The following is a 72,089-nucleotide window of genomic DNA, read 5'->3' on the forward strand; positions in this document are numbered from 1 at the left end:
TGTAAGCCCGTGTTTTCCTGGAATGAATAATCATACATTACCTTCACTTTGTTTCTACTGAGACAAACCATGGAAATAAAAGAAACAAGCATTCTGAGAGTACTGCTGAAGTAATGCGTGTCACCTGCCGGTCACAACACTATTTTTTAGTAACAGTGACCTTTGTAGTTGTTCTTTTGACCCCAAAATCAATCCCAAGCTGTGTTACATTATAAACTACCATTGTCATGATATATAAGTTGTCGCGATCTCGCGTTGTGTCGACAGAATGAGATTGCGGTATGGCACAAACCGACTACCATAAAATATAAGAACATCACGTATGTCCAATCATTGGTAGAGATTTAGTCACGTGGCACGTCAGACCACACATGCTGTGTTAGAAATGACATTACACAATACGGATTTGGGCTACCATGGTTACATCACTACGCCAGTTTTTACAAAGACTTGTCCACGTGATGCCCCTTTCCTCTTGGTAATGGGGTTTTATTGTTATACTTTGAAAAAAAAAATTCAATTTAGGTTGCGAAAGTGCAGAGAGTTATAGAAATTGATTAGGTGAAAACCACTTTAAGCTCTGTGTTCGATTTGTTTCACTTTCTTGCACAAATGACCGCCAGAAACATTTCAACTCGGTAAATGAAGCGCTACAAAACTACTTCACCAATGGATCGTCACTGACAAGATGGACGCTTTCAAACAAAAATGTCCTTTAATGGCGATTTCAATCCCGCAATTTAAAACACTGGCTAAATAGTCAAACTTCCTATTTCAGTCATAGAACTAGTGCTTACGGTTTCATAACAAGTAACGGCAAGACATCCAAGTGGAAAAGTTGCTAGGTACTGACCGTATGTCGGTGGTTTTTTCTCCGGAAGCTCTGGCTTTCGTCTCACTCATAAACCAAAATCAATGCCATATAGCTGTATATTTATAATTCAATACTGCTTATCGCGAATATTTTCAATGACTCAAAATTTTCTTAATCATTCTTCTGGTAGACTGGATTGCATGCCGTAGTTTTTCTACTTCTATGCTTTGTTCCGAAAATATACAGTATTTGTGAGCGCAACCTAGCTAGCGGACAGAATTGATACTAAGGCTGGTAATCCAGTCTAATTCTTCTAAATTCTGCTGAAGGTACTTGTCTGGATTAACTGCTTTCATAAATGCTTTGTATTTTCGGAACGAAGCATACATCTGTAGACGATATTCGAAAAACTGCGACATACAATCGAGTTTGCTAAAAGAACATGCACTGAGGCTCTACTTCGGAAATTCGGAAACGTGATAAGTTTTTCTACACACAAATTAATGATGTAATCTATATCCTACTACACACAACTTGATGATGTAATGAATACAATTTTTCATCTCAGCACAACACAATAAACGTCATTAACAACGCACATTCATCATTCTAAACAAGATTTAATGAAATAATGAAAACGTGATCCGTTCTAATAGTGATTTCTAGATATTGAAACGACATGGCTGAAGTACTATTTACCGTCGATTAGTCCCACCTTCCGGTGATTATTACGTCACAAAAATCACGTCAAAATATGACGTCACAATCACTGGAAGGCGAGACTAATCGACGTAATCATATTTCGCCTACGTCGTTTTTGTAATCGACGTACACACCATTTGATGAGTGAAATTCATGATAAAATACGTGGATAGGTAATCTAGTAAATATGGATCCACATACATGTACATTGCATATTCATAATGCTGTATAGTGATACAATGTCCACGTGAGCACGCGACATAATGAATATATCCAATCATTATTTAGATGTGAAATAAATAATCTAGAATTAAAGTACTCTGTGTTTGCATAAAACAGTCTATGCTGAAATATATTGTGACCAGAAACGATAAGTGACGTCACGTGTTCTTGAGTGTAACGTCATGGTTTTTAGAGAAAACGACGTGATTTTTACAAACAACATAATGACGTAACAAAGAAATACTCATTCCAAACCACAGATAACCATGTAGCATGTACTAAGAACATAACAAAGTGAAAAAACGTTCATCGAACACGGAATTTATATCACCTTATTCAAGTTTAATGGACTAGTCCAGTCCACAGGGACCTGGCACGAAAAATTTTAACCAATAGTATACATATATATAGTATAGTATCATATATATGTATACTGTTAGTTTAAAAAAATCGTGCCAGGTCCCTGTGGTCCAGACGATCAATACCACCTTACCGTTTGTGGTCGAAAGTTTTTAGGCAAGATAAGGATTCTTCTTATGTATGTATGATGAATGTGAAAGAATATTTCTTCGAGTTTACACACGATAGTGACACAAATATGATACATGGCACCAAGTTGTAATGTCTACAGAAAAAAGTCATCCTTATCTATCAGGGTTACTTCCCTTTGTTTCAATCTGTCAGTGCTGACGGACTGAAATGAAGGGAAGCAACTCTGATTAACCCGAATGAGTAGAAGAATGACCTCCGTAATTTGTCCTTGTAGAAAATTAACCTCGGGTAATATTTTTTAATAACCCCGTCATTAACTCTTTTTGATGAACTTGGGGCGCTACTTTGTATTCGTGAATATAATGGAATGTTTACAAATACACATGCATATAGTCTATGGGTACTTCATACTCTAACGGAATGCACATTATTGCTAAATCAAGTTTGCATATCATGAATATCTCGTACATATATACACACAATCTCTCGTTTCTGCCGTACGGCATGTCACATGACTTCCTCTCACGTGATAACGATCATACACATGCAAATGAATCTCTATCTCAGCCATGGCACACAGCATGTAAAGATATATATATATATATTCTTGATCAAGATTTTGGTCGCGAAAGCTATCTTGATTATCTTGACAAGATTCTTGCTGAATTCCTATCCCCTCTTGCGTAGACATTTTGACTGCTGACTTCATTCAAAACGAATTGTTATCCTGGCGTCAGCAATTCCGAACTAACAAATTTGTGACGTCATTTACCGTCAAGTGTTTCGAACTTTCAGTCATTCAGTGCTACCTGGTTTTGGTAATTCATTTAAAATTAATTTCTTAGAAACATTAATTAGTTTCATATAAGGTCACGCGCTTTCATGTCCGTGAAATGAGAGAGGACTGGACAGAAGATTGCCAAACTTGTTCCCACGATCGCCAACATGAAGCTCCATCCCATGTGACAATCACCAGAATGATACATCCGGGCACCTGCTCCGCAATGAAACTTCATGAACTTTGACCCCAATCCCAGCGGATAGATCAGAAGGCCCGACATCATCACTAAAACTGAAATGATAGGAAAATGTAAAAATGATTATTAAAAGGCATGTCCAAAATCTTATTACATCACTTCTTGTTGTCAAAGTGACACATGGCGACATTTCGAAAAGTTCCCGGCAATCTTCGGAAAGTATTTTTCAAAAGAATAATTCCGGACAGTTCTTCGAGATGTTGCGATTATGGTACATGGTGTATACAGAATGTATTGAAATTGAACCAGACAAATAATTTAGAAACCTATTTGTTCATTTAGGCAAATTCACCAAAATAAGTAATTTAGTAATACAGGTATACACATTTTAAATACATTTGAGAGCTAAATTGAATTAAACCAATAATCAAACATTTCACGTGCTGTCGATCGATCTATTAACGGAGTCTCAGAAAAAAAAGTTTTCTGAATCTTATTTTTGTATGCCCCAACGACAGAAAATTACGTAATTGGGAAAATCTTTGTCAATTTATTGCCAAAGACACAACATACATGTAGTGTTGTCAAATCATCATTTTATGAAAAAATTTTAACAAAAGAATCCACCCAGTGTTAAATAAATCATCAGATTGGATCATTTTCGGCAGAATATTTTCGTAAATGTTCAAATATCCAAAATAAAAAGAAAACATTATTGGTGAATTTCCTAGAAAAAAATGATCGATGACTTCAATGGCATCTGACATAATGTTAGTTTCAATTTTTTAGATATTCAATACAAAATAAAACTGTGTACTCTCTGTGAGAAAGAGGATTGTAAAATTGAATGAATCTAATTCTGTATTTAAAAGGGAGACAACACAACCAATTATTTTCCACTCTGAAACCCCCACGGGGCTGTGTGTGAGATGAAAGGATAACCGCTGAAACAACAACGCCGCCATTTAAAATCCGGATAATTCAAAAATTCGATTCGATATTTGCATCGCTTGATCAAACATGGCGCCAGTTTGCTACAGTAATGGCAAATCTATGTTTGATGGGGTTTGGTAAAATACTGATAGAAATTAGATTCTAGACGTGAAAACCTTAATGAATTAAAACTTAAGTTTCCTACTTTTGTTGCTTGAAACATCCCCATCCGCCATTAAAAAAAAAAAAAAATTAAATTAAAAAAAAAATACGAACACACATAATGTAATCATGAGTAGGATAATTGTTTAATGTGCGTATGTCATATTTTAAGCAGCGTCCTCTTACTTCCTGTCATTGATATTTGAGAAAGAGGCCTGGAAACTGGAAGGTGAGTTTATGTATTCTTATTTAGTTAAAGATGGTCCACCGCTGACAAATGGTACTTTTTTCACTATCAAAAACAGCAGCAGACGATTTAGTATTTTTCTTCAGTTACAAAAGTTACTTACTTTAGATCTTAACCACCATTGAAGTTTTAAGCTTCTAATTTTAATTCAAGCAAAAAATATAAAAAATAATTAATTGCATCCCGAAAAAATTATGTGGCACTATATCCTATATGGAATAAAGAACTGATTACGCATGCACCAAAGGTAAATTAAATAATTTTTATATTATTTTTTTGTGTTAATTAGACATATATATATACACTATTAAACACCAATTATTGTTCAAATGATGAATATCATTTATGCTCTGTCGGCGGTTGAGCATCTTTAATGGTCTTTGTTTGGTCAGAACTATTTTTTCTTATTACATCAGCATCATAATACTTCTATTTTATTTGATTTTTTTTTCATGTTAATTAGACCGACTGTAAATGTTAACTTGGTAAAGAATTAAAGAAATGACAATGTAGCGGCTAAATCCAAATGGCAGTCCAGGCAGCTACGTCAAAATAATCGACTCGGATTGTAAACCAACGTATTTCCGCGAAATTCTCCTCCGATGTAAGTTCCAGAAATTTTATTTCCGCGAATAAACTTTCACTTATACTGAAAGGAATATTTAATACAGCTGTATGATTTTTTTCGAAATGGAAATCGCGAAATTTAGTTAGCGTTTCACCATAAACGAAGTGTTACGACTGGTTTGCGAATTGTGAGTTGTTCGGTATCTACGGCGACATGCTTCAGTTGGATAGCACTATAGAAAGAGCAATAAATTTCAATATCACAAAGAGACTCAAAATGAATATACCGCAGCCTCCCAATTTATACAGATATTTACACACCGCAACACATTGTACACATGGGATCATGGAATGCTGTCCTAAGAAACCCTATCGATACTAAAATATGTCTTTAAATGATATCATACAGTTTGTTTTTGTTTGTTTGATTAAAATTAATGTCATATCAACAGTCTGGGTCATGTAAGGACGGCCTCCCATGTGTGCTGGGTGTTACGTGTATTAATTGCAGATTTATGTTTTGAGTGAATGCGGTATATTAGTGTTGTGTCTTCGTGTATAGTTGAACTCTTATTTGCCGTTTTTATAGTGCTATATCACTGCAGCATGCCGCCGAAGACACCAAGCATCAAAATCCCACCCGGTCACAATATACTGACAACGGGCGAACCAGTCGTCCAACTCCCTGTATGCTGAGCGTAAAGCAGTATTAGAAACTACCACTTTTATAGACATTGATGTGTTTCGGCCAGAGGAGAGAACCCAGAGCCTTCATCACTGGGGCGAGCGCTCAACCAAAGGCCAAAAGTGAAATGGTGTCAAGAGAGACGTTAGGAAGAACAAAGGTATTTAGGAAGAAGAGAAAAGATAAGATCCTAAATTTAGTTGCCTTTTACGATCATTACAATAGGGGCATCAGGTACAATTCTTACGCCCTACCTGCAGGGCAGCCGTTAGTCTTCAATTAACCTTTTTATTTCGAAAAGGGTCCCTTCAATCACTAATAAAGTCAGGATATTAAATACCGCAGTTATTTTCCAGAATTTGATATATGATAAAATAAATTGCTATTGTTTATGTAATCCATTTCATTCCTTTTAACTTTGATTTATGGAAACGCAGAATTCTTTGACGAGCTGTTTACAGGATCATATTGATAAAGATGCACTTAAGTGGAAACATTGTAGTCAAAACACATTAAAGAACGTATGCTATAATGCGATACTCTTTACTTTGTTAATGAGTTTAATTCCATACATTTTCAAATGCTCGTAAATAAATTAAACAGGTCCAAGTTACCTGACTGAATTTTGAACTCTTTTGAAAAGAAGATTCATAATGAATCAGGGAACGTATATTCTTAGAAACGTCAATTACTCCAGGAAGACACTGTTTGCAGAAGGAAACGCATACTCTTAAAAGCATAAATTATTCAAGGCAGATTTTGTTTGCAATGTTTTCCGGCGCACGTGTAAATAAAGGAACAATATAAAGATCGAGCCAAGCTTTCCGGATTTTTAGTTACGTAATTCGATTCTGTATTACCTGTCTCTAGATTGATGTTTCGGTCTGATTTATTGGAGCCCGCGGTTTCGATTGAATGTTTTTATTAGAATTAAGGTAAATCCCAGAGGAAAATCATTAGAGTGGCTTAAGTAGCGTACAGCGTTAAGTACCAATGCGACGAAACAACGGGATCAAAATGGAACACTTAACACTAGATTTATGTACAGTTTCGGATAGCTTTGATCAATATAGGACACAGCGAGCGACGAGGGCCGATTTATTCTCATGTCTTGAGTTTTCTGCAGATCGTCCCATAAGAAACAAAAGAAAAAAGAACGTCTGAGGATGAAATGTTGTGAACTTGGTTTGAGTATCCGTCTGTCTAAGCAAACATCAATATCTACCGGTCTCTTGGGGCGCTTAATACCGAATTGACCGTGTATAAAATAAAGGTGTATTCGATATTCAAAATAAGAAATAATGTTAAGTATACTTTATTTGATTACTATAAGACCATTTGATTAAAACAGAATCAAATAATCGACCATTACAACTCATTCTTCGACATATAGCTATTGATTATTGATTTGCTGATTCTTTCGTCAAACAAAGTGATCACTTTCGTGAAATATATAAATGTACCACGAAAGAATTTATGAGTAGAAATGTTTGTTAAGATTATTTTGCATGATTCAAGAAAAATGAATCATATGTCCGTTATTTCCATGCACCATGTGGCACATTAAAAACTGAACAACAACTTATTTTCTTTTCTCTTATTTAATGTTATCAAAGAGAGGACAAATGACATCTCCTTGCCAAACACATTTTTTGTTATTTAACGGTATAAAATAGAGGACAAAGGGCATCACCCTGTCAAACACATTTGATCGTACATAGTAAAAGTAGTTGTTCGTTTGTGGTATTGTTTTCTGACGAGCCTTGACAAAACTCTCACATGCCTGTATAAAAAAAAATAAAGAAAAAAATGACTTTAACAAACGAACGAACCGGTTGGTCCGAATAAACGAAAATGGCCTTAGTTCCGTTGACATATCAATTTATTTTTTATAATGGCGTAGTTTGATTAAAATTAGAAGAACAAGCAGGACCCCTTTTTCGGTTTCACAGTCTGGCAAGCTATCATTGTATACAGAGACTCACGTGATGAAATGAGGGGAAATAACTCTGTTTTATCAGATAAAAAGTGTTACATATAAAATTAGAAACTCGCCAATATGACTAGTTTTACAGTTGGTCTGTCGTTAGCAATCTAGATTTTCTCCTAAATAGCATTGAAATTATATTCAATTACTGCCTACTTTACAATGATTCAAACCACCCGGATACTGCATATGACATTGCATTATACACGCATGTGCTTTCACGGCCTCCCGTGTATGCGACGTGTATATGTGAATGGATGTGTATTTTGGGATTTGGGAGTCTGGTGTATGTTAGTGTTGTGTCTCTTTGCATAAGCGGAAATTCTTGTCCATTTTACAGTGTCATCTCACTGAAGCGTACCACCAGCAGGCACACCCTACCCGGTCACATTATACTGACAACAGACAAAGCAGTTGTATTCTCTCATGCTGAGCGTTATAGCAGGAACAGAAACTACTACTTTCATAGACTACAGTGTGTGTCTCTGCCAGGGGACAGAACCAGAGCCTTACTCACATTCATCCTGTCCAAAACATTTATCTCTATAACGTTTCCTGTCGACAGTTTCCGAGCCACTTCGTTGCTGACCGACATTCTGGGCTGCTATTGATTTATAAGACAATAGACCTCAATGTCTAAATAACAATGTTTCCTTATTGGTAAAGCATTAACTTATCATTACGTGTGGTGCAGTACAGGAGCTATTGGCTAAGATAGGAAAAACACTACTTAATTAGATCTACAGCACATTGGGATAGTTGGTTCGTTAAGATGTGGTTCACACCCCTCGGTAAATTGGTTTCTTAAAGTTATTGAAGGTCTTTTTCGATAAAGAGTTGTTAGTGACGTCACGCTGAAAGCGGCTATTTGTGGCGATTTTTCAAACAGAGGCACCAAATTACATCGTTTAAAACTGATAGTTTTGGACAGAAGCGAGAACAAGAGGCTTTCCAACAGGATCGAAAAATGAATTAGATCCATGATTTATTTAGTCGCCTTTTTATATCATACAGCGGATATAGGTATCATTTTAACTTAAATGGCGTCTTTTAACGACTGAGTGATAGAGAGAACAAACCCACCCCATCCCACCAACAAAATAAAAGCAAAAGGCCGAAATATTAAATCCATGATTTAGTCGCCTTTTTGTATCATACATTGGATGAAGCAGGCACATTTCTTCAATTAGCGTGCAAGTTGATTGAAGCTGGAATAGTCGGGGTCGGAAGGGGATTATGAATTACAAGTTTAACAAATGATTTTCCCATAAACTGACGATAGCTGAAACGTTCAGTATTACGAAACATATTTAATAGTCGACCAGTGATATTACGTAAGGTCTCCACAGATACAAGGCGACACGCTATGTAGACCTATAGAACGGATTACCATAAAACTTTACTGGGAAATATGAATAATTTGGTCTGTCAGATTCAAACGAAAATTGATCTAAATGTCGTGCTCCAAAATATTACGTATTCAGTATGTAGCATGGAAATGAAGTGCCGACTACAATCTCTGTTTAACAAATTCAACAAATGGTTCTTAAAAGACTCCGATTTCAGCCTCAACTTGTGCATGCTTGGCACGAGGCCAAGTCCATATTTATTGTTGCAATTGGAAAGACATGTCTGTAGGTAATCTACGCAAGATAATGTTACTCCTCTTGGGACCACATGTTTTTCACCCTTGACTTTTTGGTCTTGCAAAGACCAACATGTCCTTATCAGATTTATTTGCAAATAAATTTCAGACTGGCTGACTGATATGCGTAACGTCCCAGTAGCAACCGCGGCCATTTGAGGACGGCCTCCAGTGTATGCGATGTGTTGTGAAGTGCATGTTATTTAAGACTGTAGCACAGTCGTATTGTGTCTGCTTGTAAAAACGGAAGCTTCCCTTTATAGTACTATTTAACGGAAGCCTATTATCAAAGATATCGAAGAGCACACCCCACCCGATACATTATACTGTCAATGGGCAAACCTTTTGTTCTCTGACCGTAAGACAGGGAAGGGGAAACAACCACATTTACATTTCATTTTATTATATTCACTGTCACAGGCCAACCATAAATATCTCTACTCATGAAAGCCGATGAAAACTTAAAAAAATGAATAATTGGACACACCAAAAAGTATACAAACCATTTCATGTTTACAAGAAGAATCAATGAAATGAATTCCAAATTTTGGTAACATCACGTAAGAATAGTGGATTCATGTTTGTATTTCATGTAAAACTTGATGTATCTTAAAAGCCCATATTATGACGAAATAGTTCGGTTGATGTTTCTGCCTTAGTATTCAATAAGCAATAAGCACTGTATCGTTTCGTATGTATACTCCAGGGCCTAATCTTCAGTTTTACACATGCCTGTTCCAAACATTCTTCCAGTACGGCTTTAGTAAGCTTCCCTGCGAATGAGATTTATGTCAATTGCGTTACGAACCATGTTTTGTAAGAACGGACGTAATATTCGTGCCATGTTAACTACCCTAGTCTGTGGGGATTCATAAAGTTTTAAAACTATCTCCTTAATGCTGTTCCAGCGAAAATTCGCTCCATTGAATGTGGTGTTTTAGTCAATCAGAAAAATAAAACTGGGACTTTTTATTACCGTAATAACATATAGCGTAGCATGTAAAACATCGATAATGGCGTCTGGAATGAGTTAAGGCGGCTAAACACGTATCGTATATATTTATACAACATGCTTAGTACACGTGCATCCCACGTTCACGGTTTACAGATCGATACCACGCGCCAAGACTCACTCACTATGTATATGTAGGTAATTCAAGGAACCCAATTAGCCGGGCATTTCAAATTACGGAGCATGTGCGCAGAGTTAGATGTATTTTGGTCTAACAACATACTCCCTTAACACAACACGGCCAATAATCAATTGTACTTATTGTAGAAGATTTAAATCTTCTTTCCAAGAATCTATTCTGGTCCAGTCGGGAATGTGTACACCAAGAATGAATACTTTTGCTTATTTGGTCTGAGAAATATAATTGGTCTTTGTATTTACTAATAGCATTGTTAGATTGCCCTGCAGGTGGAGTATACTTGTACTTGCTGCCCCTATTCGTTATTTTTTCTTTCTTCCTAATTTACCCCATTACTTCTTTAAGGGCATTACTCTCCTTGCCTTCCTTACTTTCTTCTTCCTAACGTCTCCCTTGACACCACCTCACTTTTGAGCAGTCGTCCCTGTGAGGTAGGCCCAGGTTTCAGTCCTCTGGCCGAGGCCCACCATAGTATATATGAGTAGTAGTTTTTGTCCCTGTTTAGCGCTCAGCATTAAGGGAATGGGACGACTGCTTTGCCCTTTGTCTGTATAATGTGACCGAGTGGGTTGTGTTGCTTAGTGTCTTCGGTGACATGCTTCAGTGATATAACACTATAAAAAGGGCAATAGTTCCACTATACAAGAAGAGAGAACACGAACATATCGCAGTCTTCCAAAACACGCACTTCATACACGCAACATACACGCAACATATATGGGAGGTCGGCCTTGCATGACCATGTCAGTTAAAAGGACGCCCATTTAATTAAACAAACAAGTTGATTTTTTTGTATAGAATTAGCAGTAAGAAAATATTCTTTTAAACGATACATTTCGGTGGTCTGGCTTTTAGTGTCATTCACGATGATTCGTTGTATTGTATTGCAAATCTATTTTCCTCCCACTTTTTAAAGTTATTTTTTCACAAAGGAAACAGAATTGAAGAAGTCATTAAGACCGTAAAAATCTTAACGAGCTGCTTTATGGAAAGTATTTTTTCTTTCTCTCCGTGATATTATTGGTAAGTGAGTAACCCAATGACACACGTCAATCAAATCCATACAACGGTTTACGTAAATTCGGGATTTCAGTAACAAGTTAAAAACGCCCTAGCATGCCCCACTCATAAACCGGTCTAATCTGATTAGTGTCAACAGTTATTTAATTATAACGAATGCGAGGTCCTTATTGTGTCTCTGTTAAGTGTTCAATAAAGATTCAGATGAGTAGATTGTTACTGAAGTAGATTTTACTTGCGTTGCCGGCATGTAGTCCTTATACGAACCTTCCATACTATTGAACGTAAGAGCAATTAAGCCGGAAGGCTAAACTCAATTTTACAATCATTCCAATAGAGGCCATTGCATGCATTGGAAAGTGATTTGATCAAAATATTTTTCCAGCATTGGTATTGCTTCTTGACTCAGTTTATGCTGTCGCACATGGTCGAATACTTAAATCATATAATGAGCTGGTCGAACGGCATAAGGTATATCAAATAAAAAGGGAGCGAGTGAAGATGAAAATAATAGAAAGCCTTTTAAGATTTTTTAAATTTTGAGAGATAAGATAAGATTGATAGTAAGCCTGTTTAGACTTTGTGCAGGGGATTTAAATATCTATTTGAATTTTGTTTTTCAAACCTCTAGTCAGAACAAGTGATTTTTTGAATAGCTCTATGAAATACCTCAATTGCTCTGTCTGGAATGCCGCGTACTCTCCACAAGAAGCGTTATTCGTAAAGAGACTTTCTGCGTTAATTAATAGTGCTTTCTGCAATACTATTTATCCTAATGCATACGCTTAGGATTATTTAAACTTTATATGTTATGGAGTGGTTGGTTATTTGATTCCATAACGTCCTATTAACAGTTGAGGTTAGTTAAGGGCGGTCTCTCGTGTATGTGGTGTATTGTGGGTGTGAATGTCTGTATATTTTGGGAGGCTGCGGTATATCAGTGTTGTGTGTGTGTGAATTTCTGTATGTTTTGGGAGGCTGCGGTAATCAGTGTTGTGTGAATTCTGTGTGTGTTTGGGGGAGTGCGGTATTATGTGTTGTGTGTGTGAATTTGTTTTGGAGGCTGCGGTATATCAGTGTTGTGTGTGTGAATGTGTGCGTTTAGTGTATGTGGTGTGTGTGTGAATGTCTGTATGTTTTGGGAGGCTGCGGTATATCAGTGTTGTGTGTGTGAATTTCTGTATGTTTTGGGAGGCTGCGGTATATCAGTGTTGTGTGTGTGAATTTCTGTATGTTTTGGGAGGCTGCGGTATATCAGTGTTGTGTATGTGAATGTCTGTATGTTTTGGGAGGCTGCGGTATATCAGTGTTGTGTCTCCTTGTAATTGTGAACTCCTGTCATTTCTGCAGTGCAATCGCACTGAAGCATGAGTCAAAGAGACCGAACACCCCACCCCACCCGGTCACATGATACTGACGACGGGTAAATCAGCCGTCACACTCCCTTCAATTTACCTTCAAACTACCACTTATATAGACTGCGGTGTGTCTCAGCCAGAGGACAGAACCCAGAATCTTCCTTACAAGGGCGAACGCTCACGTGAAGACCAAAAGTGAAGGATGTATTCGTTATCTATGAGGTAAAAGCCTTCTCTTCTGAACGCAGAACCTTTTGCACATTACCCAAGGTCACTCATATTATTGGCGACCGATATAGCATAGAAAATATAAATGTCGTTTTTTTATCCAAAGAGGCAAAATTCTGCCAAGAAATAAATTGTCTGCCACAGACAAATAGCTTATAGATGTCTCTTGGATGAGCAATAAATATGCATACTTATTTATTGGCCTTGGCAATCATAGGTAGAGACTGGCAATGATGGACAATAAGAGCAGAAAGTAGAAGTAACTATTTGGCTTGTTCGGTAAGGAATGGTATAGGCAGTTCCACCGTGATCGTTAAAGCGGAAAGTTTACTAAAGGGATGCCACGATAACAGTTCAAGTTTATAATGTTAATAAAACATAAAAAGGAAAGAGCGTGAAATGACCCCATAGGATGACAAAACGTCTGAATCACGTCAAAGGCAGGTGTCATTTATATATAAATATATTGATTCATAAATGTTTGGTTAGCTTACATTGCACCCATGATGGAAATTGGTGAAGAAACGTGAAATATAGATTACTATTTTATTTGATGAAGTTGAGATGTCCCCTCCAGAAATGTTACATTTTATGTTGTTTGCATTATACAAAAACTGGTTTGTCACACGCGTCCTGCACGGGCGTGGTGACTACGTTTTGTTTTGTCTAACTGAATTTCTGCCTCATAGCTTTTGGACCAGGATAGCTAGTAGTTTGGAAAATTGTCAGAATTTGACGATATTTTCTCGGATTTCTCCAGTTGTTGGCATTGAATGATACGTCAAAAGAAAGATAAACATTTCCGAAATACGGATGTGAATAATTTGTAACATGTTAGTTGGAATAAATGTACTTTTTAACGCTTTAAGTGAAGTAGGCTGCCGTAAGACACGTGACCGAGTTGCCAACCCTATACTATATTATTACCAAGACACACTGTCAGATTATCTTTTTAGTCTGCAAATGCCCGTGGTTAGGACTCCTGGCAGCGTGAAGCAGTCGTAGACATAAAATATTGCTCGTTCTTATTTTGAAAGTTCTCGATGTTTCAATATAACCAGACATTTTATCACAGGAGGTCAAAATGCCATAATTCTAGGTCATTAGTTTACGTAATTACTAACAATTCACTGGAGTCGGCGAAACTCACAGCATGCTACAGAAAGTACTGATATTTTCAAATGGCATGGTTTTCTTTGACATACAGGTCATTATTAGCGACTGTTTATTGTATTTTTGGTGGCTGGCTGCCATTTTTGTTCTCCAAGGAGTCGTCACCACAGCATGGGGCTTCACTAATGTCATAACACTCATGGATTGTAGGGTCGAGTGGTTGTACTGTAATCAAACGTATACGCATAGGTTTGCTGCGTTATATGGAGGGGACGTTTACAGTTAGTTCTGACAAAATAAAGATAACTCCTAAATGTCTGCTTGGTAAATTCTTGAATAACAAAAGAACATTTTAGTCTGCCAATTATGTCGATTGGTATGGAGTTAAGGTTATTTTTTTAAGTCAAATAATAACTGAATCAATAAAAACGTTATGCATGCGTTTATGTGATATATTATTTGCCAATTTTGTTGATGTCTTCGGCGGCATGCTTCAGTTCGGTAACACTAACAAAGGGCAGGTGCTCCTCTATTACAACTAGACAAGGCACGAAAAACGTATTTCACACACGAATATACCACTGCCGTCCAAAACACGCACCACGCATTTCACACACGAATATACCACAGCCTTCGAAAACACGCACCACGCATTTCACACATGCAATACTCCGCATATATCGGAGTCCATCCTTGACAGACCCTTAATAGAACGTTAATTTGATAAAACAAATATATTTTAAAGTGATATCTCACTGAAAGATACAGTCGAATACACCACGTTGCACAACTCGTTTGGTCATCGGGGGAACTGTTTGTAGAAACCACCATTTTTATAAAATGCCAAGCACTTGCTTCCTCCATGATCTTTTTCAGAAGCCACAAATTCGAAAATTGAACCTGATTATTTTAGAGTTTGAAATATTTTAATTACCGAAGCTCTCTTGCCAAACTCGTCAGCGATGGCTATTTTTGTTTAAAACTACCGACTTAACAGCAAGCTTTGGATCAAAAATGATGTTGAAACACAAATTGAAGATTTTTTTTCCGAATCTTTCACGAGAACATGTGAGCGGATATGATATTAAAATACACATTGATTGCAGATTGAAAATTAATTTTCTACAAACGAAATATCACGACCTAGATTAGCGTGGAGCCAATCTTCTATTCCAGAAGAGCGAAATAAAAAGGAACCAAATTACAACTGACAGGATATTGTTAACGGAGATGCAATAGAAAACTCGTTTGTAGGGATGAAGAGACATGGTCTTTGTTGACCTTTGACCCGGCACCTTTCACGAGAAACGCTGTGAGGGGGATTTCTGCGTAGAATACCAAGCCGCATCCCACAAGGAACAATTACAACGCTGTAATTTACTCTCGCGAACAAATTTGCTTTTTTTATGTCGGATCTAGATGTCAATGAAACATCGATTTCTGATTACACGATTCTGTTTTGAATCAAACTATCGTGCATTCCATCATGGCAGTTCCCGCTATCCAACAATGAGGATGGAATTTGATTTTCTAACGATTAGTGAAAACGCTCCGTTCTATAAGAAATTGCTGGATGATGAGTTGGTACTGAATCGAAGTGAAAACAGAATCACTTTGAAATAGCATTTGGCCTTGTTTGATGGAAGTAGGCTTGCAATCTTAGCTAGTCCCGGTATGAAAGTCGCGTATCAAGTAAATGTTTTCGCTCTCGGCTTACTACAATATCGCTTTCCCCTTGCCTAGCGCTTTTATTTGATGGTTTTGCCGCCGCACCAGGAAACAGACGTAAGAAACATGATTCACTTTTGTTTCATTTAAATGTGTAAACAAGCACCTCGCACACATACACGCAACATACCGCATACATGGGAGGCCGTCTTTACATGACCATGGCTGTTAATAGGACGTTAATTATTCAAACAAACACACAAACAATTAAAAAAGATAGTTTTGAAAACTTAAATCGAATTTCATAACACTGAGTATTAGCGTTGGAATACAATTTTGATAGATTAAAAAATAAGTAAAACTGATATCACGATTCAATGTTTTGAGTAGGTAGAAACTGCTTTAGGAACTGTTTTAGAGTATTTTATTATTCTGTTTTCAATTTCTGATATCCTCACACCAATGTTAAACGAACCAAACACCAACAGCGACAAAAGTTAAAAATAATTTAAAATAATACAAAAAGTAAAAACAACAAAGGACATCCATATAGAAAAAAAAAATCGTCTAAGTATTTTAATTTTGTTTACAAACTTGTACTGACCAAAAAAAGATGTATTTCGGCATCTACTTTGTCTCCAATAAACGTAATTGCATTATCAATGGTCAGTATTATCTGACAAGGTGTTGGAAGGTTCTGCTTTTTGTCTTTTACTGTGTGAAGGATGGCACTATAAATGATAAATTCACTATCACAAGGAGACACAACATGAACATATCAGTCTTCTAACACACAAACATACCCTTCGTGTGCGAGGAAGGCCTCTGTAGATGAGTATAACAGACAATGAAGCTAGTCTAGTTTGGTATTCCACAGCTTCCAATCATCAGCTAGGTATCCCCTGTATACATCGCGATGTATACTTTGGAGACTGCAGTATGTTGTGTTAGTGAGAGCTCTCGTGTCCATGTCACTGGTAACCTTAGTTCAGAAAACACCGAAGCACAAGTTGCTAAAATCTTTCTTTTTTTCTTTAGCAAAAAAAAAGAAATGTTTTTTGTCCGTTAATAATTACTAAAATATGAGTGATGTCTACATTAGCGCATTGGGCAAAATTTGCAATTCTTTAGTTGCTAAAGTGAATATAAAAATAATCTTTAAAAAACATATTTTAGCAATTAGTGTCTATTATTAAAAATTATTTCCATAGTGAGCACAGCATGTTACTATATTACTTCAACCAAGCAGGTTCCCTAAGAAATCGACGAATACACTACATACGGAACAATGTACACTGACACCGGGCGAACCAGTCGTCCCACTCGTCCCTATCTCGTTACGCATAGTGGAACAAAACAGGAGCAGAAGCTACCATTCTCTCGTTACGTAGGGGGTGAAATGCAAGGCTTTCCCACAGGGGCGATGACTTATATTTCACGGTCACAATTAGGCAGTGTCTAGGCTGATGTTAAAATTCATATGGGTGAGAAGAACAAAATAATTCCAGTCGCCTTTTACAAAAACATGCAGATGGTTCCTCAGGTATATCGAAACGCCTACATAAAGGGCGAGTATAAATATAGACGAATCAGGAATCAAGCACATGCGGCAGTCGTATAGGGTTGAAATCGAATTGAGGTAGATCATTTGTTTGCTGAGTGTCTTTGGATACGGAAATGGTGCCGACTTACATGTAAGGTAATCCTGTGTAGTGATATTTCTCTGATATGTGGTTTGACACTTGCATTAACTTGACTCAGTTACCGTCAAGTTCTCCTACAAAAAGAGCGGATACATTGATCCATGGTTCAAGTCATACAGGCGAAATCATATTAGGCAATGGGACGGACATTAATCATCCTTCCTCACAAATGACCAAGCTACTTACATAAATAAGTGAGTTGTGGAACTTTTCTCTGACACTGAAATGTTTTTTCTATATAAATGTTTCTGCTCCCTCTGCTGCATACATGGCCAGTAGCGAGTTCTTACCAGATACCAGATTGGGTGTCCCTAGTATCTTTGGCGATACATTTCAGTGATATAGGACTATACAGTAGCAAGAGTCCCCGCTATTACGACGATCAATGCTTATAATGTCCATGATTGAAATAAGAGAAAAGAGTTTAATTTAATCAAATAAACAGCGCTCAGCATAAAGAGAGTAAGAATAGGGCAAACCAACACACAAATAAATAATTGCATGTATAAGGCATTAAAATAATGTTACGTGCTGTGCGTATCTGTTCAATACTAAAATGATTTAGATTTTACTCGAGAGGAGGTGATATATGACGGCAAGCATATTATTAAATCTTTCTAAAGACAATTGGTGTATTAAGTGGAAGAAAGTGTAAAAATAAACAAAATGATAACTACCGATAGAAATATATTAAAGAGTAAGTAATATGATTCGAAATAAGAAACATGTTTTAGCATTACAAATAAAAGCTTCGACTACATAGTTTCTGCTCCTGCTTAGCGCTCAGCATACAGGGAAGGAGACGACTGGTTAGCCCGTTGTCAGTATTCCATGGGGTGTGTTGCTTGGTGTCTTTGGAGGCATGCTTCAGTGATGTAGCAATATAAAAAGGGCAATAGTTCCACTATACAAGAAGACACAACACGAACATACCACAGTCTCCCAAAAACACGCACCTAGCACTTCACACACTCTACTCACTACATACATCGTAGGCCGTCCTTACATGACCCTGGCTGTTAAAAGGACGTTGGAATAATTAAACAAACATATCTAGCGAACTATTTGTAGTACTGTGACATTTAGTGCTTCCTTTGATATGCACAGGAAGATTTTGCTATAAATAGAACTAAATTTGTGAAGATTTTTGTGTAGACGCATTCAGTAATCGTTTTCGGTTTTTTTTCGTACAAAGTCTACACACCTTGACAATGTAACAGATGCCTTATTCAGCAGATTTATACATTTGTTTTTCTGATTCGTTGAGTATGTCTCTTTGAACATGAAAACATAAAAAAGAATTGACGTCTGTTAATGTTGTGTAATGGTCCCGCCTACAACGATCAGTAGAACCCCGACTTGTCATTCCATAAATTGAGCATCCAAACGATGTCTTTGCGCATGTTCCCAAGGGTCAATTTAATGTCTTAACTGTCCTGTAGGAGGCGCTGTCATCTATAATAGTACAGAGAGCTGCTGTTGATGCTATCGGAGATACAATCGTGACTGAAAATGATCACATTGGGCCGACCACTGGAAAAGTCTAACTAGAAAATCAATTCCGGACCAAGCTTTCCGGACAGTCGATGTAATAGCCGCAGCAAATACGGCGGGAATCTATTAGATTATTGAAGTCGGATCTCTGGAGGATTTTAACAGAGAAAGCCGCTAAACTCGTTTGTCGGCGATTTGTTATGAACAAACGGATGTTCGGGAGTGCATGTGATGGCCATCATTACATAATCCATCACTATAAGTCAGATTGGAGAATATGGGATGGAGTGTTTCGAGGGATACAATTTTTCGCGTAGTTTCTCAAGCAATATAAAACGAGAAAATGTTTCGTGAATAATTGTTTAAAACAAAATCACAAAATGTAAATGTACTAAACATTCCTTGACGTGGGTTTAAAAATTCGTGAATTCGTTAATTTACGCTGACGTAAAATATGGTACAAGCGAAAATAAAGTTGCTAACAGCATACTATTCATGTGAATCCGTTCGTGATTGTTACGAGAGTTCGGTTCAATTTCTCTTTTTCCTATCTATATTCTTTATTTGAAAAAACGAACATCGATCTTTTAACATTTTGTAAAAAGCTGGTTTCAATTAGATTTGAATGACTTTTATAAAATCTATTTCGTTATTGATTATTTCAATAAACATATTTTTCTTTATATCTAACTCATAGCGGCAGTGGTAGTCTCTGTTCCTGCTAGGCGCTCAGCATAAAGAAAGTAAGACCATTAGTTTAAGCTTAACCTAAATAACCGATAACTCACATGTTTTTGTTTATATCTAACTATGCGACTGTAGTAGTTTCTGCTCCTGTTTGGCGCTCAGTATAAAGGAAGTGGGACGACCGGTTGTTCGGTGTCTTCGGCGACATGCTTCAGTGAGACAACACTATAGCATGCTTAGATTTCCACTAACAATGATACCAAACACCAATAAACCGCAACATTTCAAAACATCGACATTAACACAGCTTAGAAATAAAGTCATTCATTCAAGTTCCTGTCCAAGGAACAAACGTGTTTAAATGGTAGTTAGGTTTTTGTGAGACCGTAATGTATATATTACTTAAAAAGCCCAACGTTTGATCAATTGATAATAACACTTAAGAATTGTATATCAATTCCGATACCAAATATGCTGGTTTTTTTTTATCTGCTCACTTTAAACTATATAACCATACAATTGTTTGGTCCCGGCCTTCGTCAAGGTTGCATCCTAAGACAAGACTATGATAAAGAATTAATTTTTTCGGGATTAAAAACATGGTTTCGCAGGAATCCTTATCAAAATATCATAATCTATTATATTAGATAGAACGTTTGATAGATTGTTAGAAATTGAAACTCAAACTATATACATAAGATTCCTTCGCGGTTAAATAAGTTTTTGTTATTCAAGCATTCTTGGAATGAACATACCACAGCCTCCCAAAACAGATACCCAGCTACATTGCATACAGGGAGGCCGTCCTTAATAAGCCAAACAACTAAGAATGATATAACATTCATCGCTATCCTTATACACTCCCAAACATACCATCCCCCAAGTTCTCTTGTTATTTTCAATCACGTTTATTATATCTGTATTGTATTTTACTGCCTAGTGTGTTCGTAAGATAGTGGACATATCTGGTATAGATAAGCCATCGTCTACTACTATAAAATGGTCGTTAAAATATATTATTTTTCCCTGACGACTATTAAGTTACAGAAAACAGATATGCTGAGATTGATCTTAGTTAAAAATTAATTGTAGCAATGAGATAAAAATTTATATGTTTGCGATTTTAGAATAGAAAGCAAACTATATAGATAATAGTTGTATAACAAAGGATGTTAAAATAAACTGTTTGAATTATATTCAAAAGTTTTCAATTATTTTGAAAACTGACATTTTGGATACCAGTTGTTCTTCGTAATGTATTAAAAGTAAAGAACCTATTTTAACACCTTATCTCATAACTTCATTGTTCATGCTTTCTAAAGTTTATTTGAAACTATATTGCCCTTTTAAAACATTTCATATTCATTTTAACGTCATATTTGAAACATATCTGCCTTATATAATGTGCGTTAGAATCGTACGTGCGGTCACTAAAGACTAGCGTAATTTTCAATGATTTTATCAACGGGTAATCTGCCGGTGCAGACTATCTGTAATTTCTTTTTCAAAGAAAAAGCCAATTTTTTGCTTGCTGCAAATTATATATCATCTAAGGCCTTTTTCATAAGGGGTGATAACACTCAATGAGAAAGACTTTGATTTTTGCGAAAGCGCACCATAGTCTATAAAAAGGGCAGTTTCTGCTTCTGTTTTTAGCGCTCAACGTAAAGGGAGTGAGATGATTGGATTTCCCGTTGTGTGTATGATATATCAGGAACAATGTGTTATTTTGTTGCACTGGCAGTATACTTCATTGAGATCGCACTATAAAAATTGACAAGGTTTTCCAACTTTTCATGAATACACTACATTTATTTTACATTGATTTATTTTCTATTTTACTTATCTTTGCTCGATTTGATACGGTATGGTTCACACAATCAATTTATTTACGTTTGAGGACGATTAAAGACGCTATTAGTTCATAAATATTATTTGTATTGTATTCATGGACTGTGAAAAATGCAATAACTTATATATTGTTTTGTGACGTATTAGCAAAGGAAAATCTAATTACTTTCTTTGCGAATATAAATTGTTTTCTGAAGCAGCAGAAAAAAAGAAAATGTAAATATTATCATTTCACTTATAATGATGACTTACTGCGATCGAACATGGTTCATACTTCCCTAAAAACCGTAGCGCTACTCTGCAAAATATAACTGATGCATACTATCTAGTAAATAGTATTTTCTGGCTGCCTTATTGAAAATGTAAACCCGGACCGATTTAATCAAAATAAACCACTTTACAGAAAACCGATAACAAATCAAATCTTTTATGCTTCGTAAACAGTCATTCTTTTCGAAGAAAGACTAAAAAGTAATAAATTTTCCTAGCGAATCCAGACTGTGCATGATGCTCTGTTACGTGATATAAGAAAATAGGCAGTTGAGTTTGAATATTAATCTAGCAGCATTGTATGAAATATTTGGCATGGATAGTGTTCATTGAATTGTCTTTGACATAATCACGTCGCATTATTTGAAAAGGATTATAGATGATTGGCTCATTCCCATGTGCGCAATGTGTTGATGTCTGTATAATTTGAGAGGCTGCGGTGTATGGAACTCTATTTCTATTTATAGTGCTATCTCACTGAAGCAATCCGCCTAAGACAAAAGAAGCACGTCGGTCAGATAAAATCCCGAGCCTTCCTCGCAACGAACGTTCAACTGAAGGCCATTAGTGAGGCGCTGTCAAGGGAGACGTCACTAAAAAGTATTTATCACGTATTTTAGTACGTTCGATAAAAAAATGTGTGACGTAGTCTTTATGTGTTAGAGTACAATCAAACTTAAACCGAAAATTACAGTAAATGATAATGAACAAATCGATATTTACAGAGAATTATAACTGATATTAATCTTATCTGTCTGATCTGAAAACAAACCTTTATTAAAGATATTTGAATTGTGTGATTTTAAATCGGGTTGGTACTATGAACAGCATCGAATGAACCAAACTTCCGATATCACAAGGAGACACAACACGAACATACCACAGCCTCCCAAAACATACATACAAGGGATGCCGCCCTTGAATGAGCCAGTCAGAGGACGTCAAACCCAATACATCGAATTCGAATCCTTCGAAAAAGGAAAAAAATGTAAGAATACTAATATGACAAACAAATACTGTAAACTCATTTTATTGAAATCAAATGTAAGTGCAAATTCAAAAAACTCTAACTTATGGTTTGTTAGCACGGATATAAATGAGCGTGATTTGCTGGTTCGATATCTGAAATATCACAAAATTTAGCGCTGTACGTGAATTAGCGTTTAAAGACAGCGCAAACTACCGCTAAAATAAAATTATCGCTAAAATAAGTACATTTACAGTAAATAAGTTTACAACGACACCTCGATTCAGTTGCACAGATTTGAATATAGCATGATTGCAGGATTTTTATTTTCCTGGGAGCATTACAAACACGTTTTCCCTAAATTGCTCTCTAAGATCAAATGTTATATTTCAATGCGAGGAGGCACTTAACTACACAATTTCGATAGGCTATTACCACTGATGGTGTACATTTACGTCTGTGTCCTGAAATCTGACCACTGATGACCAATAATGGTCATCCCTACTTGACCACTATAATTGATTACCCAGTTACTACACCCACAACACACCACTCTGGAGTCCGAATGTCGGCCTAGCGATATGTCGTTGTCTAATTGGTTTAGAAGCAATGAAATAATGTATTTTAGACAATCGCAGCTTACATCATTTCTGTTCTATAGATAAATAAATCGCTGGCTTGTTGCTCGGCATTAATCTTGAAGGGAAGTTGCATGCAACTTACAGAAGCAAAAATATATAAAATATCATATAGTAATACCAAATGAAAATGGACGTGAAATTCATAATCTCGTTGAGTGGTATCGGAATAATGTCAGTTTTTGATTCCGAGTCTGGATAAGGAGGATGTTTCGTTTGTCAAATATCCGTTAAACATTCCATTCTCTCGAGTAAATCACCATTGATTCTTGTTTACTATGTTTTGTACGCGGCTAATTCTGTTAATGACGGTCAAGGCCGGTTAACCATAGCTGTCAATAACCGGAAACTGGTTAATTTGTCTTAGTACTCTGCAATTATTTTTGAGAAAATTGATTACACGACAGCATTTAATTTAATTATCGGTAATTTCAAATATTCAGCAATGGTGCATAATTCAGTTTCAATTGAACAAACTTAATTCGAGAAATTTGATATTTGTTTTGTCAAATTTTAAAAAACTACAATAACGATGAGACAAAATTAATATAAATATGATGTCACGTTTTATCGAGTGGTCTTAATGACTAGAGAAATAATTACCCTACTTTCATCGACGGGGAAATGTCAAAAGTTTGTGTGTGGTAAACGTTTGTTCTATTTCGATCTATATCATTATATTGTTACAACATTACAACACGATGACTAGCCAATTATGATGACATGACTCGCGTTGAAACTGAGATCAAAACAAACGTTCTTTTTTCCTTTGTGAAATGCTGAACATGATATTGTTTTCCCATGACCATCGCCTATTAATCCCCGGCCTGGTGGGACCATTACCTTATATGGAGATGTTGTGTCCAGACTAAGACGCCTAGGGAGCCAGGACCAGAACACTTGACTCCCATCAATGTCATCTGATCCTTAAAACAATCAATAAAATATTGGTCATATTTCACGAACATGATTACAAATATAGACGGCCATCGATCCCTTTGATATAATGATTGAAAGTAGAGATAGAAAGAAAACATTGTGAAATCCAAATTTAGCACACAGATAATAGTTATTTTTCATAAAAACAAATTCCTTATACTTATTCCATGGGACGGTTAGTGACATTTACTTGTGACATTATCCCTGTCATGAAGTTAAGGGTGATATATTGGAATCGTGTTTTCTGTCTGTAGACATTACTTTGGCTGGCGAACTCCTCCTAAATTACTTGACAGATTTTGTTAGAATTTGGTACACAGAGCCCGGACATAAAGGAGATTTAAATAGACTATATAGGATATACAATGTTCCCTATAAATGGAGTTATCACTACATTTGTTCAGCAGGGGTATAAGTCGTCCATTCTATTTCTGTTTGGCGTCATTTTGATCTATGTTCATATAAGAGTCAGTGTCATCGGTGGACTTAAATTGTGCGGAGTATTTTACTTACGAACTGGGATGCATGTTGTACTGTGACATCTTTAGCCACTGAGCCAGGATGTCCCTTATGTAAGTAATCAGACATTACATTTGCGTTTGGCTGTATTCTGCGTTTTGAATTGCATGTATTCTGTTCAGCACTGAAATGCACTCCAATCTGGATTGAAAACTGTCCGTTTTTTTGTTATTTTGCTTTTTAGTACACATATGGATTTGATATCAAAATGTCACATCAATCTAACATTAAAATTCAGATTTTTTGCGATGATTGACGTCGCAATCTTTTTGTCGGAATCATTAACTCCCAGGGTCAGTAGAATGGAATGGGGAAATACATTAATGTTTATGGAAAGTCAGAGAATGGTGAGAGCTTACTCCATCAATTCTTCTACAAGAAATAGAAGTCTTTTACAATAAACCATTTTATATGCGTGTATATTTACAACCTAAATTAGATTCCGGATCAGTGCTCACCGCTGTCGACTTCCTCATTTGTAAAACCCTCTGTAGCAGTCCCGCAGTAATTGGGAGAACGGTCAACGATAGGTGGTCGACTGGACAGTTATTTGTCAGACCCATTAAACAGTGTGTGCCCAATAAAATACTGATCTAATTGGGACGAAATCAATTGATAGTGGGATAATGAAGTAGGCTATCTTTGTCAATAACACCACGACACCCTCCTGATGAGAAGTCTAGCGCGTGGATTTGTTCCCTTTATTAGGCAATTACGCATGGATGGAAATGACCGACAGTAATGGTACATTCTATGGCCTCCCGACATTTAGTAAATCGAGCCGGAGGGACCGGCACAGACGCTCATACTTCTAATGTATATGTATACGGTCATTTGTTTTACTTCTCAGAATTAATCGACACTTTATGACTGGAAAACATTTCCTGTGTTTGTTTGAGGAATCCATTTGTCCTTTATGACGTCATGGCCTGAAACATGCGAGAATACGAAACTAAAGCGCAATAAGAGATTTTTATCGACTCCATTCACATGCCGTGTTTCCGGCATTCCCTTTACATTTGTCTGGTATTTTCTTTGATTTCCCCGCATTTTCTATATCATTTTTTTGCTGTTAATATGCTAGGAGTGTTAAGTTAATACACGAGCACATTTTGTAAAGCACAAAAAGGGTCATTATTCCATATATTACTTTCATGTCGATTACGATAGAGTTGACCATGTACTTTCCTGTGGAAAGATTGTGTGAACACATCACTCGATTTACATGATGACGTTTTATATTCAGAAAGAGCAATGCCCTCATTAGCCAGTACAGAAGTGTAAATAGAGTAGTGACCGAATAGGCGTATTGGACATCCAATGGAAAGGTTATCCACCGAAGAGCAGGTCGCACTCGACATTGCTTCAATAACTACAACTGTAGACCATGATACTGATCCACAACGCAAACTGTTGGACTACGAGGCTGGAATATCCACATTACAGAGGACACCTTGGCTAAAACGTAACAGCTATGGGCTAGTGATAAATGTTAATTGAAATATTCTACCACTATTTAATGATTTCTCACCCGTGTGTTTTTCTTTTACAACTCCTGTGGTATGGCAGATTGCACGTACTATCCTTTTAATTAAGCCAGGAATACGGGCATGACAGTTACCTGACGTCATGAATTCATTAAACGTAACTGTGCCGTTATTGTTGATCGTCATCGAATTACTAGGGATGGCGAATTTTGGTTGTTCTAGAGATAAAAACTATGACAATTGCAATAATGTTTCTGCATCATTTATAATACTGCATTCAACGTACATGGTGATGCGTTGTATTTCGTTACCAGGCGAGAATATTAAAATGCCATTGGTCTACGTTCGTATATTACATGCATAAGATTTTCATATTTATGACACTTCGATGACTATTCACTAAGACGCCAATGTCTAATACAAAATCTTATTGCTCACAGTCCCGAATACCGGCATTTTCTTGACCGGTCATCGTCTGTTCCGCCAGTATTGCTCATCGAACTGGTCACAAGGGACAAAATGAGTGCTGGTCAAATTGACCAACGGTCAGACTCTCAATTCCAACACCATCCAAATGTGTCTGTCATAATTTGTCATCAAAATTACCCAAGAGTAAAACTAATTTTGCGTTTGATGGACAAGTCATGCTGGTCACTTGTAATGATCAATGGTCAAGGCTACGGACAGTATGTATTAATCATATAATCTGATACAGAAATACGATGATTACTAAGTCTGCCATTTCTCAATCCCCAGCACTGTATGTGGATCCATATCATCATTTTAGCTTGCCATTGATTTGATAAGAGAGAAGTAGATATCGGTATTTGTTTTTGTAAACTATATATAAAATATATCAAGAATCTTTTGACGGGAACATCCTATAACATTTTGCAAGGTATCTCCTAAAATGTCCTCCCAGAAAAACCTTACCGACAATGAAATATCTAAGCTAACTTTTTAGTTTCGTATTTTTGGTTTGGTTTATTTTTTAAATGATTATTCTATTTACAGTTAGGCCATTTAAGGACTGCCTTCCATATATTCAATGTTGCGGAATGTGAAGGTATGTTTTGGGAGGCTGCGGTATAATCGTGTTGTGTCTTCTTGTAATATAGTAATTTCTAACTGAATCATGCCGCAGAGGAAAACCTTCTACCTAAGCAGTTTTCTATTGTACCAGACTGAGTGTGTTTCTTATTTCGATTGTATAACACCATTGCAATAAAATGATGTAAGAAGAATGAATACCTTTATATAATTAACAAATGCAGTTAATGATTTGAGGATTAGTCAACTTACATTGATATGCCATCGAAATTCTATTGGAACTACTTTTGTAAAACGTTACCTACGTTTCAAATCGATGTATTTTAGTAAAGGAAGATCGATGTTCAAGACTTCTTCCGTTGTTTAGGACGTTTTAAACTTTGTATTCTCTCGTGATATTGATACATTTGAACACGGTGCTATGATTGGTTCTTGGTTCTCATAAATCGAAGGTGAAAACACAGATCTTGACCGGAGCTTGATGTTGTTAACTCGACATATTATGGCGTTTGACAGATGGTCAGCCAAAGAAATGTTTATATTTAGGTAAATTAGGCACAGGAGTCCTAGATTGAGTTTGTATAGAAATCGAAAGCCACCGACACTACCAATCAGAGAATTCGACCATCCGTTCAGTGATTCAATTAGAAATATTGACCTTATAAAATTGGAACAGCAGTTTAGAGGGATTGTGATATTTTCTGAACAGGATATGTTCCTGGTAGTTTTCATTCCACTGAACCCAGACTCTTAGTTAGTGAAAGTTATTTGATAACCGATACAAAAATGGTATCATAGCACAAACTGCGGATGAACAAGACCTAATACAAACATGATTAAATCTGGGTCACGGATGGTGGCCACGGATCAACACGGTATATTAACAAATAGTAAGAACTTATGAACTTATATTTTGTATCTGTATATTACAGAGTTATCTGCCCTTGTGGGTAGGTTTTGATTTCGACGTAATGAGTTTACCAGCAAAACGTTCAGAGATACTGTTCAGAGAAAAGGACGTCACAATCAATACCTTCACATAAGGGAGGTAACTCTATACAAAAACGGATTAAGTATAACTTGAAAAGATTATCTAAGCTACCATGTTGACGGCCATTAGACCTGAAATATCCTTACCTAATTAGATTTTGACTCACCTCCTATAAACTGCACGTAGCCGGCCATGACGGTGACGGTCTTAACTACATCATTTGGTATACAGGAAGTCGTTACGGCTAGAAAGGCGCCGCAACACAGCAGGATACATCCGGCGCCATATAGTACACAAGCGGCCTGCCATGCACCAGACGGCAGGTTTCCAAGGTTAAAGTATCCGCCATAGAACTCACAAATCTCGTAGTCGGGCGTGTGCGAGACTTCAATCCGGGTCATACACAAGCTTATCATGCCGAAGCTGTTGGACTGACCGGAAGTGACGAACCAAGCAGGTTGGACGAAAGAGTAAGTGCTGAGAGCGGAAACGAGAACAGAGAGTAGCGCCCATAGCAACAAAACAGGCGAGATCATGACGTCACGTCAACCATGATGGTGGCAAAGTTCGGCTACATCTGTAACACACAATAAATACGACATCAACAATTGGATGTGACAAACAAATCACAATGAATTAATATTCAAAAATGTGGAAACGGTCGTTAACAATATTCTTTACCCATGACAAGTTCGCCCGTTGTCAAAATAATCGGTTATACTATAACCTAACTTTATGTACCGATTCCTTATGGCTGCCCTTGGCGATATCTTCCTGTGATGTGACACAATGCGGTTGACACCAAATTCACGCTAGCACATACTAAGTAGTCCGAATTATTCCGTCGCTGTCATCTATTCATTTAAGTCCTTAAGCTGTTAAAGATATATTTAAAAAGACGATAGAACAGTCGACAGAGTAACTCGGACTAGCTATCACAAGCGGACAACTTCTGTATACCTTGTACGACGTAGTGACTACGCTTTTGTTTGTTTATTTGTTTACATAAACGCCCTATTAACAGTCATGGACTCCCGTTTATGCTGTGTCTTACATGTGTGAAGGCGCGTGTTTTGGGGAGACTGCGGTATATTCGATTACGCGTTTGTACTTACCAGTAATTATCTCCTTGTGATAGCGGTAACTATTGCCTAACTTGCAGTGTAATCTCACAAAGCAACACTCTTATTTTACTGGTACAAAAAAGAGCTGAAAATCATTTTTGGCAGTACTGCCAAAATAATTATATTTGTACTTTAGTGAAGTCAAATGAGTACATACGGTCAGACCATGAAGCCAAATTGTGATCTACATTTTAATTTAACATTTAAAATGTTATTAGATATTGCAGATATATTTCCAACTAAACATACATAGGGCATAAAAACCCAACAATTTAACAGTACATAATTTCTGTCTTGTATCTAAATCTTATAAGGCATCTCAAGCCATTTAAATGATTTGCACAGCTTATTTTATCAAACCTTATGGTTTTCAATAGATTAATGAGGAAAAAATGTCACATTTTCGCCCAGAAACGGCACATATAATTTTAACAGTAGCGCTGTCTTCAGTGCGACAACACTATAAAAAGGTGTGAACTCCGCTATAACAAGGAGACACAATACGGATATACTGCAGCCACCCTAAACATTCATACACGAAATTTATACAGGAGACGTCGGCCATCATTGGATACTAATAGGACATTCGGCTCGATCAACCAATTGAATAGGAGCTAAATTACCATGTCAACGCACTTTTTTGTTGCATTAAACCTGGGTTTGTTATGAAACTTAAGTCATGATCATAAAGAAGACGTTTAATAAAACCCAACAGAAAGAGGAAACTTAAGTGAGGGCTGCGACGGTGAATTAAATAGATGGAAGATTACAAAGAAATCAAAGAAATGAACCTGGTAGTATTTTACGATCATTTATAAGGGAAAAGAAAAAGCTATCATGTTATAATAATGTTTAAAAAAGACGATGAAATAAAAATAATGCAAGTTATGAATATTTCACCATGAACGATAGATTCACGTGTTACATAATAGTCCATATCAGAACAAATCAAGTAAAAAAAATCTTACAAATTATCAACAACATTCATGCTATTTTCACCCATCAATTTTTGATAATGTATCAGTTTAAATGTCAAACCAACACATTGGTGACAAATAACAGGAAGGAAATTATTGAAACGTTTAAATAAAATATTTAGTAACAATAACATAATAATAGTTCCTCGTGTTTCTAAATCTGTCATCGTGTCATTCCAAGTGTACGGTAGCGCCATTACTGTCAGTCATAACAGTCCGCTTTAACGCAGAGTGACGTAGAAATGATGTACTTTGATAGCCTTGGCGTTTTTTTTAGCTGATAAACAGCAATACATTTTGCTTCAGGAATCATTTGTATCTACGAGTAACAGTGATTTTTAGCCTTTATCGATGAATAATTAAAAGGTTTGATTTAAAAAAAAAAAAATTTCAGACTGTCGTTTTAAACAAAGTTCTTTCTAAATATTATCGTTTTTTCTCCTCATTTGCAAATATTATCGAATTTATTTTAATCGATGAATAGTTTGTATATATACATATATATTTATATTTCAGACTCGTTTTAAAAACAGTTGCAAATAATATCGAATTTAGATAACTTTTAGTCGCACTGGTTGGTTTATTGGGTAAAACGTCCTATAAACACTAATGCTACCTCACTGAAGCATTTCCTACTTAGCACTCAGCATACTGGGGAGTTCGACGACATTTCTTTGTGCTGGGCGCTAAGCAGGAACAGAAACTTTCACTTTTATAGACCATGATCCATGTCGGCCATGGAATGAATCCAGACGGAACCAAATCACAACTCAAGGTCAAACGCAATGAAAAAAATGATGAATAAATGAACCGAAAGGAATACATGAATGAATGATGAATGGTGATAAATCTGTCACAAGGTAAGGAATGGTATTTTAATATAAAATCAGATTCTCAAAAAAAAGTAAAAAATAATCGTATGAAAAGGCAACCATATTGATCTTTGTAGTCGACCTTTTGACCCCAAAGGCTATCCCAATCTGCGTTACCACCCCCCCCCCCCCTGCGTTACCCCCCCCCCCCCCCCTTACCTCTCACCGGTTTCACCGGCAAGTGACAAAAATAGAGATTTAGATAGTGGACAAGATATCATATACCTCAGATAAGTGTATTGATATATGGTTGAATTTGAAATAACCCAGTCCACATATGTTAATATTTCTTTACATTGGTTACATGAAAATTTGCTTGTTGCCTATTTAAAAGCTCTGATCGATTCCTCAAAGACTTCAATAACATGTACATAATTATATCAATAACATGTACATAATTATATCAATAACATGTACATAATTATATCAATAACATGTACATAATTATATCAATAACATGTACATAATTATATCAATAACATGTACATAATTATATCAATAACATGTACATAATTATATCAATAACATGTACATAATTATATCAATAACATGTAAATAATTATATCAATAACATGTACATAATTATATCAATAACATGTACATAATTATATCAATAACATGTACATAATTATATCAATAACATGTACATAATTATATCAATAACATGTACATAATTATATCAATAACATGTACATAATTATATCAATAACATGTACATAATTATATCAATAACATGTACATAATTATATCAATAACATGTACATAATTATATCAATGAGTTTTGTATGCCGCTGCTGTCATATGTATTCAGCTTTAGCTTAATCGTTATCACGCTTGTAACAATTCAGACTCTGCAGGGAAATGCAGTATTAAAACATGTATATGATTCAAATTGAAAAATGTTTGGAGCGATGCAATACCGCGAAAGCTGATGGGTGAAAAACGTACAAGTTTTAGAAATTTACACAAACTGAATCATGCTCCTTTTTTGGAGAAAGCACAGTGCCAAAACAACACAAGTGCTTGGCTAAGAAACGCATCACCTTGTGGGAGGCTGAAGGAAATGAGAAGCTTCTTAATTACTAAGAAAATTAGTTTTAACTCAATTGCTGGAGCCGCGAGGTTGTTTACCAACAGCATCGTGGCGACCACGTGACTTCTGCTAATGGCGGACCTGTCGTCTGCTTTTTGATGAGGACGAAACTATGGGAGAACTAATTCAATGATAGAGACGCAATTAGATAAGATTAATCAGTGGTGAAATGATGAGTTGAAAGAGATGAGAAAAGGGTAGAAACAATATACAATCGATATACGGGTGGAGTTCGAGAAGAAAATGATATTACAATCTGTTACTACGAAGCTCTGTTCGACAATGCGGATGATTTTGAAGAATTATGCCTAATGATTATCGTTACCCAAGGTAGAATTTGGCCATGGCACCAGACATATTTTAGATGGTCCTATGTTAGCAGTTCAAGTCATTTTAAGGATGGCACTCCCTGTATGCAAAGTGTTATGTTTGAACATATGTTTTTGGGAGGCTGTGGTATATTCTTGTTGTGTTCCATTATAATGAAGGAACCCTTGCTTGTTAAATTGTGCTACCTCGTATGAGTAAATTGCCGAACACACCCAATCTGATCAAAACGCTCCACGATGTTCTACACTTTAGCACGTAGAGCGTTGTCGTGGAGCGGAACATTACAAATATGAATTAACTAGATTGGAAGACACCAAGCAGTACACATTAATGTGACCAGATGGGTGTGTTGTTTGGTGTCTTGTCGGCATGCTTCAGTTAGAGTACTATAACTGATAGAATTTCATTATTACAAGAAGAGACACAACACTAATATACCACAGCCTCCCAAAAACATATTCAACCACATTTATACACGCAACACATTTCATATAGTGGAGACTGTTATGAGAACCAACCAAAAGTAAAAAGTTTTTTGTATGAAAAATTTAAAACGCACGAACTAAATATATCGCAACAAAATGTGAGAACAGATAATTGATATTAATTCACACCATTAACCATTTAGTTGTTTTATATACTAGTACAAGAGTAAACAACTTTTAATTAATTTCATATTTTAACACTTGATGCCCAAATGATGGACTATTGGAGACATGAGATAACGCACGAACTAAATATATCGCAACAAAATGTGAGAAAAGATAATTAATATTCATTCACACAATTAACCATTTAGTTGTGATTTTATTACATACTAGTACAAAAGAAAACAAATTTTAATTAATTTCATATTTTAACACTTGATGCCCACATGATGGAATGTCACTGAAAGCTATGTACGGTGTATTCCCTGGTGTTGACAACAAAAAGTGGTTTTGCAGGCAGCACGAAGACTATTGGAGACCTGAGAAATCGACAAATAGAAGTAATTTGACATGTCAGAGACACCATTTTCTTTTTAAGATTTTTATTTCTTCAAATCGGAAAACATACAAAGACATTATCGATCTGACACAAGAGATACTGATATCTTGTCAGGGGCAGAAGTTCGGGCAATTTTCATGTTATTTAATTTACATCTGCTGAAATTTAATAACACTTTGTTAGGGCACATAGCTGTGTTCAGACGGCAAAATGAGTTTCTGTCGCATCCATCTGTCTCTATCAATCTCAATCTCGAATCATTCAAGTTGAACTTTTTCTTCTTTCTTGATTAAATGTGAAAATGAAAACCAGGGAGGTCATTAATCGAGACAAAACAAGAGATTGAATACTACCAATAGTACACAGGAGAAAATCCCCTGCCTTTGAAGATCGGCAAACAGAAAGAACGACAAAACCAATATTTCTTGCTTTTGTTAAGAGGCAAAAGTTACTGGAACACAAGTTTACAACTTAAAATTTGATATTTTCCCGTTCTCTCGGAGCTTTTGAAAGTAACCCGTTTTTTTTATATATATTTTTGTCATATTATTTCTATTAAAATAAAAGAGATACAAGTTTAAAAAAAAATAGATAAAAAATTAAAAAAAAATAAAGTAAAAAAATAAAAATATTACAACAATGAACAATTAATTTTTGTACAGCATGACCCCTCTATCTCGAACTCGCTTTCCTCGAAAATCTCCCAAATAGTCGAATAGATTGCATTGTCCAGACTCCGGATCGTTCCTTTAAATACACACACAGATATCCATAAGAAAACTTTGAACCTTAAGCTCGCCATTCCTGTTGTGAGTTTACTCTAAGCGAATTTCTTTTAGACGTGACTTATTTTCAAGGTTTTACGTACCTCACGACTTTTTCATTGCGTTTAATATTCAGAATTCAGGCATACGGTGCTTCTGTAATACATGTGCTTGAAATTTTATCGCGGTAATTAATTTTTACTATATCTCTCTAATCAGTTTTGTTCAGTTGTCCAGCTCCACACTATCTTCGATTTGTTTTATTTCAATATATTTAGAAAATTTCATTGAATATTTGAAAATGTTAATCTTCCGGCAGTTTTAATCGATGCAATGGCGACAATAATGAAATCAAATACAGAATTCTGGGATGAATTTACAAGAGAAGAAAAGAGTGACTAAATATTATTGATTTATATGTCTTGAGCGCACAGCCACGCCAGTTGATTCCTTAAACAAATAGACACATTGTCCCAACAATGTCGGCGGTTATCTTGGACAAAAGCCCTAATGAGACCAGATTTGGAGTTACCGCTACAGTGAAAGCGGCGATAATATAAATTATCACTATTTTATCGCAAATCTTTGTGACCGACCATGAACTGACAACGAAAGTAAGCGATTTATGTCAAATTAGACTTGTGTGATCTAATTAAAGTCAAGCGGGCTTGTTAATTAAGTGTACATTACATGATAATTAACATGCTAGGCCAGCGTTTTTACATTGATATACAAAACTAACATTATGAAATACTGTTTTGTTTTTATGTCCAATTTTAAAACATTGCCTCGATGAAACCACCTTTGATTGCATGAATTAGATACTATTGCCTTCCGCTATTTCATTGAGGCTGAATTGACCTAACCACGATGTACTTTACATCGTAATTAGAAGGTTTCAGGTATATTACAAGCTTGTCATTATCACTATCATAGACATTTTCTTATCTAGTGTCTTATTGTTTTTATTTTTTTTCCTGGTGAGAAAACGTCAGAAGAACCAGAAGGAGAAATATATATTTCCTTTGGCTTGAAGTAAATAAAAGCAGCGTGGACCGAGGTGGTTTCAATAACCCAATCTACATAGTATAGATACTTTATAATAATGATCAGTGCCTTTAAGTAGAACCATATTGAGTCAAACAGCATCTGTTCTTACACAGACGGCATCAAGCTGTTTTACATATTTAAGAGCACTTCGTCTTGCCAAACGAATAACCGCCAATATCTACTGGAAATTATCACGCTACCGTATCCAACAGTTTTTTGGTTTAACTTCAGTAGAATTTGAATCAAATGCACCGCACTGATTTTAAGTACATTACTCTGTTTTCATGAGACGATAGACATCCGTAGAAGGTAAAAAGCTACCGTAATTTGGTCATAGATGCGATGTGTATTGAGCTAAAAATAGTACTTAGGTATGCGAGGAAAGCTCTGGGTTCTGCCCCTGGCCGAGACACACCAACGTTTTTAAAAGTGGTAGTTTCTGCTCCTGCTTAGCATTAAGGGAGTAGGACGAATAGTTAACTCGTTGTCAATATAATGTGACCGGGTGGGGTGTGTTGCTTGGTGTCTTCGGCGACATACTTTGGTGATATAGCACTATAAAAAGGGCAACAGTCCATTATACAAGAAGACACAACACGAACATATTGCAGTCTCCCAAAACACACAACAGCACTTCATACACACAACACACCACATACATGGGAGGCCGTCCTTACATGACCCTGACTGTTAATAGGACGTTAATTAAACAAACAAGCAAATTGAAACTCAACCTTCTAAGACTTGTTAATAACATCTCATATGAAACACTAATTAAGATCATATATTGAACATATTTAAAAAGGTAAATCGATACATTTGTCCATAACATTACTTTAAATCAATTTTGTATATAACATCATTGGATTTACAGTCTAATCTACTTAAATCTAGTAATGTCAAGGGAAATAATCTAATTTCCGATTATTCGAGAACCGGAAGTCATGCTTTGTCACGTGGCATTCGTCATGCTCCGAAACAGGATATTGTCGACAAGGGTTCAGCTCGCAAGAATTACAAATCTAATTTGAAGGACACACTTTCATAATTTGATTTTTTTTGTCCAAGGACGACAACACATTTTCAATAAAGCATACGGATAACAAGTTTAGCTTTGGCCATTTGTCTAGCGGAAGTAAGAATTTAATCAATAATGAAATAATTCAAGTGTTCAATTTATACTTTCAGTAATAGAATTGCGTTATACGTACATCGTGTAACAGAAAATCTCGAAGCCAGAAAAGTGAAGTCTTAACTAATTCGAGTTTTCATTGAAACGAGATATTGGGATGTCTAAATGTCGCCTTTATAATAAAATCCTGATTTGGGAAAAATAATCCATATTTTTGCAATATTTTCTACATTTCCTTAGATCATCCTTTTTCACAACGATCAGAATACAACAACTCATCATATCAAAACTGATGAAAATAAGCGAATTATATATTCATACCAAATGAACGTATATCGACAGACCCATAAATAACTATAACTAAGATAAATTGATTTAACAAAAAAGTTCTCCATTTCCTGATGACATTCGTCATACTAATCAATGGTTAACAAATATTGGTCATCCACGACTGAATTACAGCCATACCTAAGATACTAGTCATGCTCCAGGGAAATAGAATTGGGATATCTTCCTATTAGATCGTAATATCGAGTGAAATCTGTCGGGACACTTTAGCTGATAATTTCTCGGCCATCAACGTTTCTTATAGTATGGAAATACGGCTTATGATATTGGATCAAATGGAGATGTAAAGATCGTATATTGGGAATATAGGGGTGCTGCTATGCAGAAAGTGAAAATTGACGATTGGAAGATTAAAATTATCTGGTTTGTCATACAGCTCAGTTAAAATTGTTTGTTTCGCTTAAAAAAGGGAAATGTTAATAACTTATTCTGAAGTGTTTTTGTGTTCAACTGGATATGCGGCGGGTATTCTAAATTGATTTTGATATTTATTTTGTTTGTTTGTTTGTTTGATTAATTAACGTCCTATTAACAGCTATGGTCATGTAAGGACGGCCTTCCATGTATGCGGCTGCTGCGACTGTATGAAGTGCGGGTGTGTGTTTTTGAAGACTGTGGAATATTCGTGTTGTGTCTTCTTGTATGGTGGAACGCTTGCTCCTTTTTAGTGCTATATCACTGAAGCATGTCGCCTACGACATCAAGCAACACACCCCACCCGGTCACATTTTACTGACAACGGGCAAACCAGTATAATGGTATTTATAATCCTCACAGGGGCGAACGCTCAACGAAAGGGCAAAAATGAGGTGGTGTCAAGCGAGACGTTAGGAAGAAGAAAATAAGGTTGAAAGAAATTTAGTCGCCTTTTACTATCATGCAATAGGGGCAGCAGGTACAATTCTTACACCCTATCCGTAAGGAACATTTAAAGATCAACTCGAATATATTATGATATGGATATCTAACACAAAATCTATGTATGTCCAAATAAATCGCGATGCTGATTTTTGTCTTATATCTCCATAACATAAAACACACATTCATGCTAATCCTAATAACTTAATATTTTTACCTGCGATTCCTCTTTCATTGACGGACTCTTTTCTTTTAGAAATCATTACGCTGCTGTTTCAACCAATAAAATGAGACGTTATAAACGGCGGCGTCATCTTTTTAACCATCAACAGCTATTCAAAACGCCATTCATCCGTGTTCCATCCTTCCGTCCGTTAACAATTCGTGTTACCTCTATTTCTCAGAAAGGACTAAAAGAATTGGTCTCAAATTTCATATTTAGGTTCCCTTAGGGCCAAAGGGCCATATTGGTACATATTGCATTTTGGGACCAATCGGACAACAAGTTGGCCGACAGGAAGCCATCTTTGATTTTGATAGTTGAAGTTTAAAGCAGAAAAATGATCCCTCTTTCCATTGTCAGAAATTCGTTGGTGGGCGCCAAAACCCTCTGTGGTGATAAGTGTTCAAGCCAAAGAAAATGGGTATAGCAAGCAAGATAAACTATATCTGATAAAACGTGAAGGTTTTCATAATCCTTCCACAACTGCATTTAACGAAAATTTTAGGAACTATTCTACAAAATTCTACAAAAAAGTATCTAGAATAAAAGGTTCGTCTGGAAAAAAATCCCTTCCTTCTAAGCCGTTGATGGGATTGATTTTTTCTTTGTGTTCAACTTACCACAAAACGCAATTTTATGCTTACATGCAAGTGTTGACCTACATAGTACCACTGGTTCTATCCAAATGCAACGGAATGCCTTAAGTCTATATTCTTCAAGTTCTGATCATATTGGCTTTAAATAAATCGTTTGCTTAAGACGATTTCACGCTGACTGTCCTTGGAGCAGTATATGTGGTATACGACAGCCAGGAAGAAAAATTTCCAGACAGTAAGATAAAGCTTGAAAAATTTGATTTAAAAAATCTTTTGTCTATTTTTCTTATTAAAAACTATTATCATTCTAGCAATGCCCCTTTGCATTGTCGTTGTGTCTCCTTGTGATAGCGTAGTGCGATCTTACATTTGGTTCGGCTGATTATATTTACGTTGTATTAACAGTCAGGATCATTTAAGGACGGCCTCCCGTGGATGCGGTGTCTTATTTATTTGCGGTGCGTGGTTTCGGAGACTGCGGTATATTCGTGTTTTGTCTTATTATTTGTATTGTGTAGTTCACTGAAGCAAAGTCCCGAAGATAACCAAATGGATTAAAATAATATCGGAAACAGAGTTGAAGCACTAATGGTAAAATGATGGGTACCTTTACCACTCTGGTAGGATTAAATGTTAAAATGTAATTCTTTGTCGAAACGTCTTCTCCACTTGGCCACCATGACCCTTTAGGGGGGAGGCTAGTTGTAGAACTTGTAGCATGTTATCATTACTCTCGTTAGTTATGCTTCTGACGTTTTTCCTGTTATGTAAATAAATACTCGAGATAGAAATGTATGGCTTTTCCAATATGGAACACGAAGATGAGTTGTTTTAGACAAGCGGAAGCCAATCAATCACAGAAAATAAATAACCAGGGCGATTCTTTTGGGAAGGAACTAAAGTAATTGTTCAAATACTCGAGGAAAAGAACTACAGACAAACACATTTAAATATACAATCTTTGTGTCGTACCATACAAACGCTTTGAAATAGTCTGTATCATATGCGTTGTTCGGGTATCTCGTCAGTGATGTGAGGCACACCATACCATACAGCGTTTTCATTCTTCCATGACTCTCCAGAGACGTTGGAGAACATTTAGAGTTTCTGTCCCCTTTTACAACTCATTAGTGATTCCAAGGACCAACTAACAGTATTTATAACAACGAAACAGACGTTCTGCTTATTGCTGATCCCCGCAAGCTATTACGTAACCTTAAGCTTGACTTGTAAACAATAAAAATATCCCTAGATACTTTGTATTTACAAACTGTGCAAAGAAAATCAATGAATAAAGGAAGCCATTCGAATGCAAATAATGATTTTACAAAAATAATGGTGACCTTGACATTGACGATACTATTCATATGAGAGTCAAATTTATCCCAGCTATTGTGATTCTTTGAAAATAGAGAAAATCAAGAAATGAAGACGCCAGATTATTGGCAATGACTTTTTACAAAATAGCAAGTGACCTTGACCTACACCTAACTAACATGAAACTAATTGTTCAAGATATTTTTCCTGCTTTACATATAGGAGAATGTCATTGAAGTCATATTCTAGAATCACATGTTGTTGAAAAATTATATTTTCAGTAACCGTTCAAGTTGACCTTTTGACCCCAAATGAAATCATCAGACTCAATTATTCATGCAAGAGTTATTTCCTAAGACGACTATATAGTTTTATTTAGGACTTCATTTCTTAACATTTTCTTCGTTATACACAAGTTTGTCCATCGTGTTACAATTAACAGTTAATGATAACATGGCACACAAGGATATAAAACTGCAATTTTGCGTTTGAAATGGACAAGGGATCACATATTCACCCGGTCACATCATTTGGGAGTTTAACCAGAGGCATCTTGGGAAATGAAAAGAAAAACATAAAACTGGAAAAGAATGAATACAAAAGACAGACTCAAGTGTCACGGTCTGGGCAATCGATACTGGTCATCATGGAAGGACATCAGAATGATTGGCAGCGATCATTGTACTCAACAATACAGCAAATACCAAAGGTCAAATGGCCTTTTTCTCATTAAATGGATTCAACAAAAGAGTGCACACGCGTCGACTTGACCAGTTCATAAATTCAACCCCGATATACATAGCAATATAATTATATTATAGCGCAGTCTACTCTCACAGGACATACATCGTGTATTCCTTTCTATATGCTTTTTTTCTATATAAACTGATTTGAAGGTTGCTTAAGTTTTTCTTTTGGGTATTTTGAAATTCCTCAATTTCCTTACAGGATCTTTCCTTTATAGACTTTCAGACAATTAAGGCTTACAGTGCGACCCATAACGAGCACATGTAATGGGAATGCACTGTTGATATAGACAAAAAGAGACATTCTTCATATAAGATATGCCGGATGAAATTCATTTGTCTAACATCCTATTAACAGCCAGGGTCATGTAAGGACGGCCTTCCATGTATGTGGTGTGTTTAAAGTATCTAAAGTGTTTAATGAGCACTAATGGTCAGTTGTCTGAAAGACTAAGGTCATTGAAAAAAAAAAAAAAAAAAAACTGGCGCGGTGGAAGGATGACTTGCCCAATGAAAGAATTTACAAAATTGGTTTCTTAATGTTCAGCGTTTTCTTAGAGATCAATAAGTGCTTTTCCATAGAGATCCATGAGTATGTATTTGTTGATACAACGTATTCCAGAAAATTGCTCATTTCATTTATATTACAACAAGTATGAACTTTGTATTATCGGATCCTCCTAATCTATAGACAATAGAGATCAGGAAACTTAAGAGGGCATCGGCTGAGCTGATGATAGAAACAAAGCTAGCTTGTATTTTTGTAATTCTGTCCTAGGCACAACTTGATGATGTCGGAAGTGATTTACTGATCTTAACGAGATACACAGAAACACTGGTTTGTAGCGATATTCATTATTCATTACGGTCATATGATTCGTCCTCCGAAATAGATAGTTCGTTACTTGTTTCTCCAATGCAAAAAAAGTAGGACTCATGTTTCCGCTTTTCTGTATTTTATGCCTTTGACACGCTATTCTGTGAACTCAACATAATATATTTTGACTCACCCTGGGTGTACTGCGAGTTTCAAATGAAGTAGAATAGTTATAAGTTCCTAATAACTTTAATCACAGTTCCTAAACCGTCTTAAAATGTTTTAAGACAAGGATGCGTCCTCCCTAAAACAAATGTTCGTTTCGTTTATAGCGTGTTGCATCGGCTACGAGGAACCAATGACGTCCTTGAGGATACATAGAAGGTAAGGTCTGTCCTTCTCGTGCAGAAATTCCTACTCCTTCAAACAATTGTTTTACGTAATAAGTACCTAAACCTAAATTTTGCTTATGCCGTTAAAAGCTAACCAGTCTTTCAAGGTTGCCGTTAAAAGCTAACCAGTCTTTGTCTGCGGTGTATTTCCTGCTTTATTGAACATCCCGTCAGAAGTCAACACGTTGCTGTTATCGTAAAAAAATAAAGCAACATGCTCGTTAACTGATCATTATAATACCAGACGATTGTTTCTGATTAACAATTTAGCAAAATCAATTTTCGGCCAGGATCAAAAGTAGGTATTGATCTTTCTGGCGGAACTTTCTGAATGAAGTGTTCCAAGACGATGAAAAAATATGTATTATCAATCGTGTAACTGTGTCTATACTTAACATCGACGTACAAAATCATACACAGGGGCTCGATACTTAGCTGGAGGTACATATCACACACAGGGGCTCGATACTTAGCTGGAGTTACATATCACACACAGGGGCTCGATACTTAGGTGGAGGTCTGTGTATGTGGCACTATCTGATTATAATTGTAGTTGTCTTCCAGTACAGGAACAGTCAAGTTTCTCTACACCAGGCTCCTAATAGTATAATCTATATTCCAGGATATCATCATTAGGAACGTAATATGGAAAGAAACCGGAGTGCTTGGAAAAAACCCAGCTGATTACTAAGGTGACACATCAAAAAATGTGAGGAAAAGATTAGGATAGACAAAACAACAATTAATACAACTAGCGTCACTGAACTGGAATTTCTTTGAAGAGAAGGATTTGTTTAATTACTACAAGGCATGTGACTAATTGGCAATTCCATTTACTAATATTTCTTATGTAGACTAGCTTTGTCTCATTATATAATTTTTAAGAGAAAAGCAGTTTATTTGGTTTCCGATATGTTTTAACGTTATGGAGTGGTGTTCATATATACAAACCAGAATGAACTTTAAAGATGTTATTCACTACCAAATGGTACCAACATTTTGAGAATAACTATACTTAAGACAAATAAGACCCCAACAAGAATTTCGACAGTATTGTATTCGTGATATTTGTAAAATGACGTCTTAGATATGTACCCATCTAAACAAATATCAGAAGCAATGACTTTTACATAATGCTAAGTTTGTATTGTAATTAATGTTCCTTTTTTTCTAATATTTGTCTGTGTCATTTAATGAATTTCACCGCTTATTCCAACAAACCGGTGAATTTCAAGATTTCCGAAGAAAAAACCAGCATGTTCAATATGACACAGACTGTAATTGGTTTACATGTCCCTGTGACACTAACAGTATATTTTATATATAATAGCCAGCACTCCAATATACATACATATATATATATATATAATGTAGTGCGTTACATATAAGTAAATCGAACCAATTCGCGTGCTGTGACGTTCGATATAGACACGAACGTTCACTCTATCTTCTTAAATAGCATTTTATATAGCTAATACTCGGCACACTGGCACATAAAACGACTTTGTTCTGACATGTCGTAATTAGTAATTAATTCCAAATTCACAGAATACGTCTCAGCTGTTGCTTATAAGCTTCACTTTCATGATGCTTGTTGACTTCAAGGTGACTGCCATACTGAAAGCACATGGTTAGTGAAGTTGAAAGCTTTGAATGTTTACACGGAATATCAGTATACACTCAGCAGCAGCAGTTGTCGAAGGTTAAACTATGCCTGCACGAAAGTATAATAGGCGCTTACTGCAGATAGGAATATGTATAGTAATACTCGTATACTATTAAAATATGTATACTGTCATAAGCATGGATATTTAAAATGGGCTCATATAAAGATGAAATACATGAATATACATATATGTATACATTTATTAACTTAGATGTTTTTAAATGAAATTACAATTTTCTGTATAGGTAATGGCAAATCAAAAGTAATAGCGGAAAGTTTTTGTATATATTCACAAGTACTACATAGAAATATCTAAGAAAATGAAGTTTTATAGGACAGAGACTAGGAGCCGCGGTAGTCATGTGGTTAAATTGTCCCGACACATTACCACAATCCCTCCACCTCTGGGTCGCGAGTCCGAATCCCACTGGCTCTTAATAGAAGGTTAAACTAATAAAACCCAAACCCACTAGTGTGCTTGTTTGATTAAATTAACGTCACATTAACAGTCAGGGTCATGTAAGGACGGCCTCCCATGTATGCGGTGTATTGCGTGTATGAAGTGCGGGTGTGCGTTTTGGGAGACTGCGGTATGTTAGTGGTGTGTCTTCTTGTATAACTGAAGCATGCCGCCGAAGATACGAAGCAACACGTCCCCACTCGGTAACATTATTATTAACAGCGGGCGAACCAGTCATCCCACTCCCTTTTATGCTGAATTAACTACACACAACGTATACCATTGTCTAAAGTTTTTTTTTTTTTTTTTTTTTTTTAACGTTTTATAAGGTTTAGTGCTATAAAAAGCTAAAACATTTTGTACATTTCTTACTGTTTTAAAGCACTAGCTGTATATATGATACGTTAACATAAATCGTAATATTTGATAAACGTCATGTCAAAATGTTCAGACACTATCACTATCCTCTTCTCCTGTATCTCAAGTTTGGTGTCAACAATAGCAATGACGTTGGTATGTGCCTTTTCTACAGTACTCCGGTTTATCAACGATATCTGCCATGCCCGGCAAACGACCATAGCGATAAATAAGAAAAAAAATAATTATGTGGACTTTTGATGGTTTCACAATAGTATGTAAATACACATTCCAACGGAAAATTTTCGGCATAACTTTGGTTTTTCAATAGTTGCCCCACGAAAAAATATATAATGAAAATAAATCAAACATATATGATGTCAATTACTTACCTTTTCATGATATATCGTGATGGTTAAATAAATCCAACACATCAACGAGTCAGTAACTCTCCTACAACAGTTTAACACATTAGCGAACACGTGGTTAGGTCGCGGTATTGACTGATGTCTGGAATTCCAAGAATGCAAGGTTACTGTAGATTTAGAGGCGAGAAGTTTTTTTCCTTCGTAACTCTCTGATGTAGTATTACACTCGAGTAAATAGAAATCAAATCATAGCATTTTTGCAGTAGAGTCTTTAAGCGGGTCAGTTCGATCTGCTGTCTGTAATATTAATGTTGCTGCTCTGTGATAAATGCTATGTAAACAAAGCAACTGTTTTACCTGGTCAGACAAACACGGGACATTGATTATGTCATAAATTAATTAAAATCCCACACAATAATACACATTGTGATAAAATGACAATTTTCGGTTAACCTGCAACCACGCATTTTTTCTCACTGATAAACTAAGCTATGAATAAATAATTAATTTCGATTTTTCTACAAACGTTTTCAATCCCATCCAAAAATCAATTTTGGAAAATACCACTCTTACAAACTATATACATTCTATCCGATCAATAAATATCCGTCAAGCAAATGTCCGGACCAAGACTTTGGAAAGTTTCTGTGTATGATCTGTCGGTACCGTTCCAGAGACCTCGGAGCGCGTGCCAGGGGAAGGCCGACTATTGCCAACAAGTGGTTTAGTGGGGAAGGCTGTCTACTGCCTTGTTACGCTGTGTCTATTGATCCAGGAACAGGGGTCTCTCGCCATGCCGAGTCGGCACTAATTACGGAACAGCCCACGGAGACTGCTTCCGAACTTTCCTACTGGATCATAGGGTCCGGGTTCGGACTAAAACATAAGGGCATTCATTGTTTATGTCTCAGCTTAACCATTTTTGGGATGAAATTATTTGTTCGTGCTTTAGTTTGACCACTTTGGGGGTGGAATTGCTACATATTGTAAAGTTAACCTAAGGCAATATACGTTTTATCTCAATTAAGATGTTGCGCCAACAGGTAAGACAAAATATGGACGATAACTTGTAAATCTCGTATAGATATCGTGTACTGTGTACAATTATCTTTTAATAGTGAAGGACTTGTCAACATGATTTGAAAGTTTTATCTCAATAGAACAATTGACCAAAGACCTCGAGCAGCACACCCCGTCATCACATAATGGAACCAGACAAACATACATAATACAACTTTATCCCATAACTATGCATGTTTTCCAATGAAAACCTATGTGATCAATTCCATAGCAGTTGGTTATCATTTGTGTTTACACACGCCAGTGTGTAAACACCTATGACGCCTCTGATTGGTCAACTCCAAGATCTCTTGATTCCTATTGGCTCTCAACATCGGGCAACTTTTCATAGAGCATTGTCTTGTGAATAGTATTGTTTTTACTGTTATAACAGGTAGTTGCTTATTCAAGGTATTAAACAACGGAATATTGACTTTCTATTTAGGCACTATATTTTATGGCGGATAGATATCACTTAATATTGTATCTTGGTAAGTTTCCCTTAATGAAGCCGGGAAAATAGTCAACACGGTATAAATATTAAAGAGTTAAAGTTATGGGATAAATAAGTTCCCCAACGCATGACTGTTGTACATCATGTTTATCTAAACTCTCGTTAGTTAATTTTCTAATTTTGTTAAGTAATTGAAAATTAACTAACTCGAGTTTGATAAACATGATAAACAACAGTCACTTGTTGGGGAACCTCAGTTTATAAAACTGGTGTGTTTATCACAACAAGTTTGTTACCGAACGCTAAACATAGAGTAGTTTGTTTGTTTGTTTATCAATAATGCTATTGATTAATTAACAGATACGTCTTTGAAGAAAGAACTTGTTTTTATTAATTAATGTCCTTTAAACAGCTAGGGCCATGGACGGCCTCCTATGTATGCGATGTGTAGTGTGCATGGATTGCGTGGTGCGTGACTTGAGTAACTGTGGTATATTCATGTTATGTCTTCTTGTAAAGTAGAACTGTTGCCCTTTTTATAGTGCTAAATCACTGAAGCATGCCACCGGAGATACCAAACAACAAACCCCACCCGGTCATATTATACTGACAATGGGCGAACCAGTCGTCCCACTCCCTTCATGCTGAGCGCAAAGCATGATCACAAACTACCATTTTATAGCCTTTGGTGTGTCTCGGCCAGAGGGACAGAACCCAGAGCCTACCTCACAGGGACGACTGCTCAACCGAAGGCCAGAAGTGATGTGGCGTCAAAGGAGACGTTTATAAAAAAGTGTTAGATAAGAAGAATAAGAAAAACCAAAAAATACATCTAATATATGGTGACAGCACACCCACTCTGACAACAGATGAAACCATCGTCACTTTCTGTTTTTAAAAGCTGTAAGCAGCAACTACAACCACTTTTATAAAGTGCATTTCGTTAAGATAACACACTCCAGAGCCTTCCCGCTGGGGCGAACGTTCAAGTCAAGAATGAAACAGTGTCAAGAGAGGCGTTCGAGAAAAGGATGTTCTTTAGGAAGAGTTGATCGGGGGAAAAAATCAAAATTGTGTCACTTTTTTTCAATAGAACTGCATCAACGTTTTATCACACTGATAAAGTTTCTTAGAAAGTAGAGGAAATACATGATTACACGTTCTGAAGCCCTATGAAGCCTTTCAATGGAAGCGGGTTATATTGACGACTTCAGGACCAGTTTAAAGCAAAGGATACATGCAGAAGAAATAGCAGTAGCTGGTGGCTACGTCAGAGTGGGATAGGTTTATTTTGTTAATGAATGAAAGTGTCTTACCTTGCGGAATACACATATACAATAACACTATATCATTATGTTGTGTAACATTTAAGCTTTTGGATATGTTTAGGGTAGACTCCCTTGTATCCGAAGTGTATGTGTGATTGTCTGTATATCTTGGGAGGCTGTCGTATATACGTGTTATGTTTTTTTTTGCAGTAGTGGCAACTCTTGCCCGTTTTATGGTGCTATCTGATTGGTAAATTGGATTCACAGTAAAACATTTACAATCGACAAATAATAAGTGTTTAAGTAGGCTGGAGCGATCGATAAAATGACATAATTGGCCTAATAATACGTTTGATCAAACGTCGGCAGTCGAGGTAAGCTGTTTTTGTGTACAGCCGGAAGTTTGAGGAAGGAGCGCCCCGCTTTGAAGCGAGAGCCGGAGCTAAAACATTTACGAATGTGCAAGACAAATATACGGTAACTACTTTCCGTTAGACTGATGTATAGACGATGCTTTTATACAATGTATCATCCTGGCGTCGACTAACCTTATACTGGTATAAAACATGCACTTTAAGTGAAGCTGTAGCACATCCATTAAATATCACTGATTTTAAGTTTAATATCAATTGATCTTATTTTAGATTAGCCGGTTATTTACGAAAAATGAGAAAAATAAATAATTTTAGTGGTTTCATTTTCGGGATCTGACTTTCAGGTATATATAATTCAACTACTAATTTACCAAATATTTCAAGATCATAGCTTTATCCCGCGAAAATAACCAAGCGCACGATAAAATAATTATACATTTGTAAAACACAACACATCAAATGCCACTAAAATCAATCCATTATTAGAATATAAATATAAACTATTCAAACGTCTTGTTCAGCAAACATTTTATGAAATAATGTTTGTCATTTTCCTATGAAAATAATCCGTGTTCTTTTTTGTCTTTTCCACATAAATAAATAAATAATTGACGTAAAGAAGATTAAGCTTTAGGTTCAGTGTCCCCGAATAGCAATAGTCAATATATATACACACAAGTGTTTTAAAATCTAATTTCTCAAAAATATTCCAAATACAGACAAATCAATTGCCTCCGTATTTAGATAATTCGATACAATTGTTAACTCGAATTTCTCTTTATAGAAATACTTGGCAGTCTGTATGGGTGTAGAGATATTGCCTACGTGCAGTCTGTGGAAATGTCACCTCTTTTTATTGAAACACACCATTAGGAATAATTATAGGTAGATGTTAACTAATTAGGAAATTATCTTGCCTTGCAGACATGATGGTGCATGGTTTCTAGTAGGTGATTTGTCACATAAAGCAATTAAGAAAACTCTGTCCTTTCTCTTAACGATAATGTACACTAAACGCTGCGATGTCAGTTTCGGAAAGTTAACTTGTAAATTATCCCTTCTGCCGATGTAGTGCTTTGGGGTGGTGATTACTTGCGGCGTTCCTTGTGATGTTTTAGTGTTTCTATGTGGTTCTCGGGTTGATGATGTTTCGATGTGGTACTGTAGTGTGTTGATGCAGGCCTTCGGTGTGTTCTGTCGATGTTTTGTTGTGTAAGTTTGCTATTTTGTTGTGGTGCATTAGTTTCCTGTTTTGTTGTGGTGCGTTGGTGAACATTTGTAGCTGAAGGACTAGCATGCACAATAGTCCGATATTTTAAAAGCATTGGCAGCTCGTTACGTAAATAAGGGAGTTAGATTGTTTCTGAAATTTTTATCAATACAGTAGAGCCATAATAGTTCCAGACTCACACGGGGGCATTTGCCAGATACTGACCACAGAACGGTGGTTTTAAACCGGGTACTCTTCATTCACATCCTACTTGCTGTTAAAAAGACGTCAAACAAAATGAAACAAACCAAATTAAATTTAACCAAACTCTGTTTATCTATGATTTGATTATTTAAATTCCCCACGTTGTAAATTTATAAAGAGGTCATAAAAGTTGTGTGAATTTCTATTATGTGTGTTTGATTATAAGTCTCTTAATACTCTCTACTATTTTAGAGGGGTCTACGGTAGCAGCATCAATGACAGAAGCCGTTGGTTTCGGTTCACGGCCAGGGTCAGAGCACAGAACCTTACTCACAGGAACGAGAACCCAACTGAAGGCCAAAAGTGGGGCGATGTCAAGGGACGTTATATTATAATTAAACAGGCGAAGCAGTCGTTCCACTCCCTTTATGCTGAGCGCTAAGCAGGAGCAGACACTACCAGGTTTATAGAATATAATGTGTCTCGGCCATGGGAGAGAACCCAGAGACTTCCCACACGGGTTATAACCGAAGGCCGAAAGTGAGGTGGCGTCATGGGATACGTTAGGAAAAAGAAAGTCAGTTGTGAAAAAGAGAAAAAGATAGGATCCTAAAATAAGTCGTATTTTACGATAATACAATCATTAGTAAGGGAACCGTAATCATAACGTCATAACAGAAATTGAACAATGGTTTTGTGAAGAGTCCCAACTTTATGTACGTCAGTGCAGACCGGTAATTTCTCGGACAGTCAGTTTCAGTGCGGATGTTCTCTGTACCATACCGCGCTGCACTACTTTATAAAGAGTACTCCAGTACATCGTCGCATACTTAGATTACTTAAATACACTTTATGTTCAAATAATTACTGCTACGAAATTATTTCGGAAATACAATGTCATAATGATGCATTCTATGTTTAATTACATCGATATCTCCGATAACCCTCCAATTTTGTTGGCTTCATTAATAAACTCGGAAGATAACGTTATATCTAACGCTATAAACGACCCAATAGTGCGTGTAAATGCATGTAATTGATTAATGTTTTCAGACTGTTATTGCATTTTGTTCACAAAAACATCCATTTATAAGCAGTATTGTATGAAAGCGTACACGATGTGTAGTCCACCAATGGGAGTATATAATATCAAACACGGACGGTTGTAATATTCCGCATCAGGCTATGTAACACTGGGGTAAAGCACACATGGCCTTATTAATTCATAATGTAGTTTGTCTATTAGGCACATAAAATTATGCTGTTTGCATGTCCATTTCAGGCTAATAAACCGCCGGAAGTTATTGATTGTGTAAGGTTTGATGAGTCAACCGGATCTGGGAGGGGAGGAGGACAGCTGAGAAGGAATAAGGCGACGGAGAAAAGGAAGGAAGAAATGAGAAGAGGAAGATAGGATTGAGGAAGGAATGAGAAGAGAAAGATACATTGAAGGAAACAAGTGGCCCAAAGGGCATGTATCGCTCACCTGGTTTGTGATGCCAAGTAATGTTCTGAATACAGGTTCATTATTTTTTTCTAAAAACATTTAAATATCAACCTCTATTTCCCCAATCAGGCCCCACCCCTCCTGTCACAGGGGGTCAATACCAAAATTTATTCAAACTCTATTTCTCTTCCCTCAAGGATATTTTGGCCAAATTTTGTTAAAACACCTGCAGAACTCTATGGCTAGTAGCAATGTAAAGGATTTACCTCTGTTTCCCTTATTTGGCCCGCCCCTCCTGTCCACGGGGGTCAGAGTCAAAATTTATACAAAATCTGTTCCTCTTCCCCAAAGGATGTCTCTGGCCAAATTCGAATGGAGAACTCTATGAATAGTAGCGATTTAATGGAATTGTTGACGGACGGATGGACGACGGACGCCGCGCCATTACATAAGCTCACCGGCCCTTCGGGCCAGGTGAGCTAACGACGAAGGAAGGGAGGGTTGAGAATAGGAAGGTAGGAATAGTGGAGGGAAGGAGAATCGAAAGGAAGATGAGGAAGGGAAGTAGGAGAGATGAAAAGTAAGAAAAAGGAATAGAGAAGGAATAAGGTGACGGAGGAAAAGGGAAAGTGGCATGGCAAGGAGAAATGACGGAGGAGTATGAGAAGATGATGTAGGGTGAAGCGATGGTCGTCTGGAGGAGGTTTTTATAGGATGAGATTTATAAAAGAATTGTCGGAAAACAGAAAGGAGAGGTTCTAGGAGAAAGAGAGGAGGACGTCTGTAGGACAGAAGAGGACTATAATGAGGATATTTGGGAGACATTGTATTAGGAGAAATGTGGGACTAGAGAAAAATGCGATTCGAAGGATTATATAAAATCAAAAAAATGAGGAATAATTATGACGGAATTAGTTCACGCGTAAATACTCACAATTGTACAATTTGAAGAGTGTAGTGAAGGGCAAGATGACAGGACTGGTACGGTCTTAATTTTAAATTAGGCATGTCATGTTTTTGAAGATAAAGTATTAATTTTGTTCTTGTACAGTAACTAGTTCAATTTTATTTTCTATTAAGTTGTCCCACAATATTGACTACTTCCTTATAGTGTTCTCCAAGGAGACTTCGTTTGACTTTGATAATTACCCTCAAGGGACATACACCACATGACGTGCTTATAATTCGATTTTCCTAGTGAATGTGCATTTCATAACCAGAAATCATTTGGAGAAATCTAATGTCCCAAAGGAACGTTTACTGCTTTGATTAAATACATTCGATTTGGTTTAGTCAATTGCCTAAAATAATTTAATTTTCTGTCTCTTGAAATCTTTAAGGTGACGTAGTTAAGGATGTGAATATCTGTATAGTCGTAGATTAGTCAATACAGGAAGGATTAACCGAATCATTCTAAATTATTATACAATAGCAGACTGCCTAATTAAATTATCTATACTTCAAATGGTTGGAATCTTAATTTTGAATTGAACCATCTACCCCTATTGTAAAAGGCGACAAAATTTGGGAAATTATCTTTTCACTTCTTCCCAATCCTAAAATTTCCATCGACAACGTCTCTTGTTTGACCTTCAGTTCAGTGCTTGTCCATGTGAAGGTTTTGGATTCTATTCTCTGACCGAGACGCACCTTATTGTATAAAATGATAGGTTACCAGAAAGGAAGTGGGACGACTGACTTGCCCGTTATCAGTAAAATATGACCGTATGGGCTATACGAATATGGTCTGAAGCCTCTCAAAACATAAACATTTGAACACATTGGAGGCTTAAATGTCGTGACTGAGAATATCCACAGAATCCTAAAATAAAGAACTCAAACGCTCAATGAAATTTACTAGCTAACGAGAGATTGGTTGGTTGAATGATTACATTAACAGCCAAAGTAAGTCATTTAAGAACGGCATTCGAATGTGTGCTTTTGGAAACTGCGGTATGTTACTGTTGTGGCTCTTCAAGGCACAGAACAAACACATCCTATCCGAGAGAAACAATAATTCCATAATGATTCGCAATCTACAAAACACATGTACATTATCTAGTCAGCATCATTGCCTTTGCAGTTCATATAGAATAGAGCATTGAAATGCGCATGCTAAGAGGTCATTATACCTATCACGTGACAGCCCCGTCCAGGTGTCACCTATATCTTTATTTAAGATGTACCGGCAGTCTGATTAACACACTTTTTGATATTCAGAGAGTCACGACATTTTACTAACCATTGTTTTAATAATCATATTACTGAACAGAGTATTAAACAGTGGCTTGTTATCAAAAAGTAAGATAGGGAATAATGCAGTTCAGATTCCGTATATGAAATAGCATGACTTTATCGGCTTATAATCAGTCAATGCCAAATAAGCGTTTTAAACAAAATAACCCTATTCAAACAACATTAATATACCTGTTTTAAGTATGTGTATTCTAGATTTTACATACAGCACTTCAAAATACTTTAATGACAATTGCTATACGAATGCGTCTGCCTTTATTTGACCTTGAGTATTAATTCCTCATTTACTTTCGTTCTGTCGACACTATTATAGAATCTTACTTTGAATTTCAAAAATTGAACAACACATTAGTTTGACCTTAAAAAGCTGTCCTTCTAAGTCATTGAAAGAGTCCCATCATTTCCTTGTATATCCGTCTAGAACCCCGTCTCCATTGGACATTAATAATAGGATGTCCATCTAGACCCCCGTCTTTATGTAATTCTGACATCTGAATGTCGTTTGGAAAACCTTTCCTTGTAGAACCAGTGTCTTGGTACTACACATGTTCGTATTATAATTAAGCTTGTTTTTTTATATACATAAATAGTTTTGGACAGGAGTGGACCGTTCAACGAAAGGAAGACTAAATCCGGTTAATTTCCTATCCATACACGTTTCCATATCCAGTGTAATTATCGGGGAAGCTGTTGATGTCCGAGACACATCCGTCTCCACAGGGGTATGGTGTTGTTGTCGTAACTTGGCTGGGACATTGCTACATGGTAATCCCCCTCCCCATGTAAAGTCTGATATTGGATTTATCTGTAAATATCAAAGGTCGCTACATTGTACAACATTAACATATAGGAAGGACTGCAAACAGGATTTTCACTTTTACATGACGTTATTAATATGTTTCGCATCACATGAATGATAGTTGACAACCTTAACGATCTTGTAGCTATGAATATTAGTAACTTAGACAAGCATTTTGATTTCTGTCGTACTAAACATGCTTCGATAAATGTTGGTTTTTTTTTGTATGTATTCTCTGGCAATACTGCGGACTGTTCAAAATGTCGGGAACGCTATTCTTTCCCGAGGGGATGTCTCGGCAATAAAATCAATGACATACTTCCGGTTATAAAGGGGTAGATTCACGAATGGTATTTTTGGCCCGTTTTTATGAAAGTTTCAAAAACAATTTTTAGCATTATTTATGTAAATACAGCAAAAAAGGATAATGTTGGGACAAATTTTTTATTTTGTCTGTATAACGAAAAATTGTTGCCAGAACGCTTCAGATTTTTATGACATATTGATACGGTATGCTAATGTTAAAATTGCACAAACATATCATAAACAGCAAATGAGTCACGGTACAGTGCATTGGTTATAAGCTTATACCTTTGACATTAAAAGAGACCGCGGTGGTCGAGTGTTAAAGTGTAAATAACATATTTTCTCCTGGAATTCGAGTTTGTAACCCATAAATATAACAATCGCCAGGTACATTTGAACGTACCAAAGGTGGATGAACTTTATGGGGTCCTCCAATTTCACCAATTCCAGTACTTGTCTTTAAATAGAAATATGTGTTTGTAGCAAGAAATTAACCGGAGCTAAAAGCATGGCAATATGTTCAGTGTCGACCCGTACTAGATGTCTTTATGATGATTTTGGTCAAAACTAGGCATGCCTCACGGTTGGATATCTAAGTTAATGTTAGTCTAGATCAGATTTGAATATGTTTCCAAGGTAACAAAGAAAATAGAAAAAACTGAAAGGTTTTCTAAACCCAAAGGCACAACCAGGACACTAGTTCAATACACATTATACACAAATTTAAGTTCTCGGAGTTGAGTTGAACAGCTTTGGGATTTTAACCCGGAAAGGAAAGTAATTTGATACATATTAGTTTGGTGTTTTAATGTTTCCATGGTAACAGAAAATCAATCAAAGGGTAAAACATTTCCGAAAGTTTCTCAAGCTCAGTTTAATGGATTTGGAGTTATTACACGGGACAGTAGCACGATTTTATGCTTTGGATGGTTACAGTAAAAACTTTTCAAAAATGAAAGGTCTTTAATACCAAATGGCACGACTAGGGAAATAGCCGGACATGCACATTAATGTTTGTGGATACAAGATGAAAGGTTATGGAGTTATAGCCCGGAAAATTCACTCGGACTAATGAATGGACGGACGGAATCCAAATTAATATCCACTGCAAACACGTTTCGCGGAGGATAAAAGTTTGACAATAAAAGGATGTTACCTAATCCAATGAACTATCGTCATTATTGTAAATATCCACCATTTGCATTTTACCTCTAAGTTACGAGGTTTGGCAAACGTGAAGCATATAATCGGAGGTCGAAATTGTTACGGAGGGACTATAACTTTCCTCCCCCACAAAAATATTGTAAGTCCGGCAATAATTGATCATAAAAAACCCATTAATATAACAAATCGAAACCTCAAACAATCAACAATTTTCTTAATTTCTTTTTATCGTTCGGTTCCGTTATCACAAGGCTTCTGAAGGAGTCGCCGCGGAAACACATTTCCTGTCGAGTTCTAAAGAAACTGGTATAATTTTCCCTATTTACATGCAAATGTCTCGGCGGGAGAGAACATATTATTTATGGAGTAAAATTCTTGCTGTTAATTTATATTATCAGTCACAAACTCAGTCTTTCGTGGAGCTCGTATATCACAGCATGCATTGATTATTCTCTCTGCTTTACACGTGTATGATCATATTCCAATATTCCATACAATAAATCTCTCGTTGTACATAGACAATAATAACATATTGCTTATGCAATAGATAACTTAGAAATGAAGTAGATTTTCCGACAGCAAAATTTTAATCAGAAAGCATATCCGTCATTTAAATTACACATGCTCCACTTTAGTTTATTTCGAGGAACACTTGAACTGAATCGAGCTAGCCCACGAGGTTGTATTGTTGTGTACCATAGTGACGGGGCTCGTGGCCTGTTTCCGGAATGTTGTGTTTTTTTCTCCGGCTTTGGCAGCGTTGTATAAAGTAGAAACACAATCAAGCGTTCTGTTGATCTAAGCGGACATGTGATAACTTCATTACAAAGAGGCTTGGAATCGTCCAGACTGTTGCTAGGTAGTTTTGACAGTAAAAACATTAAATTACTAATCGTATTTTTCGGATGCGACAATGGCATTTGAATTGTAACAGGAGAGGAGAAAATGTAGCGGCGAGACTGGGCTCATACCCGGGATCTTCAAACACTTGTTAAATGTTCTTCTGGCTGACCCAGTCCCTACACATTACAGAATAATCAAAATGCCGTTTGAACTATGACTCCACTAGTTGATGATAGGGTCCCATTTATAATTTGTACTCGATATAATTTTCTCCTAGAATTAGGCCGGAACTTCTTTGAAATAAAACTATCTTTGAAACGATACTCTTCGGCTATGATATTTGGAAAATGTTTCGATTTTCTCTTAATTCTTTAATGTGAATTCAAAAATGTTATCAACAGACCGTTTCAGAACGATCCCTCATGTGTGATGGTTGCTTGCGTTTTTTTTCTGTTCATCTGTTTTCCTGGTTTCTACGTTTCATAATCAGAATTGCACATGGATTGTTGACTGCTGATAAGTGAATGACGGAGAACTACAGTATAGTGAATCGCACGAGGAAAATTTAACCTCTCACAGCCAAACAAAACAGATTCTGCATGAAAGCTGTTCAACTATGTACAGCACACGACAAAGCTCGACGAGTTTCACACGTAAGTATGTGAAATATTATCAAATTACGAAGAACTGAAAAGTTCTTATTTGAACATAAGGAATGTCTTTCGAGGAGTGTTTCTTTGTCCTGATTGAAGCTCACGAATGATCTTAATTTGGAAGAAAACCGGAGTACTCTGGGAAAAACATTATCATAGAACAGGTGACGTTTTCGCGACCAAAGGAAAAAATCTACACTGAACTAAGAGAATAGCTACCTAAAACTGGGTCACCTGAATCAACACCGACACTTTATCACATTGTACTATTATTCAGGGAGATATGACACTTTGATCATGGTCCACGATAGGCCATATTTAATAATTTTCGTCAATAATGTCTTGAAAGCTGGAGGTAATTTGATGGTATCCCAGGCGTTCAGTATTTGGGACTGAGATAGACATACTCTCGAATATTATTCTAACAAAGATTAATCGAATTCTTTACAAAGGCATTCCTTCATCACAATTTACACCATAACGTGATAAATTATACACCGTACATCAATAAAACGCGAAAATGAATAATTAGATCTATGCCTTTTATAATCAATGTTCATTATTCAAGCCTCTGCTAGCGTTCCTGATGAAATGTTTTTTGTTGTCATGGCTGCATTTAGTGCGAAACCATTACTGGTACGCCTATAAAAGAAGCCCGTCGTCCCATAAAAGGCAAACATTTAAGTGAATGAGATACGGAAATGATAAATCGTGGTTATATAAACCCTTTTCGTCGGACATTAGGTTGCGGATACGCACCAAATTACGGACGCTATCGGAAATTTGGCGAGATGGTAGGGGCAGTCTCGGAGCCGTTAAGATAAGCCAGCGTTGATATCGTTTCTGTTCGTCCTTTTTATTGATTTGTGTTTTTAGGTAATCTGCATCTGCAGTATAAGCAGGCGAAACTGCACAGACATAAAAGCTTTAATCAGGATTCGATGCGGAGGGACGTCTCCGCCTCCGTTGATCCCTTGAGTGCCGTTACGGAGATATGATTACTAACGGAGGACGGATTGACGCTCCGTTCAGACGACTGTGCATGAGTTATTGGTAAAATTAACTTGATTAGATAAAAGTAAAATAATTATAAAATGAATGCAAACCTTTGAAGGTGATATCCAAACCTTGTTTATATTTGTCTGTACCAATGTAATTTCGAGGATAGAAGGCTTGGCCTTATTTTTGTTACTAAAACAAGAAAACTTTGATACCAAAGACAACACAAGGTAATATAACACATTCAAAGACGCCATTGGACGTTTCCAATGAAAAACAAAAGAATGTGTCGCATACCGCCATCGTCATTTATGAAGACGCACACAGATGATTACCCTGTCGCAGACGTCTTTTTTGCTCACTTCCTTAAATAATGTTTGTTTTTTGCTTTTCAGTTCCACTATACAAGACACAATATGAATATACCGCAGTCTCCCAAAATACATTCCCAAACTTCATACACGCAACACATCGCATACATTGGAAGCCGCCCTTATATAATCCTTCATAAGACGTTAATTTAAAGATGCTCCACCGCAGACAAATTGTATTTTTCCCTATCGAAAACAGTAGAAGACGATTTAGTGTTTTTCTTCCGTTACAAAAGTTACTTACTTTACACCATTACCACCATTGGAAAGTTTGAGCTTCTAATTTCACTTCAAGTTAAAATTACAAAACATAATTAATTGCATCCCGAAAAAATTCCGTGGCACTATATTCTATATGAAATGAAGTACTGATTGCGTATGCACCAAAGGCAAAATGAATTATTATTTTTTTTTTTTGCGTTAATTTGACACATATATACACGATTAAACACCAATTATTGTTCAAGTTATGAATATAATTTATGGTCTGTCGGCGGTGGAGCATCTTTAGATGCTCCACCGCTGACAAACATTATTTTTTCACAATCAAAAACAGGAGCAGACGATTTTGTATTTTTCTTCAGTTACAAAAGGTACTTAATTTACACCATAATAACCATTGAGAAGTTTGAGCTTCTAATTTTACTTCAAGATAAAAAATATCAAAAATAATTAATTGCATCCCGAAAAAATTCTGATGCACTATGTCCTATATGGAATGCAGTAATGATTGCGCATGCACCGAAAGCTAAATATTTTTAATTACTTTTTGTGTTAATCAAACATATATTTACACGATTAAACACCAATTATTGCTCAAATAATGGCTATCGTTTATGCTCTGTCGGTAATGGAGCATCTTTAATAATAATAAAAAAACCCAAATTGACTCAGGGCCTAATACCTTCCAGCACGCGGATGCAACACAAAACAAAACTACTTATGTAATGCCTTAGTGGTCATTCAAATGTAGACTAATCTTCTTCATCTACGTTGTTTGTTATGATAAATTAATGTCCTATTATCAGCCCGGGTCATGTAAGGACGGTCTCCCATGTATGCATAGTGTATGTAGTATGAGATGCGTGTTTTGGGTTCTTAAGCATTTAAGGACACTAGTTACTCTTGAATTATCGATAAAGAATCATTTAAAGATGCTTCACCGATGACAAATGTTTTTCTCTCTATCAAAAACAGGAACAGACAAATTAGTATTTTTCTTCACTTACAAAAGTTATTTACTTAACGCCATTACCACAATTTAAAAGTTTGAGCTACTAATTTTATTTCAAGATAAAAATATTGAAAATAATTAATTGCATCCCGAAAAAAATCCATGGCACTATGTTCTATATGGAAAGAAGTACTGATTGCGCATGCACCGAAAGCAAAATCAATTATTTTATATTATTTTTTGTGTTAGTTAGACATGTATATACACGAATAAACACCAATTATTGTTCAAATGATGGACACCATTTATGCTCTGTCGGCGGTTGAGCATCTTTAATGAATTGCAATTGAAGGGCTTTCCTTCTGTTATGGTTTCATATGAAGAAACCTTATATCAGGAAATATGGTAAGGAAGTATTTGTGTTTTTGATAAAACTGGACATTACCAACATATCATTTCGCCAAATTTCTCAGTTCATTGCAGCCTTCTGATTCATGAATAATAACGAATGGTCTTACATACCACTGTCTTGTTAATGTCGTAAAAATTCATATTTGTTATTATTATCAACATTTTCTTGCTGTGGTTTTTTACATATTGAATCAAACTCCTCAACAATCTTACAGGGCAAAATAGGGAAGAAATGCTTTTAATTATGCATGAATTAATTTACAGTTGAACATTTTGTTTGGAACAGGTATATAATGTTACCTTCCAATAACATGATTAAGTAGCCTAAGGTTTATTTGTTTTCACCGGGAACTCTGGATTCACACCATCAAAAATCGACCTTGCCGTTAAATGACCCTAGCCTATTACTTAACGGAAAACAATCAAACAAAACTCATTACGTAATAAAATGTAGTGTATTGGACTTGCATATGTTCCTTACATTACACAATTCCGACTGAGAAATTCCAAGGACGAGGAGCGGCCCTCGGCGTTCGGTAATAATATCTGTCTGTAGTTAACGCCAACGTAAGTCTGGAGTATGAGCATGGTCTAACATGTAACGGCTAATAACCCTGTCACTTTACTGTCTGAGAATGTATGGGTGTTAGAAAACACATCTATCTTCCAGTAAAACGTGTATATACCTTGTATTGGTAGCACGCAATATTTCCACAACTGTAAATGCCCATGTGCTGACTCTTCAAATCTGTAATAGGTTTTTATATATCACTGTCGATCGTTTCCACCGCATAGCTGTCATAATGGAAACTGTCGGTTCTGCAGGTTGAGTTTTAAAATTGTACCAGCTGCATCTATTGCATGATCTTAAGGTTTTAGATGCTGTTTAAGCTAGTGATACTTTGTATACCTATCATACCTAAAAGATAAAAAAGGTGTGTATGCATCAGGCCTAACGTTATTACTTTTGACTCGTAGATTGTTGTGTTGTTTGCAAAATTTTGGCAAAATATGCAAAAAATGTACATTACAGTTTAGCAAGTCCACAGGCTTCAGTACATATTTCTGTCACCCCAAAAAACCATGTCATTATATTTACTAGTGTCTATAACATGTACAAGGAGAGCTTGTATGACCGCACCTAATATACGCTACTCATTGTATACACGGAAGGCCGTCATAACATGACCCTGGCTCTTAATAGGACGTTAAAATAAACAAACAAACAAACATACAAACAAACAAAATGTTTGACCGGATACGACGTTACAAAAAAACACACATCGAGTCTTGTTTGAACAAAGGCGACTAAATTTGTGATGTTGTATTTTCTCTTATTTCCATTTTTTTCATCTTTTCCTTCCTAGAGTCTTCCTTGACATGTCTCATTTTTGGCTATAAATTGGGGTATTCGCCCCTTTGAGGAAGCCTCTGGGTTCTGTCCCCCTGTTCTTGAGACACACCAAAGTCTATACAAGTGATATTTATTGCTTCTGCTGAAAGTAGTCGGAACAATGTTAAAAACAATCTAGCAATCAATCAACCTGCTTAAAACACAGTATTAACGGAGTGGGACGACCGGTTTGACCGTTACCAGTACACTGGGATCGGCGGGTTGTGCGAATCGGTGTATTTGGCAGTATTTTTGTCTTGAAAAGTTATATGTGTCATATTTAGACGAAAGATTTGAGATGGCGTCGTTTCTTCAGTAATCTATTGAAAATCATAAAATTTGATAATTCATCTTCTCATTTAAATGCACGGTAAACAGGCATGATACTTTGTAAATATTAGGAAGAACATAATTGGAATAATTAATGGTTTTTATGTTTGTGTTTAGATGAAAATATAATATTGATAATAGTAGCTTTCTATGATAAGTGTAATATCTAACTAGATAATTTAGGTATATTGTGAACAAAAGAAACCAGTTTTTTAAATTCATTATGTTATATCATTTATGCTGAGTCATGACGTTTTTCATTCAGGGATTTTTTTTAATGGAAAAAAAATTGAAAGTGCCCAATAAAAGACTAATGGTTAAAGCCATGGAATATTTGGTGTGAGAGCGTTCAGAGGTGGAACGGTTGGTTTACGAAAGAGGTATGTTAGTGTATAGGATTTGGAACGTCTATTGACTTGCATCGCCTTGAGATATTTATTTTCTTTGAGAGCGTCTAGTATAAGAACAATTATTCTCAAAAGCGTCATGAAGTAGAAGGTGTTATTTATGAGTAAATTTAGATATACTAATATTTGTACTAAAGATCAAGTCGGAAAAAACAAAAATGTATATGTTGTGACGAGGGAGTACTTGGGTGTTGTACATGTAATTGAAGAACATTAATAGATAGAGCTTTCTGTAAGAGAAAATGGTACAACATTTATATGTGGTAGACTATTTTTCCTGTCCCCTGGCCTAGAAACACCATTTGTTTGATTAATTAACGTCCTATTAAAAGCTACGGTCATGTGAGGACGGCTTTCCGTGTATGCGATGTGTTGCGTGTATGTTGTGTGAGGTGCGTGTTTTGGGAGACTGTGGTATATTCATGTTGTGTCTTCTTGCATAGTAGAACTGTTGTCCTTTTTATAGTGCTATATCACTGAAGCATGCCGCCGAAGACACCAAAGAACATACCCAACCAGGTCACATTATACTGACAACGGGCGAACCAGTCGTCCCACTCCCTGTTTGCTGAGCAATTATTCTGAAAAACGTCATTAAGTAGAAGGTATTAATTATGAGTAAATTTAGATATGCTAGTTTTTGTGCTAGATGATTTAGTCGGAAATAACAAAAAGGTATATGGAGTACCTGGATGTTGTACATGTTTTTGAAGAACATCAGTAGACAGAGTTTTCTGTAAGAAAAATACTTAATGGTACAACGGTACAACGTTGGTATTAGGTAGATTTTTCGTCCTGTTCCCTGGGCGAGACACACCATAGTCTATAAAAGTGGTTGTGTCTGCTCCTGCTTAGCGCTCAGCATTAAGGTATAGGGACGTTCGCTCATTGTCAGTAGAATACATCAAACCAAGTGGAGTCAAGAAGAGTACATTTTTTCTCAATATATCAAGGTCGAGGTATTTCAATTGTTTTCTTTCAAATTGTTTATTTACTCGATTTTATTTCAGCTATAGGGAATATATTCAACCATTTAAAAATTGAATCTTTTGATCTACTTTCAATAAATAAATAAAAGTTTGATTTAACACCATGCCTTGCCAACTGGCATTGTGCTGCTAAAAGAATGTCTGGAAATAAATGTCCATTAAACACTGCTGTTGTTAAGGACCCTATATCAAACAACCTTTTCTCCGATGTAAAATGTAAGCCTCGCTCTGAAGTTCAAACGTGATCCAAACCACACTGGCAACACAATGAACGAGGGTGTAATGCAATTTATCTTTAAAAGGGCGTTTCAGCACTTTTCGTTTTTAAATCAATCACTTACATTCTCTCTCGGATGCTTTTGTGGGCTTTCGTTTGTGATTGATCTTATCTTATATCTGCTAGAGTCAATGTCATCCAAAACATCCAGTTATTCCCAGAATGGCCGGATCAAAGCTTTGCAAAGATCTTGACTTAATTGATGCTCTCAAAGGTTTGAAAGAAGCACATTTGTAAACTATGAAGTTTTTACGCTAGCCTAGATTGCAGTATCATAGACGCTTGAATCTCACTTAAACATGCAGAGTTTTCCCACTTTTGACACTTCAGACCTCTCGAGTCGATTACTCGATGTTTATTTTAGACCCAGGACTAACTGTTTCTCCCTTGTATAATCCACTGGCCATCAAAGTTAATGGATTAACTTACAAGCTTTAAAATGTCTTTGAGCGTACGCAATTATAACGATTTTTTTTCAGTTTGAAAATAGAATTTATGAATAGCACTGTCTTGATCAGGATTTCAAGATTTTCAGTGTTGACATACACAACCTACAATAAAACGATGGTGGCTGAAGATATCGGTAAATTATTTTAACGTTATTGATGTATGACATAATAGATATATATTACGTCATCTATTATTAATTAACTACAATATTTGAAAGATTTAAGTGTACTCTGAATCCTCTTTGACATGGAGTGAACATAAGGATGCACAGTTGGCAAATGATTCAATGTTATCAAGGAAAGCATTTTAACCAATGTCACGTCCAAATAACGCTACATACTCAAAAAAATGAATGAAAATATTATTTTTCCTTTTCCAAAAAGCCAATATAGTAAATGCAATGTATGATTTATCCAAACAACTGCATCATATTCAGTATTATATTTTAATTTTAAGTCACCGAGGGACCATCAGCGGAATAAATCCTTAGACAGTTTGTTAGTGACCTAATACGGAAAAATATTAGGTCTTAAAGGAACTTGTGTCATGTCTGGCTTTGTCTCATTCGATAAAGCTTCTTTTTGACCAAACTTCTTGTTTTCGGTTAACAAATTGTGCAACTTATTGTTTTTGTTTAAAACTTGCAGTATTAACACACTACTTTATATGCCATCGAAGCATTCAGAGTCATTACACCTGTCACACAGCTATTGTAATATTCCAGAAATGTAAATCAGGTCTTTATATTTGTGACGGCTTGTCAATATTACGATCACGTTTCACGAGAAAACAATTACATAACAGAATAAATATAGTAACTTTATCAACGTTGAGCGACGCGAGAAAAGCAATAAATACGCAGGGGTTTCTAACTCCTCACATGTCGAAAATTCTTAGCACTCTTTTGCGTCAAAAGGTAAAAAAGTTTATCGATTGTCAAAAGGATCTTTTTAAACTACCATTAGCGAGAACATGTGAAGGGATTGTTATTACAGCTGTGATATAATAGACCTCACGTCATAAAATTGTACTAGCGGTAGTTAAAATTTTAAAAGCCGTTGGCTACCTGATACCTACTGCAGCGGAGAACGCTTAGCACGTGTCATTCCATATAATTATCCGTGATAGAGCCAGCGTGTTTTCAAAGAAAAAAAAAATCAAAGTAAAGTCGAGGTTTTCCATTCTTATAAAAATAAATCAATAAATATTTATCTTGCTTTGAAATCTGGGCGAAATGCTGCCAGGGTTATGACTATAAAAGGGGTCTGTTTGATATTGGTGCCAACGGCGTTTTGATACAGTTCTATAATTAAAGTTTATTAATGTAAAATACAAATTTTCTATTGACACTGGCAGTTTATATGACATTATCTAATCAACAAACAAGCCTTAGCGACACTTCATCATTGTCAGGTCGTTAAATGAGAAAGGTACATGTTCATATAGATATTAGAAGAGTTACCTTTTGTAACTACCTACCATGGTGTCATCAAAACTTTGTATCGCCGGTCGTAAAATGGCTGACATCACGTAATCTAATACAAACCAAATCTGTAATTTTTAGATGGTTGGTCGACTGGCTTTGCTTAACATCCTAGTAACATCAAAGGCCATTTGAGGACAAATTTCCCTGGATGCTTTTTTGGGTTTTTTTTTTTTTTGATTAATTAACGTCCTTTTAACAGCCAGGTTCATGTAAGGACGGCCTCCCAATATGCGGTGTGTAGCATGTATGAAATATGTGGTGCTTGGGAGACTGGTATATTCGTGTTGTGTCTTCTTGTATAGTGGTACTGTTGTCCTTTTATCTAGTGCTATATTTCTGAAGAATGTCGCCAAATACACCAAGCAACACGCCCAACTCGGTCACATTTTACTCACAACTGGCGAACCAGTCGTCCCACTTCAATGTCATGTTTAGTTTCTTTGTAAACTATTTGACAGGGCTTAATATATATATATGCAATATTGTTGTTAGAAAGACTAGAAAGACTTCTAAATATATCACTAGGCTAGACTGAACTCCTCTTTAGCTCGATCGGTTGAACGTCAGACTAGTAATCCAGAGGTCCCGACTTCGATCCCTGGCAGATGCAGGTATTAAATGTATTGTAAATCCTGCACTCTGTTACATTGGCGCTCATGTAGGGACTCGGAAAAAAATAATACACGATACCTGCGAAATAATCGTTGTGACCCCTGGAAACTCGAGGATGAGGGGTTTCTTGGAGTGAGAGTAAGTAACCGTGGTCAATACTAGCCGCAATATATAGCTCGGCTAGAGAGAAATTCTCTTTAGCTCGATCGGTTGAGTTTCAGACTAGTAATCCAGAGGTCCCGAGTTCGATCCCTGTGAATCCTGTACTCTGTTACATAAATAAAAAACGATGTCGCCGAAAAAAATAATGGGTCGAGTACATCTAACAACTTATACCGATATCGATGAAAATATATAGATGTATAATGTTGATATCACTTAAATATTGATTTATTATTAAATTATGATAAAAAAGGCTATAGTCTCAGAGTATTACACTCACGACCCAGATGGAAGCAGGCCTAGTCAGAAACAGTCCTAACGTTTAGACTTAGCCAATCACTGATGTAGTTACAAAATAATCATGTCATTTTTAATTGGCTAAATATAAGGTGGAAGCCTGATCACAGTAACTTTGAAACTCCACCGAGTTGAACTAGGGACCTGATAAGTTTCAACGTCAGAAAGAGAAGTCAAACCCTTGCCGTTTGGGCGAAGTACACGTGCGTTACCGACCTCCTTGTTTGATAATAAGACGTATAGATTTATGATTTATAAGAAAATAATATCTTCTTCTGTTCTTCTGGAGTTGACGTACAACTTCAAGTTTCTAAGATTTCCTTCCAAACATTGTCCATAAATAAGTTCTGATTGTCCTGAAGCTATGTCCGTCTAACAAATAGGTGATGATTTAGATTTAACAGATCGTAAACAGCCCTATGTCTTTAGAAATCAGTCATTTATCTTGATTTTCGTTACACACGGAATTGACTGAAAAGTCTCGCAGTTGATAGTCACATAAGCTTCTCCCTGAATTCGATACAGAAACTAATTTAATGCTTGTAATGGCAGACAGACACAATGTAATTTGACAATCTGATAACGATGCTAAGACGGTCTGTTGGGAGCATGCAAATAAAGGTCATCAATGTATATCGAGCTGTATTAGTGCTGACGAAAACTCGTTCCTATATTCATTCAGTCGTTTATTCAGCGTCTTCTTTTTAATACATACAATCAGATCATAATATTGACCAAACTCCTGAAAAAAAGTAATTTCCTTTCCAGACACGATGTTGAGAGCAGAGGCCAGACTGTTTGTTCGGAGTCTGTATACAGAGTTTATAAAGATTCCCAAGGAACCCCGAACTATTGACACTGAATAATACCCTCGATTCGTGCCGAACGATAGCATCCGAATTAATGTCAACCTCGTTACCATGAGGTCGACAGCCCAGAACATCAGTGATCGAGGATGGTACGTCACGAGCGCCATCTGCTGGCGTCAAACACGAATTAAGGTGTGTCGGGTGTAGACTCTTTCATCAATCACGTTTGGTTCTCATCCGTTCTAAAAAGTCTCAACATTGCTTTGGCGAAGGTCAATACTGACAATTTAATTTCCGATCCACAACTCCCGGTGAAATTTAGAAGCCATCCAAGGGCAATGAAACAGGAGCGGACTTCCAATACCGGATGTTAGGCCAGAGTCTGAGCGTCTGGGCAAGCGTTATCAATCGACCGATTTTCCGTTCTTCCAGCTGTCCCCTTGTTTATCCGTTGATTGATAATACTTAAGGTGTGTTGTGTATAGAGCTTGTTTTGTGTGCATTATGAGACGGCGATATGGTATGTCTCCTTGTGATAGCGGAAACTCTTGTCCATTTTATATATGGTATAAAACGTACTGCTAAAGACAGCAATCATCATACCCCATCCATGTACATTATCTGACACCGAGCAAAATCAACCAACACTCACTAGACGAAATAATAGATATTGTACAAATAACGTTTTAAAGAATTTTAATAATAATGCAAATATGTTTAACAAATAATCTTCATAAACGTATGATTTATGAGGAACTATATAATTTTATGTGACAGACTGTACATTTGACAGTTTAATTATAGTGCTAGCTCAATGAAACATATCCTATTAAGATCATTGTGTAAAGTACATGGAATTCTCCTCTCGTCGATAAACTTAATGAATTCCTACAATTTACGGCAAGGAATTTGAATAGACTTGTTTTAAATTAAGATAAAAAATGACACACTATTATATGAATACTACAGAAGGCAATATGTTTTCCTGTAAGAATAAGAGATATGCTAAATGATGTCGTTGATATTTTCCGGAAATGGATTGCTTAATATCCAAGGACTTTCAAATATTAATAAAAAAATATATTGATAAGCAGCTTATTAGGAATCTGCTTTTTAGTGTTTCTATAACATATGTTAAAATATTGTGGAGGAATTATCATTTTGTAGCAGTGAGTTAGTTGAACTAATAATACATGTAACTCTTACTGACAGTAAGGATCATTTAAGGACTCCAGGTATATTTGTATGGAGTCTTTCTGTAATAACGTAAAATCTTGCCCATCTTATAGGGTCATCTCTAAAGCATATCGCCAAAGACACCTGGAAGCAAACTTTACTCAGTCACATAATATTGGCGAACCACCGGTTGTTCCACTTCCTATATGTGGTGAACGTTTACAGACAATGGTGTGTCGCTCCAGGGGACAAAACTTAGTCTTTCACATAGGGGTGAATGCTTACCTGAAGGTCCAACGAGAGACGGTGTCAAGGGTGACGTTAGGAGGTGAAGGTCAAGAGATAAAAATAAGACCCGATTTTAGTCGCATTCTACTATCATGTGATTGGACAGCAGATCAATTCAATGGAGGAAGTGTTATGATGTAAATGGAGGGAGGACTCATTTTAATTTATATTGTATTGTTCATTTAAGGATATTTGTGGTTCAGAAAGTAGATAAAAACACAACAAATAAATAAGACCTATGGTCAGTATCTGGTATTTTCTCCACTCTTAACATAGAGGTTGAGAGCTAGTTGTAACATTTCAGTTCATCGTGATCACTTAGTTACCATTGCCCCAAAGAGAAGAGAATACAACAAAATTCCCTATTCAAAACCTTAATAAATCCTTTTTTCCGTCGGTTTTTTTTCCGAAAGACAATCTAATGGTTTTAAATATTGCATGCGGCGTTGACGCTTAACACCGCAGTCTCCCAAAACACGCACCTCGCACTTCACACACACTACACATGGGAGGCCGTCCTTAAATGACCCTGGTTGTTAATAGGACTTTAAAAAATCAATCAAACAAACAAAATTGACACTTTTGGTTTTAGTATCAAACTTCAAAATTGTTGTAAGATAAATCAATAACTGCACTAAAATGACATCACATCGGTCAATTTGGCTTCTGATATGAGATTCTGTTATGAATGCGCATTGATTGCCTATTACGGTGTTTTTCTTCAATTTGATATTCCATATAAGTAAATTTTATGTATTTGATTACTGTAAACCGCTTTATTTTCGATACAACATTTTGCGTAATTCATATTTCGTGAAAAATAGAATAGTATAAAACATATCTTTTATGCATGGATAGTTTATTCGCGAATATGTTGGAATAAACGAAGACGCGAACTATTGTATATAAGCGAAAATGAAATAGTTAACAATATCTACTTTTAGGTACTAATTGAGGAAAATTTCATCTAATAACAAAGTATATTATCTACAATAAATGTACTATTACCAGATATATACTTTTATCGAAGAATTAAGAAACTAAATAAGATATTACTAAAATAGTAAATATATAAAAACACAGTCATGACGATTTTCCAATAATAACCTTAATATGTCGAATTGATCAATTTCGTATTTTGTAAACTACGTTTTATCCCTGCATGATGAATCACTATGTTCAGCTCCACGAAGTATTTCTTCGTGACAGCCGGAAATGACCGAGTGATTACGACAGCTAACGAAGACGTCAAGTTCAATCACCCCGTCACTTTATACAAATGTATGCGGACAGCGGAACTAAAACATTTCATGACGGACGCGTTAATGCCGTGTCCACGCAATAAATCACTACATAGATTGCTTACATATAGTCTCGGCTTTCAACGAAGCTTTTTATTTTAGCAGGCTATATTGATGCCAATATGTGCTTAAGACGACAATTTTATCTTGTCGGAGTAAGTAAGAATTATCTGTCAGAGCAGACAGGAGAATCCGACACTATAAGTGATGGGAACTTCCGACTCCTTTCAGTATCCAATCTGCTTCTCATATACATAAAAGGAAATCATGAAGGTTTTATCAACTCGGACTTATTTGCACGTAAATGTGCTTTCAATGAGTACGATTTTGTGACAAAAGATTTACAAAAATGGAATTGCTTTTAGCTGTTTTACATATTCTTGTTACTATTCCTGTACTTTTACGTAAGCAGGATCGATGTAATTAGGAATACAGACCTATTTCAGCTTTGAAATCACCCAAACTTGTTTTGTTCTCTAATTATGCACCAATATCCATCTAGCGTTATGCATTTACCCAAGGAGTTATTTTACACTGATATTTTACTTGGTCCTTGCTTCGAAATTAAGTAGTGTTTATAAATGATAGACCATATATTAAGTTTGCAATTTTATTTTTTTATTTATGAAGATTTTTCAGAATGTGAACACATCATGAAAGTCTTTTCATTGAGTGTAGAAACATGCACATGCAACACTGCCTGTTAAAATAGAACGTTAATTAATCAAACAAACAAAAACCTGCTAAGTGTTAAGCACAAAGGGAGGGGACGACTGGTTTGCCCCTTGTTATTGTAATGTGACTAGATAGATGCGCTGTCTTGTGTTTCTGGTGGTATGTCTCTTTCAGATGGCACTCTAAAATGAGCAACAGTTTTCACTATTACACGGAAACAGAACGAAACATACCACAACCTCCGAAATTGTTCGTATAACACACATACATTGCATACAGGAGTGGCCCTGCATGTAAGCAGGACGCAAATAAAGCAATGAGTGTAGAAACACGACACAACGGATGGTATGGAGACTTTGTTCTTTGTAAGTCACTTCATAACTGAAACAGTAGTGTCGCATATATTTCGAATTTGCATATAATAGAGTTAGGTAGGATAGGTAATGATTGTGACGTCATATGTTTACGAGCGTAACGTCTAACGTTTCGGAAAAACGACGTAAATTGCGCTCACAAAATAATGACGTAATAATCGATACCTACCCACAAGGGAGCTAACTCTGCAATATGCAAATACGGAATACTGTATTTTCGCGAGATAATACTTTTCGCGTTATTTTACGAGATCTCAAACGGGAATTAAAATGCTTCATCAATAATTATAAAAGCGTATATATGAGTGCCCAGTTATCAGTAAGACTCCTTGATAGCGATTTTTGTATTCGTATGTTGAAAAATAACGATGACGAAAAATATTGTAGTCAACACAGTATGCAGGTGAAGAAAAGCGCTGTATGCTAAACACTAAGCAAAAGCAGAAACTATCACTTTTATAAATTTTTATGTGTCACGGCAAGGGAGCAGAACCCAGAATCTATCTGACTGGGGTGAGCTCTCAACAGAAGGCCAAAAATGAGGCGGTGTCAAGAGAGACGTTAGGAGACTGGTTCGCTTGTTGTTCAGTATATGGTGTCTTCGGCGACATGCTACAGTGGTATAGCACTATAAAAAGGGCAACAGTTCCACTATACAAGAAAACGTAACCCGGACATACCGCAGTCTCCCACACGGGTCTCGCACTTAACACACGCAACACGCCGCATACATAAGAGGCCTTCATTACATGACCCTGGCTGTTAATAGGACGTTAAAATAATCGAACAAGGTAAGGCGGTCTATTATAAACTTCGCCGTAGTCGGATCCAAACCCGTGTTGAGAAAGGAGCAGACGGTAGCACCTTTTACTAACAGGAAGTTGTGAGAAAGCACTGTAATAACAACAGTTCCTTTATTACAAGTTATTACAAGAAGATACAGCACGAATATACCGCAGTCTTCCAAAACATACAACACATCCCATATATGGGAAGCCGTCCGTAATTGATTCGGACACTTATGAGG

At 36.2% G+C, this 72,089-nt stretch overlaps 1 protein-coding gene across 1 annotated transcript; it reads right to left on the reverse strand.

The window, feature by feature from the left end:
- Positions 1 to 1,007: 1,007 nt before the first annotated feature.
- Positions 1,008 to 45,814, reverse strand: LOC138331160 (LHFPL tetraspan subfamily member 2a protein-like). The gene is made up of 3 exons (XM_069278629.1): positions 45,069 to 45,814; positions 28,734 to 29,144; positions 1,008 to 3,302 (listed from the first exon to the last, which is right to left on the reverse strand). The coding sequence occupies exons 2-3, from the start codon at positions 29,101 to 29,103 to the stop codon at positions 3,091 to 3,093; spliced, it is 582 nt and encodes a 193-aa protein (XP_069134730.1). The 5' UTR covers positions 29,104 to 29,144; positions 45,069 to 45,814; the 3' UTR covers positions 1,008 to 3,090.
- Between the last annotated feature and the right edge of the window lie 26,275 nt (positions 45,815 to 72,089).

Source organism: Argopecten irradians, chromosome 9 (assembly GCF_041381155.1).
Source record: "Argopecten irradians isolate NY chromosome 9, Ai_NY, whole genome shotgun sequence".
NCBI classification, from domain to species: Eukaryota; Metazoa; Mollusca; class Bivalvia; order Pectinida; family Pectinidae; genus Argopecten; species Argopecten irradians.

Coding starts and splice junctions, on each gene's coding strand:
- LOC138331160 (XM_069278629.1), bottom strand. CDS start 29,103: ATGATCTCGCCTGTTTTGTTGCTATGGGCGCTACTCTCTGTTCTCGTT. Junction 3,303..28,733: donor CTACGTGCAGTTTATAGGAG/GTGAGTCAAAAT, acceptor CTATCATTTCAG/TTTTAGTGATGATGTCGGGC.